At 32.0% G+C, this 72,089-nt stretch overlaps 3 protein-coding genes across 3 annotated transcripts; all 3 read left to right on the forward strand.

The window, feature by feature from the left end:
- Positions 1–24,322: 24,322 nt before the first annotated feature.
- On the forward strand, positions 24,323–26,599 carry LOC112707409 (pentatricopeptide repeat-containing protein At3g06430, chloroplastic). Its single transcript, XM_025759138.3, has 2 exons — positions 24,323–24,839; positions 25,006–26,599. Exons 1-2 carry the CDS (start codon positions 24,453–24,455, stop codon positions 26,155–26,157), a joined length of 1,539 nt encoding a protein of 512 aa, XP_025614923.1. The 5' UTR covers positions 24,323–24,452; the 3' UTR covers positions 26,158–26,599.
- A 382-nt stretch (positions 26,600–26,981) lies between these two features.
- Positions 26,982–34,894, forward strand: LOC112707401 (pleiotropic drug resistance protein 3). The gene is made up of 22 exons (XM_025759124.2): positions 26,982–27,603; positions 28,366–28,489; positions 28,584–28,669; positions 28,791–28,875; positions 29,233–29,392; positions 29,494–29,570; positions 29,650–29,703; positions 29,775–29,865; positions 29,952–30,253; positions 30,331–30,926; positions 31,016–31,176; positions 31,257–31,360; positions 31,465–31,615; positions 31,698–31,909; positions 32,009–32,338; positions 32,436–32,726; positions 32,995–33,078; positions 33,158–33,291; positions 33,450–33,677; positions 33,852–34,023; positions 34,112–34,366; positions 34,520–34,894. Exons 1-22 carry the CDS (start codon positions 27,215–27,217, stop codon positions 34,796–34,798), a joined length of 4,365 nt encoding a protein of 1,454 aa, XP_025614909.1. The 5' UTR covers positions 26,982–27,214; the 3' UTR covers positions 34,799–34,894.
- Positions 34,895–48,798: 13,904 nt separating this feature from the next.
- On the forward strand, positions 48,799–58,099 carry LOC112707414 (pleiotropic drug resistance protein 3). Its single transcript, XM_072202066.1, has 23 exons — positions 48,799–49,118; positions 51,029–51,152; positions 51,241–51,326; positions 51,447–51,531; positions 51,832–51,991; positions 52,078–52,154; positions 52,237–52,290; positions 52,393–52,483; positions 52,569–52,870; positions 52,948–53,338; positions 53,867–54,071; positions 54,161–54,321; positions 54,402–54,505; positions 54,594–54,744; positions 54,835–55,046; positions 55,146–55,478; positions 55,576–55,866; positions 56,135–56,218; positions 56,301–56,434; positions 56,647–56,874; positions 57,054–57,225; positions 57,320–57,574; positions 57,733–58,099. The coding sequence occupies exons 1-23, from the start codon at positions 48,799–48,801 to the stop codon at positions 58,009–58,011; spliced, it is 4,299 nt and encodes a 1,432-aa protein (XP_072058167.1). The 3' UTR covers positions 58,012–58,099.
- Positions 58,100–72,089: the final 13,990 nt, after the last annotated feature.

Raw genomic sequence — 72,089 nt, forward strand, 5'->3', positions numbered from 1 at the left:
TGATGAGCGGTTAAAATTTAAAATTTGTATTATCTTATAACTTTTTTATATTATGAAGTATTGAACTTAATTATGAAAATACCATAAGCAAAATAAATTTGTATTTTTGTACTAAATGATAAAATCAATATTATTTTAAAATTTATAGAACTTCCAAAATTTATTATGTATAATTCTATATCCTACATTTTAAGCTAAACCTATTAGCAAAAGGCATTAATATAAAGTTTGTCAAATCATCTAATTTGTAGGTGTCTAAATTTGTAAAAACTTTTTTTAAAATATATCTTTAACAATTTTGAGTTATAAAATGTTATTAATAACGTAATTTAATAGATAATTATGAGTAACAAAAATTATGGCTCGACTAATTATGAGTCTTGTTTAATGTATTGTCTTTACTTAATTTAATTTAAAATTTCATAATGTATTTTTTTATTAAAAGACATTGGTATAATTTTATAATATTATTTAAGATATATAAATGGTTATATTTTTAATATATTCTCTGAAATAATATTTTTTTTATTTGCATCAAGTTTATCATAATTTTTTTTTATTTGTCTCAGACTAAAGTTCTTTCTTTTGGTAATATGTGAAAAAAAAAACTAGATTTGCTTTAATTTTTGTAAACTATTTAAAATTTATTTCACATTCAGGAATTGCAAAAATATAATGTAACGTCTAAATTATAAATGTTCTTACTTTGGTTTGAAATGGTAAATAAAATATTTTTATTTAAATTTAAAAAAGTATTAGATATATAAAAGGAGGATTTGGATATCAGGATTAAAAAAATATATAAAATAAAAATTTAAAAATTAAATAAAAGTAGCGTGGCTAATTAATGCAATAATTGTTTGGATAAATTAATTATATAATATAAAATGGCTTTTATTGGTTCTTTCAAATTTTTAAAGTGTATATAACTTTTAAAAGTACTAATAGAGTAAAACGTGACTTTTTTTATAACAAATTCAAATAAAATACTTATGAGAAAGTATAGGGAGTCAATAGTCTAAGCGTAACAATGGAGGTTTAGGAAGTATTAGAGATATGACCATTAGTGTTACATTATTCTATCAGGTTACGTTTTTGGAATGAGTGGATTTATGATATGGTATTAGAGTTTTAGATCTAAAAGTGAAAGGTCAAAGGTTCGATTTTAGTAAACTCCAATAGTAGGTATCCGAATGATTATTCTGGATAGTATGGGTGATAGTATGGGTGATGTTCATTTTATTCATGGACCAAAGATTTAGCCCATTATATACATAGTACGCCTAAGCCATTAGCTCCCTAGCATTACCCAATACTTATACTTTAGAAAAGCACAAATTCCTGTTTAGTAAATTTTACGAAATTCATTCTAAACCATATTATAATATTTAAGGAGTGTTTGTAGATAATATTTTTTATTAATAAATTTAATATATTTTATTTATTATTCATTTAATATTAAATATATTAGAATACACACTAATATATATATTGTAATATATCTTATTTATTATTTATTGGACAATTTCCTTCGAGTGAGAACCTTAACCATATACCCAAAATCATAGGAACTATAAAAAGTGACCCAAGTCAAATTCAGCCTACTAAACATGAATTTTAGAAACAATCTTCTATAGGCGTCCAATTGAGATCTCCTTATTCTACGAGTAACTGGATTGGGTTCGGATTATGATGGTTGCGGCTGACATCAAGGCCTTTGAGATTGAATTCCCAGAAGTAGCAAGAATCAGTGCCAAGGTCGGATAAGTGGCCGGCATAATTGGAGAGGGCGAGACCCAACGGAATGAGTTTCAGGAAATGGACATTGGCCTCTACAAGTTTGTAAGCGTAGGAAGGAGAAAGCTTTTGAGTAGTGGCAGTTCTTGTCCCACACATGGATGAATCCTGGAACTCTGTATCAAAGGTAACATGGGAAAGAGAATCTGTTCAATGAGAGCGAACTCAGATTCAAGGTTTGATGCCAAGACTTACGGATTTGATGGCAAGATCCATTAATAAAAAAAACGACGAACAAATCTATCTGTTATTATGGTGGTGTTTTTTTTGTCACGTGTTAGTTGTGTTGTTAAAGTTTTTTTAGTGACTCGTGTTGTTAAAGTATTTATTTGTACGTTATTAAATTAATAAAAAAAATATTTTTTAATAAAAAAGATATATTTTTTAATATGTTTGACAAATTTTTAATAATAAACGTAAAAATATTAAAAAAATATTTTTTTGAGAAATTATAATTTATATTTTAAAAAAAATAGATATTTTTTACGTAATAAATGAACAAAAAAATATTTTATCTTATTTTATCTAAATATAATTGATAAATAAAAAATTTTATTTTATTTAAAATATCAAACATAAAACTAATTTTACTTTTGTAAAAGTTCTTTTAAAAGCCAATGTAAAATAAATAAATAAATAAAACATTAGAAGCAAGTTTAGTTAACAAAAAAAATATGCTTTCTATATTGGGTGGGCCATGGGCTAATGTAGAAAAAATGAATAAATAAAACATTTAGAAGCAAAATATTAACATGATTCGGTTTAATTTTGGTAAACAATTTAAATAAATTTTTTGAAAAAAAATTAAAATATAAGAATTTTTATTAATAGTAGTTTATAAATAAGTTATTTTATGTTTAAATTTTTAGTTATAGAAATATTTGTTTTAAAGTTGTAGCGTTTGAATAAATGACTAAAAAAATACAATTCTTTTACTCAAGACAATGGATATTAAAATAACGATGATAACAAATACCTTCTAATATAACTGTAATTCACAATCATTTTGATGGCAATGTCAAATAAATTATTGTGTAGTTAGTTTTAGTATTTTATTATGTATGATATGATAGGTGAAAATAGAAAACAAATGTAAAATATGTGTCATGTATATTTTATTGCTGTTTTTTTTTTTTACTCCTACTAAAATTCTCTTCTCCTTTATTTGGATCAAGAATTTGTTGTAATAAATATATAAAAAAAAAGCTATCTAAAAACAAAACCACAAGTGAAAAAAATAAAACTGAAACTGAGGTTCCATCCCATACATAATGTTAATATAAATTTAATAATAAAAATAGAATGATAAAATGATAAGAAAAACATATAAAAGGGACATATACAGGTGGTTCAGATGGAATATTATGTGAAAATAGTGGTAGAGGATCACTACTTATAGCAAATAAAATATTATATGAAAATGGTGGTAGAGGGCCATCATTTTCAATAGAAACAGAAAACATTTTTTACTGAACCAAAAATGAAAATAGCACAACAGTCTTATTTATTTTGAAGTCAATTTTTTTTATAGAAGTGATAAAATAACTTATAAAAAAAGAAATCATATTTTTCTACTTTTAATTTTCAAAAGTTCTGAATTAACGTCTCGAAAAAGTTAAAAACATTTCTCAATAATAGTACCAAATGTCTAATATGACTTTTCATAATTTAAAAGTAAAAAAAAAAACTTTTACTACTTCTCGATCAGACTCAATTAAAGTAAAAAAGATTTATGTTAATTCAATCAAAGTAAAAAAAAATTGTACTAAACACTAATTGATTGGTCATATACATTAGTCAATGAAACAATAAGTATGCACCTTAAATTAAATATATAATTTAAAAGAATACATAAAATATAGAGTATTACGTAAATACACAACGTACCACATCTTAAATATAGGCATATCTCGGATACTCAGGATGTATCTTGGGTGTCGTGTCACATGAGAAAACGGGTACTGAACACCCAAGATGCGTTCAAACACTTATTAGGGTCAGTATTCGAGATAAGTTCAAACGTGTAAAACGGGTCACAAGACCCGAGATATGGTCAGAGACATATATAAGACAACAACAGTCAAGATATGTATATTATGGTTTAGGTGTCTCTACCCGCTAAATATCTTAGAGAAAAATTATATATACATTCTCTCATCCTCAACCATTACCTCATAATTTACAATTCATTTTTTTCTCTCTTCTCTGTTTATCCTTCAACTTTGGTTGTATTGAGAATAATCAGTTCTTTTTGTTGTGATTTATCCCAATAGGATAATAAAAAATGGTGATGAGAGTGATTTTTGAGTCTAATTCAACTGTGGTATTGCACACTAACCGTGTTGATATGTTACATACGCTAAAGACGGTCATATTGAGCAACATAAAAGATCTGAACTTCTTAAAATAATCAACCAGTCACATGTCCTACTAATAATTTAAGTACATAATATATAGTGATACAAAAAAGAACCATATATACTACATAAACTATGACCTAACTACTAATGCTAGCCGCCATGATGATCCAAGTGGTGTCCCGTCCCACATCCACGAGGATGTGTCAGTCTATAAGTCTTCCCTGGCCGAGGATGAACAACTAAGTGGCTCGCAGTAGGAGATGTCTACTGTGGTGGTGGTGGTAGTGGTACTGCTCCATACATGTGTAGAAGAGGCGATGGTAGAAGCGGTATTGATCCAAACCATGCAGCGATGCAAAATGAGTGGTAGGTGTGTGCCAACATTGCAGACCCCAAGATAACTGCCTACAATGATCAAAATTCACTAGCAACGACAGTCACTGCCATCTCAAAAGAACAAGTGTAGCTGACTTATCCGTGAAAAGAAACTCCCAATAAGCATCATCAAGTAGCACCTAGCATACTTATAGAGTGTATCCAGATTTGTCCTAGCTGGAATGTGTGAAACCCTGTTCCTCAGACAGATCTTCCTCAGACCGAAAACCTGCTTCCCTCCCTTTGGCTATGGTGGTGGCTTGTCGCCAAATAAATCCTCAACCCACTCTCACGTGGGGTATCCATGATAGTGCTAAAAGTCTTTGGTACAACTCCAATCGGCTCACTTTTAGTGTGCAGTGTGCAGACCAAGATGATGGGCAACATCTTGAAGCGTAATGATGACCTCACCCCCATGGAAGGTGGAAGTTGTGGGTCTCAGGCTTCCACCGCTCGACAAATGCAGAGATCAAGAAATTGTCAAACATAAAATCTCCCAACTCTACTGCATGTCTAAATCCTGCCTCCCTAATATAAGATAATAGGATGTTCGACGGGGAGATCCAAGATCACACGACGTGGCAATAACAACCGAGACCTCTGCAATAATTGCAATTGTTTAATAATTAACACTAACCATCTATTAAATTTGAATTAAGAATTAATTAACTAGTTCGTTTGATGTGTGGCAAACTGGCAATAGCAAATAGATATGAATTTAAGGTTCGTCAACGTTGGTGGGGTTGGTTCCCAACCATCACTAGACAAACAGAAACATGAATGTATACAAAGGAATGAGAAAAATAAATTGAAACTGGTACGGAATTATGTGAAAAGGAATGGAGAAGTTATTGTGTAGTGTTGTGATACATGACAAAAACAATTCGCATGTTCTTTGAATTTGGTGGAGAGATTGCCTGGTTTCTACTTCAATAGAACATGGCGGAATAAGTTGCAATTAATAATGGCACCTGTATGACTTTCTGTTTCCTTTTTAAATTCAGCTTCATGTTCAGCTTCTTAACTAGTTGTGTTTCTCAATCTGCATGTGCTTCCATTTCTTTTTCTTGATCTTTATCACTTGCTAACTCAACATAGTAGATATTCTTACCCGGGGGAGCATGATGACCCCCTGATTCATGAAGAGGCGGGCCTTAACATGCCCCAACTTCAACCATGAATATAATTAGCTGGAATTGTCGGGGAATAGCAGCTGCCCCGACGATCTCTGAGTTATATAATCTATGTAAAAAAGTAAAGCCGCTCATAAAGTTTTTAATGGAAACTAGGGCCAGTAAGGTGGAAGAGAAGCTCAGCTTGTGAAAAGCAAAGATCCTTAGTAAGGCTGGTAAGTTGGTACTTATTAAATCGGTAATCAACAACCTGCTTATTCACTACCTAAGTCTGTACAAGATGCCTAACGTGGTTGCTCAGAAAATTATATCCTTGCAGAGGAGGTTCTTATGGGGGAAGGATGATGGTCAACCTGGCATGGCCCTTGTGAAGTGGGAGCTGGTACAGGCACCGAAGAAGTTAGGAGGATTGGGGTTGGATGATGCGGTGGTCCGTAATTCAGCTTTATTGTTTAAATAGTGGTGGTGGTTCTCTAAGGAGGACTGTTCTCTACGGAAGAAGGTTGTATGCTCCTGCAATAGCTTGAACCCAAATCACTTGATGTCAACTCAGACATTACCGAAGACCCTGGAAAGACATATCTCAAGTGAAAATAAGGGAGCAGTATGTCAAGCAAAAGATGATTGATGGCCGGGCTATGGAAGTAGGAGATGGAAGATCCACCATATTTTGGGAGGATACATCGTTGCAAGTGAGAAAGCTGAAAGACTCCTTTCCGAGACTCTTCTTGATTTTAAACTAAAGAGGATCAGTAATTGGGGATTGTGGGTTTTGGAATGGGATAGAGTGGGTGTGGCACTTACAGTGGAGAAGAGAACTGAGACAATGGGAGACAGATACACTGAACCAACTGCTTAATGTTTTGCAATCTATTAGACTGATAGCGGATGTGCAAGACAGAGTGGTTTGGAAATTTGATAAGGAAGACGTTTATTCTACTAATTCATTTGTGCAGGTTTTGTAGGAAGAGACTTTGGATGAGGAGCTTCTGGGATTCAGGTTCACAAAGGAGATATGGAAAGGTCTAGTTCTGCCTCGATTGGAGCTGTTTGCATGGTTTGTATTGGTAGGTCGGGTCAACACAAAGGACCGACTAAGTAGACTGGGAATCCTACAACAGAATGATGTGACGTGCGTGCTATGCAAGAAAGATGTTGAAAATATACAACATTTTTTTATTACATGTGAGTACTCTTGGCAGGTGTGGTGTGCTTGGATCTCGGTGTTTGGACAGACATAGATTGTCCCTGATACGTTGAAAGAGCATTTTGAGGGTTGGAGATCCGTGCCAATGGAAAAAGAGAGGCACAAGTATTGGCTAGTTGGATTCTTCTCAGTTATATGGATTATTTGGCTATATAGAAATGATGCCATCTTTTAGTGCAAGACAAAAGGGATTGGTGATTGTGTGGAGAAATCATTCTCATGTGCTAAGGAATGGTGTTGTAAATAACTCATGTTGTTGATGGCTATGTCGGAGATGAAATAGGAGTTGTTATGTTTTTATCGTTCTTGTCTTTGTTTTACAATGCTCCACTTGAGTGTTGAGCTTCTACCTTAAAAAAAAAACTAGGGCCAGTAAAGAAAAAATTAATAGAATAAGAAGGAAGCTAAATTTTGACAATATGTTTTGCATAGAACCATGGAGCTTGTCCGGTGGACTATGTTTGCTTTGGATATCTAATATTAATATTAATGTTTACGAGTGGTGTGATAACTATATTAAAACTAATATTAATATCAATAATGATTTGAAATGGCAGGGTGTTTTTTTATACAGGAATCCAGTTTTTCAAAAGCGAAGGAAACTATGGCATGAGCTTACAGTAAGTAACATGAGCAAGGAGGAACCTCAAGCTTATTTGGGGAACTTCAACGATATATTAAGTCAAGATGAGAAGGTGCACAGGAAGAGGAGATTTATCAACTTATTCAGATTCTAAACAAATACATGGAGGCATCAGGTCAAAGAATCAACACTGAGAATTCTGGGCTGATTTTTGGAAGCCAAGTATCTATACAGAGGAGGGTGAATATAGAAGAGATCACCGAAATGGCGTCATGGGAGGATCCTAGAAGATACCTAGGGTTACTAGCGAGATGGGGAAGATCCAAAAATAGGGCTTTGGAGTGGATAAAGGAAAAGATACTAGATAAGATGCAAGGATGGAAAGAGAAACTTTTAAATCAAGTTGGAAAGGAGGTTTTGATAAAAGTAGTAATACAAGCGATTCTAACCTACGCTATGAAAGTCATCAAATTCCCTAAATCTTTTTGCAAAAGAATCGAAGCAGCAATTGCGAGGTTCTGGTGGACAAACAATGGAAAGGAAATAAGCATTCATTGGAAAAGCTTGACAAAATTGACAAAGTGTAAAATAAATGGAGGCCTGGGTTTAAGGATTTAGAATGCCAAAATATTACGCACTTGGCAAAACAAGCATGGAGACTACTAAAAGAAGAGGATGCAATCTGGGCTATGACACTAAAGGCCATTTATCATCCTAACTGCAGCCTTCAGGAGGCGGGAGAAGGAAGGAACGAATCATGGATATGGAAGAGCTTGTTGGAGGGAAGAAATTTCCTTAGAAGGAAAGGTAGATGGAGTGTAAGGAGTGGAGTGGAGATAGATATTTGGGAAGACAATTGGGTGGCAAGAATAGATAAATTGGGGAGATGTGGAGAAGGTCGAATAAGAAGAGTGAGCGAGTTGATAAAAGAGGGGGAGGGCTGGGACGCGAACAGAATTCAGGATTTATTTTCGAGGAACATAGCTGAACTGATTACCAGAATACCCATCAGTTTGATTAACAAGAAGGATTATTTTGTCTGGCCAGACAGAATCGATGGACAGTACTCAGTGAGATCAGGATACTGTTCTGCGAAGGAGAAAGATACAAAGGAAGAGATAAAACTCAGCAAAGCTTCGACAAGTCAGAATTTGAGGGAGGTTTGAAAAACTATTTGGAGATTACCAGTGCCATAAAAGGTCAGAATGTTCTTATGGAAACCAGTGCATAGAATTCTGCCACTGAGCATGAATTTGTATCAGCGAAAATGTGCAGTTAGACCTTCATGTAGCATATGCCAGGTTGAGAACAAAACCGTCGAACATGCATTACTTTTGTGTCCATGGACTAGTGCGATTTGGTTTGGCTCTAGCCTTCAAATTACGCATGCAGCCTATAATGTGTCATCTTTTCGAAAAATGGATGATGGATACAATTTAGAAAATAAAGAGCGGGACAGGGAAGGAACATGACAAAATTCTGTGTAATTTGGGATGTGTTTGTTGGTGTATATGGAAGGCAAGGAATTAGTACATTTTCCAGCAAACAAAAATCAATCCAGAACAGGTAATAATCAACGCAGAGCATCTTGCAACAGAATACCACAATGCAACAAGAGGACGCAGTACAAACAACATACCAAGAGCAGGCAGGAATGGTGAGAAGAAGAGAATTATCTGGAGGCCCCCACCACAAAATAGGTTGAAGGTAAATACTGATGCGGCTTTCCATAGGGAAACAGGCACGGCTGCTTCAACAGTCGTTATTAGAAACTGGCAAGGAAAGATCATTACTGGGACAACATCAAAATTCACGACAATATCAACACTAGCAGCAGAAGCTCAAGCATACAGAGAGGCACTCATTCTCATTAAGAATTTACAAATAGTGAATTGCATAATTGAAACAGATTGCTTACCTCTGGTTCAAGCTATTAAGTCTAGAATGCCCATAGCGGAAACAGACGCATTCATCAGAGACATTCTCCAACTGCTGGATGAGGCTCCGGATGTAGGAGCTACCTGGATTCCAAGGGAAGGCAACAAAGTAGCTCACCAACTGGAAGCGATGGCAGCGGGGAATGAACTTCGACAACAGTGGACATTTGATCCTCCTAATCAAGTTAGGAATACAATCAGAATAGAAGTTAGATTCACAATACTTCAGCATAATCAATGGTTGCAAAATCAAGTCAATGGGGATTCAGATTCTACCAACCATCAAGGATTCCAACTAGAAGAAGGGTCACCTGAGAGAGTGGAAATGGAAACCGTGACAGGCAAGAAGCTGAAAGGGGAGGGTAGCTTCGATCCATAGTGGTGCATCGGCCAACGATAGATACTCGCAATTATATAGTCGAATTATGGACATTGGATTGAAGAGGAAATGCCGAGGGACTTAGTTATTTGCGAAGGATTTGGAGGCAAAGGATCAGCGGCGCCGAGAACGCAAACGAAATTGCAGGAGCTTCAACGTCGGGCGTTTGCGGCGAAGGGCGGTAACGGAAGAACCCATGACGAATCATTGCAGATTCGGGCTGAGAACAACAACAGGAAGAACGCTTCAAGCTTTATATCCATGCATCAAGTCGTTCGTCTTGTGATGGATTTTTCGGCAACAATGACAATCTCTAACAGAGAGAAATCAAAGAAGATGACTTAGTCTATTAGGGTCGGGCATCAACGGGGTCGGGTTATGGGGCGAATTGGGTTCTAGTTTTTTGGTCGGGTCAGCTCTCTGGCCCATGATCATGTCCAAAAAAAAAGTTGCAATTAAATTTTTTACAAATTATCCATAATTTTCTTGTTCTGTATTTTGCCTTTGAATTTATTTATTTTTTGATATATTTTTTTAGCTTTTGATTTTTTATTTTTCAAGAACTGATTAATAATTTTTTGTAATGGTAATGCTAGAGAAACAAAAAACAACCAGATCTTGCCTATTGTCGCGACAATTAATGAATGTTAAATAAGGTAAGTTATAACTATTTTTGGCTAATTTTTTTTTATTACCAAACATTTCTGTTTTTATAATTTTTAAAGATAGTTTTACTATGGTTGAATGATTTGGTTTTTAAAACTCAAGTTAATATATAATTAGTGTTAATTATGATAACACAACTAAATTTTTCCAATAACCATTAAACAAGTCATCTGGAAAGTAACTTACCATTTATTTATAATAGAGATGACTACAAATCACCTTTAATTTAATTATAACATTAATCAAAGTAAGCAACTAACTTAGTCATACGGGTAAAAGGGTAACAAAATGTCTATCATAGTACGGAGGACTCTAGCAAAATTATGAACAGTCTTAGCAGGATCATCGGTCAATTCAATACCGATACATAAATTGTTGAGATTAAGGATGATTAATTATGATAATTAGAGAACTAGTCTTGGTTTTAATAAGAAGGCTATATAAGTAGAGAGGGAAAACTCTATTGAGGGGATGACTCATTTTGTTTTACTAAAACCAAAATTCAATATTTTTTATTCTTTAATTTTTCAATTTCCCTTTCTTTCTTTCTATTCTTCTGCTGCAAAATTCCTTTCATGGTATCAAGAGCTACAGGTGTTTGATCCATGGCTTCCCCCAATGAAGATTCTTCCAATTCCAATTCCAACAATACTCTTCTCTTCTCTTCTATTATCAACAATTTTCCCCCAAATTTCTTTAATTAGAAACCCTTTCACCCGATTAGTGACAAACTTGGTGAGAATAATCACAAGACTTGGCAATAGCAAGCTCTCTTTGCAATTTGAGGACAAGATCTTGAAGATCATCTCCATCCAACATGAATTCCTCCTCAATTTGATTCCACGACAAATCAGCAAGTTGGGATTGAATCTCAACAATTCAAACAATGGAGGCAGGACGACTATAATCTCGGCTCATGGATGCTCGCATCTATGGATTCTGATTTCAAAAGTAAAATGGTTAGGTGCATCTTTGCTTATAAAATTTGGGGAAAGATTGAAGAATATTTCGAGAATTCCATCAGTATATGGTTAAACAACTCAAATCACAACTCAAATTAGTCAAGAAACATGGTATGTCTGCTCAAGATTATATCTAAAAAATTAAAAGCCTTGCTAATTCTTTGGCAGCCTTAGGTTACCCTCTTTCGACAGAAAAACATGTAAAGGCTATTCTTGAGGATTTAAATGAAGACTATCAAAGTCTTTTAATCACAATGAATGTGAAACCTGAAATGTATAGTCTTTGTGAAGTGCAAACTCTAGTATTGACTCATGATGACATGATGAATAAGTTTAGAAAGCCAGATAATGTTCTTATACAAGCTAATTTTGCTCAAAGTTCTTTTCCTTCTATGTCAAATATTGTGAGAGGCAATCCGATGAGAGGAAGGGGGAGAGGTGGAGGTCGATCTTTTAGAGGTGGCAGGTCTTTTTATCAACAACCATGACCTCAATGCCAAGTATGTGGCCGATTTGGACACATTGCTTGGCACTATTTTCATAGATTTGATCAACAGATTACCCCACCATCACAAAATCAAGACACTTGAATGAACAACTACAACTCTCTTTCATCAACTGCTTCCACTCCAACCCAAGTGAATTCTATTGCAACCACTCCTCTTCCACTTACAAATACCTTTCACAACCTTGTTGCATTCCTTGCTGCACCATCTATTGTCTCTGACCCAGCTTGGTATCCCGATACAGGTGCATCTCATCATGTAACCTCTTCTCAATCTAACTTGATTGCATCATCTGAATACATAGGACCAGAACAAGTGTAGATAGGTAATAGAATAGGTATTTCTATATCTAATGTTGGACACTCCTTTTTGTATTCTTTATCTTCGAAAAGATGGTTCTCTCTACAAAAGCTAATTCACTATCCTCATATAACCAAGAATCTGATCTCTGTATCTAAATTTGCTAAGGATAACTTTGTTTATTTTAAATTTTATGGCTTTTATTGTCTTGTTAAATGCCAGTTCACCAAGAAGGTTCTACTACAAGGTTTTAGGCAAGGAGGCTTATATCAGTTTTCTAATATTGTTGTCCCTTATCATTCACAAACAGATTCATGTCCAAAAGCTTTCTCTATCTCTCTTCCTTCTTTTGATTTGTGGCATAAGAGATTAGGACACACTGTCACCAAAACTGTACATCTTGTTCTATCACAATATAACATTCCTTTTGATAATAGTATTGACAATAAGAAGCCTAGTCTTTGTGAAAATTGTGTTCAAGCTAAAATGTATTTTATTCCATATAGTAATTCTTTAATTATTTACACTTCACCATTGCAATTAGTTTATACGGATGTTTGGGGACCCTCTCTCATTATTTCTCATCTTGGTTACAAGTATTATGTTACATTTATTGATGCATTCTCCAGATATACATGTACTTTTTTATTTTCTCACAAATCTCAAGTTTTTACAGCTTTCATTCAATATAAAAATTTTATAGAAAACCAAACTAATTGCAAATTAAATGCTTTACAGTCAGATAATGGAGGTGAATATACTTCCAAAGCTTTCTCTACATATCTTGCACAAGAAGGTATTCAACATTATTTTTCATGTCCATATATCTACCAACAAAATGAAAGTAAACATCGGCACTTAATAGAAATGAGTTTAGCCATGTTATCCACTGCTCAAATGCCAAATTTTTTTTGGGATGAAACTGTTATTACAGCTACTTATTTGATAAATAGGTTACCCACTCCGATTTTGTCACAAAATCACCTTTTGAGGTCTTATTTATCAATCTCTCAAAATTTTTGGTAGCGCATGTTTTTCTATTCTTACACCTTTTAATCAGAATAAATTAGACTATAGATCACATAAGTGTGTGTTTCTTGGATATGCCCTTAATTACAAAGGCGATAAATGTCTATCACCCAATAGACGAATATATATCACTAGGAATGTTAAATTTGATGAATTTCAATTTTTTTATTCTGACTTATTTCTCTCTAAATATGTTACTAATGAGCTTGACTTAACTAAGAAGGATACATATAGTTCTTTTTATTTTTTAACATACCCTATTTCTACTATTGTTCCACATGTCACTTCAGTCACTGATCAAAATCCATACACCTTAAATGAACAAGACACTCTACTTAGTTCACATACAATTAAAGGTGTTCCTTCTGTCACAACTAATGACTATCCAAGCCATCAATTAGAGGATGCTTTTGGTCCTAGCCACAATCCTACTCCAACACAGCCACAAGGCCCAATGCAACCCACTTTTGGCATAGACAATGTTCTTCCACTTATAGAATCCTCTAACACTCAACCCTCTACAACATCACACCATTCACAACCAATTACTCCTCATAATACTCATGCTATGATGACAAGGTCTAAAACAGATTAGTCTAAACCAAAAGTGTTTTTTTCTTCCATTCGGTCCAAAACTAGTGATGAACAACCTCCTAAGACAGCTCATGTTGTCCTCAGTATTTCTTGTTGGAAAGAGGCGATGATAGAAGAGTTTTAAGTTCTACAAAGAACCAATACTTGGTCTTTAGTGCCTAAGCCAGAAAATGCAAAAATTATAGGTTGCAAATGGGTTTTTACCATTAAAGGACACCCTAATGGATCCATTCACAAGTATAAAGCTAGGTTAGTGGCTCAAGGCTTTTATGAAGAAGAAGTTTTTGACTTTGAACAAATTTTTAGTCTGATAATTAGACCTACAACAATTAGACTGGTCTTAAGCTTAACTCTTTCTCGAAATTGGGTGATAAGGCAATTTGATTTCAACAATGCCTTTTTGAATGGAATTTACATCAAATAATCTACATGTCACAGTCGATTGGCTTTGAAGAAAAGTCTGACAGACATGTTTGTAGGTTGAATAAATCTCTCTACAGCTTGAAACAAGCTCCTAGAGAGTGGTTCATTAAGTTAAGCACCAATTTGCACTCTTTTGGTTTCAATAATGCCAAGTCTGATAATTCTTTATTTATCAAAAAACATACCAATTCAATTATTTATATTTTTTGCTATGTGGATGATATTATAATTACTGACAATAATTTACATTGTGTGGCTGACATGATTAAGAAATTGGACACTGTTTTCTCATTAAAAGATTTAGGTGACTTAAGCTATTTTTTGGGGATTGAGATTTACAAAATTGAAAATAGAACTTTGCATCTCTCACAAACCAAATATATTACAGATTTTTTTTGGCGACTTAAATATATTATAGATTTATTATCAAAATTGGGGATGGCTCAAACTAGCTCTATGCCAACCCCTATAATTTCTTCGTTACAATTGTTGTCGGCAGGTTCAAAGAGTTTTGAAGATCCAAAACTTTATCGAACTGTTGTAGGATCTCTACAATATTTATGCATCACAAGACCAGATATCTCTTTTGCTGTGGCAAAAATTAGCCAATTTATGCATTCTCCCCTCTTAGCTCATTGGAAGGAAGAAAAGCGGGTGTTAAGATATTTGAGAGGCACATAGTATCATGGTTTAGTCCTGCACAAAAATGATGACATGAGATTATATTTATTTGCAGACTCAGATTGGGTTGCTGATCTAGAAGATAGAAAGTCGGTGTCAGGGTATTGTGTGTATTTTGGGGCTAACTTAATTTCTTAGATGTGCAGGAAATAACCAACTATAAGTTGTTCCTCTGCAGAAGCAGAATTTAGGAGTTTAGCAGCTTTGTGAAGTTGAGGTACAATGGCTCAAGCATTTATTAGAAGAACTAGATGTCAAGCTTCAAACTGCTCCAACTATATATTGTGACAACTTAAGCACTATTTTGTTAATGGCAAATCCTGTGTTACATGACAAGACTAAACATTTTCAGCTTGAAGTACAATTAATCAGGGACAAGATAAATCAAAAACAGTTATACGTTATGCATGTTCAAGGGACAGACCAGGTTGCTGATTTTCTTACTAAACCTTTGACAGCCTCTAGATTTGAAAGACTGAGGTTCAAACTGCAAGTTGTCCCAAGGCCAAGCTCGAGTTTCAGGGGGTGTTGAAATTAAGGATGATTAATTATCATAATTAGAGAACTAGTCTTGATTTTAAGAGAGCTATATAAGTAGAGAGAAAAAACTCTATTGAGAGGATGACTTATTTTGTTTTACTGAAACCAAAATTTAATATTTTCTATTCTTTAGTTTTTCAATTTCCTATTCTTTCTTTCTATTCTTCTTCTGCAAAATTCCTTTCATAAATGATTGCTGTTAAGAAAGTGAGCAATTGTACCTTCAGGACGATCATAGTCTCTTTTGTTGCGTTTGTTTCTGAAAACAGAATAAGATAAAATATTGAGAATAAAATATAAAAGACAACACAAAATTTTGTGTTCTTATATTGTTTTTTGTGATAAACTAGAATAAATTATGAAAATTTAATTTATTTTTATTTAAAAAATTTGAGATAAAAAATATAATAATAAAAAATTAATAAAAATAATAAAAAAAATAGAAAATAAGTTGCATCTATGTCTTTTCTATTAAAATGGATATAAAATATACTAATTTAATATCTTTAAACATAATATTTCTATTCATACCTCTTCTGTCAAATACAATCTTATATCTCTGTATGTATATTTTAACATCCTATTTTTATAAACAAATACCACTTTTTATTCAAACCTTTTTGCATTTTCTCAACCAAATCACGAGCACTACCATCATCTTTATCATTGTGAAAGGCGTAACAGTCTTCAAAGGCTCCTCTTTTATCATCATCTAATAGTCCCATTAAGCTTCTCCGATAAGGCTATTATGTTGGTAATGTTATTACGTAAAACACTTATTACTCTGTTATAATAATCGTTAAGAAATATAATCGTTGGGAATTTAAAACAAAATTGCGTGAGTTCTTTGATGGTTTCCGCGTTGTATAGGTCACTTGTTAGTATAATTGTTAAAATTAAATTGGTAATCGAATTAATTAAATTATTAGATTACTGAATTATTAGTTCAATCGATAAGTCACTAGTTGAATCGGTTAATCTAATATAATTAAATAATTATTTAAATTTTGATTATTTTTTATTATAAATATTTTTATTTTATTTTTATAAAAATAATTATTATTTTTAATTTTAATACTTTATTAATTAGTTTATATTTATTTTATTATTATATTATTATAGATAAAAATTCACATACAATTATTTTTATGTAAAGTTGATATTTAAAAACTGTTAGATGATTTGACAAGTTTAACTAAATATCATCTAATTATTTTCAACTATCAACTTCATATGGAGACAACTGCATGTAAGTCTTTACCTATTATTATATACTACGAGTATTTATTGAAAAAATAATATTAATAGATAATTAGATATCATATCATCATGAAAAGAAAAAATAAATTGTGATTAATAAAATTTTTTATTTATCTTTTTAATTTGTATATATTTAATAAAATTTATAGTTAAATAAAATATAATTGATTTAAAAATGAGTGACTTTAAAATTAAAATAAATTGAATATAAATAAAACAAAGAGTATATACCCATTTTGGTCCTCAAAGAATTTCGAACCAGACACTTTAGTCCTCAACTAAAATTAATTATTCAATTGATCCCTAACAATTAACTCCGTTAGTCACTTAGGTCATTTGCTCCGTCAACTCTAACGGAGGACAAAATAGTCCCTGACAACTCTAACAGGAGACAAAATGGTCCCTGACCTTTTTTGTTCGGAAATAACATTGTTCTCTTCCAATTTTCATTTATCTCACATAACACTAACAGTCTAACACTGTAACTTCAAGCCACACAATACACACTCTACAATTTCAATGTTCATAAGAAGAAAAATTCTCAACTTGTTCTCAACTAATTTATACTTAGGAAACTAATGACTATGTCTCTCAAGTACTTGTCGTCTTCGATGGATCCCATGAATCTAGACAGCAAGTCTAATTTGTTAAGACCCATCGTCGTCATTGTTGCCATCTCCCTCCTCCTCTATCCTATCATCTCCATCACCACATTGTCCACCACTCTGATCGCTTCCTTCAACTTCTTCTCTAAACCAATGTTCAGTAATCACTTCAGTTTTCATATGAGCGACAACAACGACATTGCTCGTTGTATTGATAGCTTGGATGCGAGATCAAAACTATCTGCTAACTTAGACTCCAAAAAAGAATGAATGAAGCACTAGGGGTCTATTTCAAATGAGAATTTGCATATGATGTAGAAGGAGAATCTTCTCATGATGTCCTAATGTCCAACAATCTATATTTCTTGCCGGAGAATGGAGAAAAGTGTGTCCTTGGGGTAGTTGTAGAACTTGGTATTGAGGATGTAATGGACGTTGTTGGGGTTGAAAGTTATGCTATTATCGAGGACGTGGAAGTGGATGTTTTTGGTGGGCGAAGTGCGGAGGAGGTGGGTGTACTAGTCACAGAGATTTAAGAAGTGTGTGGTCCATGACATGTTGAGATAGCTACGATACGGGTGGCAATTATACCATGACTTGATCTTGGAGCTGAAGAGGAGGAAGAAAAAGATAGAAAAAAAGACTGTGATTGTGAAGAAGGAGAGTATCAATATTAGGATTATGTGAGATATAATAAAAATTGGGGAAGAACAGTGTTGATTTTGAACAAAGGGGTCAGAAATTATTTTGTCCTCTGTCATTTATCCCCTGTTAGAATTGTCACGGACAATTTCGTCTTCCGTTAGTGTTGACGGAGCCAATGACTTAAGTGACTGACGTAATTAATTGTTAGAGACCAATCGAATAATTAATTTGAGTTGGGGACTAAAATGTTTGATTCGAAATTTTTTGAGGACCAAAATAGGTAAATACTCTAAAATAAAAAATTGCTATATGTATTATAATTTGTATATATATTAGTAAGAAGCATTGCAACTTGGTGGTTGGCTCATCCTTGTTGTATTGTTGGGGTAAGGGTTTCAAGGGAATGGATTCTCTCAATTTTTTTAACAATTAAGAGAGTAAGATGTGATCTCTCACAATTAATTTTAGAGAAAATTTCACTTCCTTCTCTTAAGAGATGTTAGAAATTTAAAATGACACTCCCTTATTCTCTATTTATAAAGTGTACACTTCACTCCCTTATAACTTTTAAAAAATATCATCTTTTATCCATTTTAATTTTTTTGTTAACTAATGTTAACTTTATCTATTTTTTAAAAAAAATATGACGATAACAATGATGATGATAATGATGATGATGATGGAGAAGAAGAATAAAAAAGAAGGAAGAGACTAAATTTCAGTAAAAAGAAGAGAAAGGAGAGAAAGAGGTGGTGTTTGTGACGACACTAACGAAATTGAAAAATAATAAAAAAAGAGAACAAGAAAAAGAAAATGTAAGTGAAGAAGAAAAAGAATAAGAAAAAGAAGAAGAAGCGCAAGAGAAGGGAAGAGAAGAAAATAGAAAAAAGAAAGGCATAACTCAAATTAGTTAGGTGAATTTAGATGTAAAATTATTTAGATGTAGAGAATTACTCATTAATTTAATTAATTTATATAAATCTACTTTCTTTATTTAGGAAACTAACACCGTCTAGATTTACTTTTAATTTTAATCCTAAAATATCTTAATTTTCATTTGTTTTTCAAAATTTTCAAATCTAATTTAAAACAAGTTTAAAAGTCATGCAATGCATGGTTTCGAATACATCTTATCATCATTTATGTATATCAAAGATTACCAAATATAGAAAAATTTAGATGTCAGCCATTTTTATTTATATTAACAAGCATTTTTTGTTAGCACTAGATTTATATTAGCACTTTTAATATCAATATAATTAAAATGATTAAAGATATTTTCGATTGATAATTAGTTTAATAATGCATTAAATATTAATTTTATATAATTATAATAAAAATATTTTTTTAAATTAGTATAATTATGAATTATTATACTAAAGATATTTTGAATTATTTTCTAAAAGCTATTAGTATTTACAAAGCTATTAAAAAGAATTGTTTTTGACTTGTAAAATATAAAATTTAAAGTAACATAGCTTCATGAACATTAATCGTTAATCAATTATGAACTAATATAGAATTATAATACAATTTATTTACGAAAAAATAATAAAAAAATTAATATTAATAAATATAAAATTCATCCAAACACTTTGATTTAAAGTATGAGTGGTTAATTATTATTCATTATTAATAATGTTTTGTTCACAAAAAGTAAAAATATAATTATTCAGATTTAGATTTTAGAAGAATTAATGATATAAGTAATAAATTATCTATTTTATTATGCATATTATAAATTAATGAATTAAACTAACAGATATAATGAATTATAATTAATTAATTGATATAAATTGTAATAAATTATATAACATTTAAAAAGAAAATAAAATGAATAAGAACAAAATAAAAAGAAATAGAACAGATAGAAGACTAAATAAAATAAATTGAGTGTGAGAGTTTTTTTTTGGTATATTTCATATCACATCCGTTTCAATAATAATAATAAATAAAAATACATCAACTTGATATCTAAGAAAAAATGATGAGATAAAATCATAATACAATTCTAAAGTAAAAGCTTAAATTAGAGCATATATCATTACACAACACAAATTAAAAGTAATTTCACACTACAATATACTATAAATAGGTAAATGACTTAAATTTAAATATGAAACATTTTTTATTTATGCATACATGATAACACCATGGTCTATAAATACTTCATGGATAACATATCATATATAGCTCCGATGATGAGCACGTACGGGAGTTGGAGAGTGTAGTGGTTTGTGTTCACGATAGTTGCTTTCTTGCAACGACACCTCATACGAAGAAAAAGAATTGTTGTAAAAGTTATCAAATTAAATAGTAATTGGTAAACAAATGATATTTTTTTCTAGTATACATAGTCTTTTATAATGATAAAATAAAAATGGAAGGAATTAAATTTTATATTTTTATATTAGGAATAGTATTTGATATTTATCAATAAAATTATTATTATTATTATTATTATTATTATTATTATTATTATTATTATTATTATTATTATAAATAGGTTACCATTAAGGTAACAACTTGCAACTAATAAAATCATTGGATAATGAATAAGAATTAGAAGGGTATCAATATAATTAAAATGAATATAATTAAAATGTTTAAAAATATTTTCGATTGATAATTAGTTTAATAATGCATTGAATATTGATTTTATATAATTATAATAAAGATATTTTTTAAATTAGTATAATTATCATTTATTCATTGAAATAATTAAAAATATTTTCGATTAATAATTGATAAGTAGTTTAATAATGCATTAAATATTAATTTTATATAATTATAATAAAGATATTTTCTAAAACAATATAATTATGCATTATTCATTAAATGCATTCATTTTAGAGGAAAAATAGGTTCATGAGAAAGTGACACCACACTTTCATTAGTTGGGAAAAAAACTCAATTTTAGTATATTAAGTAGATTTTGTATTTCATTGCGTGTATTCTAAATTTACGTGCAGTTAGAACACATATACTAACCGACTAAAACGGCAAACCACACAATAAAAAAATTAAACATGAGTTTCTCAATTAAGTGGCCTAAAATGCAAGCAACAAATAAGCAAAGATTAAAGCACAAACGAGCTTAGACAAACACAACAAAAGTGAATTGAATTTTTGTTGAAATTGAAATTGTAAAAGTAAAAGCTCAAGGTGATATAGAATCGCACAACCAACAATATTCAATTCAAGAGTGACTAAACTACTTATTCATCCCAAAATCAATGAAATAGTCATACTGACGAAGTACTTGTTCGAAGAAGAAGCTGGATGAAAATAAAGTCAAGTCAACTCAAACAAATTCAAAACATTTAAGAACAAGTACATTGTTATGTGATTATATTGATTTGAAAACCATGATGAACAAGCAATCTAATTCACTACACTAAATTCAAGTGCACATAATAAAAAAATGTCACCTAGCTAAGATCCAACAAAATGTAAATGTTCAAATCCAATTAGGTGTTTGTGTTAGTGTTGCAAGTGTGAGGAGTGTCGAAGTTAGTCCCACATCAAAGAAAGCAAGGAAGAGTGAGGAGTTTATAAGATGAGAGACCCATTAACTTGACACCTTAAGGTTTTGAGTTGGATGTGGTGTCTTCTCATCTTATGTTCTCTCACTTGATTCCTCCCCGAAGTCTCCCCGGTTGTCGAGAGCTCTCCACGGTTGGCCCAAAAAGTGGTATCAGAGCCGATGGTTAATCGGTCTGGTGGTTTTAAGGGGTATTCAAGGTGAAGCATCGAAAGTCTTCCCGGCAAAGGTGGTCCGGGCGGCGTGTCCCGCGGTGTTTTGCGGCGGTGTGATGGACAAATACTCGTGGTGGTGGAGGAGCTAGAGGGGAGTTGATGCTTGATGTGGAGGCTCACACTTGAGGGGGAGATTGTTAGTGTTGCAAGTGTGAGGAGTGTCGAAGTTAGTCCCACATCAAAGAAAGCAAGGAAGAGTGAGGAGTTTATAAGATGAGAGACCCATTAACTTGACACCTTAAGGTTTTGAGTTGGATGTGGTGTCTTCTCATCTTATGTTCTCTCACTTGATTCCTCTCCGAAGTCTCCCCGGTTGTCGAGAGCTCTCCACGGTTGGCCCAAAAGTTTGGAGATCAAACCAATGAACAAGTACATTGTTGAATTTCAACCTTAATTAGCATCATATTATCCAAAAGTGCACAATTCATGAGTAATTTGCCAACAAAAATGTAGTTTAATGCATACGGTAGCTACAATATATGAATTAAACTCAAAGTTCATTCAGGCAATACATTGAACAGTTGGTGCGTGATGCATGCGCATCTTTAGTGTTTTTCTTCTGTATTTTAATTGATTTATTAAGAATTTCTGTTAAATAAGCAATGAATTTAAGGTTAGAATGAACATTACTTTGATTAGTTGAATTTCATTAATTACAGGAAGTTTTAGAAGAAAAATAAAAAGAAACAAAACAGAAAAGAGGATGAAGAGTAAGACACAGAAAGCTTTCTGTGATAAACAGTAACAAGCAGAATACTTTCTGTAATTAACATAAAGCTCACTGGAAGAAGAAAAGCGAAGGGCGTGCAATGTAGGGACTTTCACGTACTACGTTGGGGACATTTCACATGTCACATGTCACATGATACGCATGCAACGCGCGTACGTGTAACCATCACAATTCGCGTCGTATGCTGGAGATATCACATATAATGTAGCAGTCACGTGTATGTATACAGCATGCTTATGCACAACAAGAGAATTTTTGACAAAAACGCATATACTTGAAGCATGCGTATGCGTGAGTTGATTTTCGCGTAATACGTAGAATTCACACGTACAACGTGAGGGCAGTTTCTTAAGGCCAAATTGAAGAAATTGACTCACGTACAACATAGCCTAATTCACGTTGTACGTGAGCCCAATAAAATACATTCCAAAACCAAACATACTTCACGTATAACATGGTATAAGCCACGTACTACTCAGGCTTTGTAACCTTTTCCAAGATTTCAAGTCAAGATAAAATCTTCTCCAATTTTTCAACCTTCTAAAAATAAATCATAATTCAATTGATGACAGCATTTATTGAAGATGGCAAGGAGATAAAGATTAGAAGTTATGCTAGAGAAAATCATTAATTAGATAGATTTGATTTTGTTTTAGTTTTGATTTTGTTTTAATTTTAATTTAAATTTTAAATTAGGGTTAGTATTTAAAGAGAAGTAAGACACTTTGTTAAGGGTTCTTCTTCGGCTGCTTCGGCAGTTTTACACTTTCTTAAGGAATTTCTGAAAAATATGAGTTTCTAATTCTTCTCGATTAAGGTTAGAAGCTTTGTTGATTTCATGGATTAATGTTTTAAGCCTTTCTACCTTTGATTTATGCATTGATATCTTTTCTCAACGACATCGTTTATGGAATGCCCACGTGGCAGTTCAAGCTCCACATCATCAACGTTTAGACGACACTTTTGCGAAGGACTACTTGAGATGCTCTTTTTCGAATTTCAGGGATTTAATTGGTGATTTTTAAAAGTCAAGAACCGAATTGAATAGTGATTTAAAATTTAGGACTATTTTAGGCATTTATTCTTTTTTAAAAATTATTTTTATCAATAATATAAATTTTTAATTATGATCTTGATATTTTAAAAATTAAATGGGCAATTTTCTTAAATAAATGAAATGGACATCAATTTTATCTGATTACACATCTTTAAAAACGATGATGCAAATGCATTTTTTAATGAATCTATAGAAACCGCTACTGGCAGTCGCGGTTTATGTGCATTGGTAATTTTTTTGTACCGCTGCTATCTATAGCAGTTTCTATTCACCTCCTAATGCGCGTAAACGGCGGCTGTCAATAATAATTTATGTTCTCTTCTATTTCGCTACTGTCAGTAATGATTTCTATAGATTAATAAAAAAATACATTTACGTCTTCGTTTTAAAAAATATGTAATAAAATAAAATTGATCTCTATTTTATTTATTTAAAAAATTACCCTACTTTTAACCATAAAAATTAAAATACAAATAAGTTTAACTATAAAAATAATAAATTATCGTAATATCTATAAAGATCGAATTAGTATAATAAACTTATCTAACAAATTATAAATTTTCTATAATTTTAAAGAACTAATCCAATTCTTAATTAATATTAAATTATGTTACATATTTTTTATCGAAAAATTTAAATTTACAATCTTTTAGATAAATATAAAAAAATATTATTTGAGTTATAACTCGTTAACAACATGCTACATGCTTAATCATTAAAATTGTTTGTCTTGAAATATTTTTTTATAATTAAACATTGTATTTTACATTTTTACTCTTAAAAAGTTGTATCTTATCGTGAGGCATGAAAGTCAGAAGGGAGAAGATGGTCATTTCGGTCTGCGTTAGAGGCTTAGTGCCGAGAGGGTAAGCCTTCTCTCTGTGCTTCGAGTTTCACTTCACACTTCACAGACTCGCACTGCTTATGGTTATGGCTTCCATTTCTCTCTCCTTCTCTTCTTCCGTCGTTCCCTCTCCAATTCCACACGACAAGTTCAAGAACACCTCTAAAACTAACAACCCTAGATCCCAAGATTCCTCCTTTAGTGTTATCCGCTTCGCAATTTCTTCTCCAACAAACTCAACAACTGCTTCTTCTTCTGCTTCTTCGGTTGCCAAGAAGAGACACTGGAAGCAAGGAGAGTACCCTGGCGTGTCAGAAACATCATTAACCGGGAGTACGAGGAGGTCCCCGATCAAGAACATCAAGAAGAAATTAGACAAAAAGAACAATGCAAAAGCCTGGGTCAACACTGTCACTGAAGCCTTGTGTGAACACATCGACAAAAAGCAGTGGCTTCAAGCCCTAGAGGTTAATCTCAATTTCAATTTAATTATCGATTCTTTGAGCCTAAAGTCTCACATTTTAGTGGATTCTCAGTGTTATTTATTCTTTTTTGCCATGTTTCTCTTTTAGGTTGTTTAATGGCTTAATATTCATTGCAGTTGTTTTTATTTTTGTTGATTGGGATATGCAGGTATTTGACATGCTTAAAGAACATTCATTTTACGAACCCAAAGAAGGGACTTACATGAAACTGATTGTGTTGCTTGGTAAATCCGGTCAACCCCACCGTGCCCGCCAGCTGTTTGAAACAATGATTAAAGAAGGTTGTGACCCTACTTCTGAACTTTACACGGCCTTATTAGCTGCATATTGCAGGAGCAACCTCATTGATGAGGCTTTTTCGATTCTTAATGAGATGAAGAACCTCCCTCTTTGCCAGCCTGATGTTTTCACTTACAGCACCCTGATAAAAGCCTGCATGGATGCTTTGAAGTTTGATATGGTTGAGTTGCTATATGAAGAGATGGCAGAAAGAAATATCACGCCTAACACCGTCACTCAGAACATCGTGTTGAGTGGTTATGGTAGGGCAGGGATGTTTGACCTGATGGAGAAAGTGTTGTCAAGTATGCTGCACAGCACTACATGCAAGCCTGATGTTTGGACAATGAACATAATCATCAGTGTCTTTGGTAACATGGGCCAGATTGATACGATGGAAAAGTGGTATGAAAAATTCCGAAACTTTGGGATAGAACCGGAAACACGAACTTTTAATATCTTGATTGGTGCTTATGGAAAGAAGAGGCTGTATGACAAAATGTCATCTGTGATGGAGTATATGCGCAAGTTGCAATTTCCCTGGACAACTTCTACGTATAACAATGTGATTGAGGCATTCGCAGATGTAGGCGACGCTAAACATATGGAGTGTACGTTTGATCAGATGCGTACCGAGGGTATGAAAGCGGATACTAAGACTTTCTGCTGCCTTATCAATGGGTATGCAAATGCTGGCCTCTTCCACAAAGTAATTAGCAGTGTTCGCCTGGCCGCAAAGTTTGAGGTACCTGAGAACACATCCTTTTATAACGCAATCTTGTCTGCATGTGCAAAGGCTGAGGATTTGATGGAGATGGAGAGGGTTTTCAAGCGCATGAAGGATAAACAGTGTCGACCAGATGAAACAACATTCTCCATCATGGTAGAGGCATATAGAAAAGAGGGTATGAATGACAAGATATACTATTTGGAGCAGGAAAAACAGGCAATGATGGCTGATGATAATACAGTGGATAACCCCGAGGATGAACATCATGATTTATCTGTGGTTTATAGTTAAATGTGCTTGGAAATCTCTTTTCTCTCATCTCCATTTCTGGAGCAGCTGTTTGGTTATTTTTGACATGGAAGGAGTTGTCAGTTGCGTAATCAAGCTTCATATTTTCGTGATGGATGAGAACAACTCCTGTCTAGCTTCCCATATGGTTATTGTAGAGTTCAATGTCATTTTCGGCATCCTTTTAACGCGGAGAAGAATTCAAGTATCTGCACTGTTTTGGTGTACAGGGTTAATTCACTGATAGTAGAGGTGAATAGTCTTAGTCAAATTTGAGTCCTGTTAAATTAATGTCTGAAAGGAAAGTTTATACCGAAAGGCTTAAATTAGGGTGCTGGTACTAGTACAGTTCCAATCCACAGTTCTTTTGTGGTTTAGGAAGTTGTATGATATTTGGATTATATATAATAACCAGACAGTGCAGAAGTGAATTAGAAGTTGCCAAGTTCTCATAGCATGAAGCATTAATAATTAAATTTCTCCAAATTTGTTGAGCTTAGTTATATGTATAATTAAAAAAAAAACTATTGAGATGAAGAAAAAGGAATCCCAAAAGCTAGGAAGACCAAAGGTTCTCTTTACACGAGCAATTTATTTTCTATTAATTCAGTGAAATTTTTTAACACCAAGATCCACAAAATGGCCCCGTTCACATTGGTGTTTGTGTCAATGATATACCCTTGCTTGTACTTATTAAATTCTGCTATAATTAAATATTTTCAAATATGCCTCAGCTTTTGGACTTTGTTGATTAATTAATGTATCTGCGAGAGGCATCTTGTAATAGAAAAAAGGGTGTGACTGTTTTTGTTTTGATTCTTTAACAGCGTGTTCAGCAGCCATTTGCATGCCAAGGTAATGCATGACATATTGCATTGCATCATCAACATCTAGCAATCAAGCTTAAAAACATAGCGCCATACTCCTATAAATGTACGGATTTGGAAATATCATGCACTCCACACAGTGACACTGCCAAGGTTTAAGTTCCTTATGTTATGTTGAGATCAAGGTTAACCTAAACTACAACTAGAGAGTTTGTTAACCTTGATTGAGATAGATGGCTCAGCAGGCAGGTGTAGATGAGATAGAGTCTCTGAGAATTGAGTTGGCAGAGATTGGAAGGAGCATAAGGTCCTCATTCAGAAGCTATGCTTCCAGTTTCAGGAGCAATTCAAGCATAAATCCTGCGCTCGATGTTGATAACAATGAAGGCGATGCATTACAATGGGGTGAAATCCAGAGGCTTCCCACTTTTGAAAGGATCACTTCAGCTTTGTTGGATGTGCATGATAGTATCGGAACGAGCCGAGAAGTTAAAGGGAGGCAGGTGGTTGATGTCAGCAAGCTTGGAGCTCAAGAAAGGCATCTGTTCATCGAGAAGCTTATTAAGCACATCGAGAATGATAATCTTCGATTGTTGCAGAAATTCAGGAAAAGAATTGACAAGTAATCTTTTTTCTTCCTTTTTTCTAATTTTTTTAAGTCAACAGGTTGAGCTCTATCTTTTTTTCTTGGTGCATAAGATATATACGTATAACTGGTTTTGCTTGGAGATGCTTCACTAAATGTATTTTAAATATCAATGATGATGCATGATAACCAAATGATAAGGACGACGACTTTATCTTTCATACGATTTTGTTTTATATGGCTAGAGTTGACTTCAAATTTGCATAAGTAGTTGAAGAACAAGATTAATACAATATTCAATATAAATATATAGATTATAATAAAAATGGGGGATAGATTCTCTCTTGTGGAAGTTTTCCTTGATCTGCTTATGTGTACATTTTTGCAATTAACTAAGGTGGGTCAAAATATTTAGACATGACTAAATTGTATAAAATTCTCACTTAAAGGCCCTATTTAGTAACTATCTTAGCGAGAATATCAGTCCTGATGCAAAATTTACATGATTTTCTATCCATCCAAATTTAAGAAATAACAGGACACGGATGGAAACAGAACTTTTCTGTCTTTCCTCTACCTCTTAATTTTGCATTTTCTTTATAAGATACTTACTAAACATAGACAAAAAAGACCTTTTTCCAGAAAACCACACTAGTAAATAGTAAGTAACTTCCAAATGTGGTGAATTAGTATCACATATTGTGGTGTCCACTAAACTACTAACAACCTTATTAGTTATATCATGTGCATACATGTGAACATGGTTAATATTTTTTTTTTTTCATCTTTGCTTTGAAGAGTTGGTATTAAGTTACCCACTGTGGAAGTGAGATATCAAAATCTTACTGTGGAAGCAGAGTGTCAGGTAGTTAAGGGCAAGCCCATACCTACTTTGTGGAACACGTTCAAGGGGTGGATCATTGTAAGTTAACATCTCTGAAAAAATCAATTCGATGTATAACATCATTTTACACTATTTTTCTAACTTTTAACATTTTTTCTTTTGCTGCGAAAAGGATGCAGGTAAATTGTCAATCCTACGATCTCAACACTCCCGCATAAGTATAATCAAAGATGCCAACGGCATTATTAAGCCTGGAAGGTATGTTTATTGCTTACAAAGATAAGTAGTGCCATTGAACTTTGATAATCAGTATTCAGTAACATAAATTCATAACATGATTGTACTAGTGATTTGTTTTCAATGCTTGATTCTTTTGCAGGATGACCTTATTGCTTGGCCCTCCAGGAAGTGGCAAAACAACACTATTGTTGGCTCTGGCAGGGAAACTTGACCATTCTCTCAAGGTTTTGAATCTCCAGGCTTTTTTCTTGTAATTTATAAAAACACTAGTCAGGATGCAACTATAGTTTCGAATTGTATCACAATGAAGATTGACTAATTTCTCTATAATATTTGGTTTCGAAAGTCGCATCTTCTTGCCATTCTTATATTGAATCTTTCAAGCATTCTGCTTTTTTGGGTCATAGCATTTTCTGTCTGCTACTATGTAACAATCTTTAGCGATGCAAACATTCATACTTCTAATATCGAGTACCACAAACGAATCAATCATTTCAAAATGCGATAACTTGTTTAAAATAAAATTGATCTTTTGCATACTTGCTCTAATTGCCTATGCATTTATATGTATTTTCTAATAGGGTTTAGGGGAAATTTCTTACAATGGACACACACTAGAAGAATTCATTCCCCCAAAATCCTCAGCTTATGTAAGCCAATATGATCTGCATATTCCAGAGATGACAGTTAGGGAAACACTTGATTTCTCAGCACGTTGTCAAGGTGTAGGAAGCAAAGATGGTAGGTAACTCAAATTTCCCGAAAAAAAAAAAAGGAAAAAAGAAAAACATGTTTAGTTAAACTGATGGCTTGAGTGATATTTTGTTTTCCTTGTACGAAAGAGCTTCTGAAGGAAGTAAGTAGAAGAGAGAAAGAAGCAGGAATAATGCCAGACCCTGATTTAGATGCATATATGAAGGTACAACACCCTACATCTTTAACTTGTCCACCTCCAAGTCTTGTTGGAGAACATACTTTGACTGAATTTTTCATTATAGGCGACATCAGTGAAGGGATTGAAGAGAACTCTTCAAACGGACTACATTTTGAAGGTAGGAAACTAATTTTCTCCATGGATTTAGAGTTTCAGTGGCTCATATCTTGATAATTTGTTGCCTTATAGATCCTTGGTCTCGATATATGTGCCGACACATTGGTTGGAGATCCTATAAGAAGAGGTATATCGGGGGGTCAAAAGAAAAGGTTAACAACAGGTATCGGTAGTATACTCTATTGCAATCATTTGATTATAACTTGATGTATGAAGTGGAGATGATCCTGACTTTGGTGCATGATGAAGGAGAAATGATGGTTGGACCAACAAGAGCTCTCTTTATGGATGAAATTTCCAATGGCTTGGACAGTTCCACTACTTTCCAAATAATCTCGTGTCTTCAGCATATGGTGCATATCACAGATGCAACCGCTTTGATTTCTCTCCTTCAGCCAGCACCAGAGACCTTTGATCTCTTTGATGACATTGTTTTAATGGCAGAAGGGAAAATTGTGTACCACGGTCCACGTGATTGTATAGTTGAGTTCTTCGAGGACTGTGGGTTCCAGTGTCCACAACGAAAAGGCACTGCTGACTTTCTTCAAGAGGTATATAAGTAAAGCTTAATCTTAATTATATTTTCCTTTATAATTTCATAATAATTTGAAACATTTGTTAAAACCAGGTTATCTCTAGAAAAGATCAAGCACAGTATTGGAGCAGAGTAGAAGAACCTTATAGCTATGTTACTGTTGAACAGTTCATTGAGAAATTTAAGCATAGTTCATTTGGCAAAAAGCTAGGGGAGGAGATCTCAAAGCCATTTGACAAGTCTCAGAGCCATAAGAATGCTCTTGCCTTTAGAAAATACTCATTAACAAAGTGGGAATTGTTTAGGGCTTGCATAATGAGGGAGCTTCTTCTAATGAAAAGGAATTCTTTTGTCTACATATTCAAGTCAACGCAACTTGTGATTGTTGCTTCTATAGGAATGACTGTTTTCATTCGGACACGAATGTCTGTTGATGCACTTCATGGGAATTATTTCATGGGGTCGTTATTCTATTCACTCATCATACTTTTGGTTGATGGAATTCCAGAACTTTCTATGACAGTATCGAGACTTTCAGTGTTCTACAAACAGAAAGAGCTGTACTTTTATCCTGCTTGGGCTTATTCAATCCCTTCAGCCGTTCTCAAGATTCCACTTTCATTGCTGGAATCTTTCATTTGGACTGCACTTACTTATTATGTTATTGGTTACAGCCCTGAGATTGGCAGGTTAGTCCTCAATGGAAAGCTAATTTCATTCTTCAATTTCTGGCATTATTGTAACAATGTTTCAAGTAATGTTCAAATTTTTCTTTCAGGTTCTTTCGCCAATTCCTCCTCCTATTTACCTTGCACATGTCAGCAATATCAATGTTTCGATTCGTTGCCTCAGTTTTCCAAAATGTGGCTGTTGCTACGACGGCTGGCACTCTGACCATACTATATGTTTTACTATTTGGAGGCTTCATCCTCCCAAAGCGTGAGAAGCTAGGACTCTTGATTTTTTGAGCATATATTTTTTTGTTCAAATGATAATTCTTAGACGTTTTTTCGTTGTAGCCTATATGCCATCCTGGTTGCGGTGGGGATTTTGGATTTCTCCTTTGTCATATGGAGAGTTGGCTGTGACGGTGAATGAATTTCTTGCTCCTAGATGGCAAAAGGTAATAATGTTTTGAAACTTCTGTATGAGTTTCTTTTGATAACAAAGATTCCTCAACTTTACTGTATAGAAAATGTGAGTCTGGTTTTGTTTTTCTTAATGAAGATGTCTACAAACACAACGTTGGGTCGCAAAATAATGGACGGCCGTGGTCTTAACTTTGATGGCTACTTTTACTGGATATCGATTGGTGCCTTACTTGGGTTCACAGTTCTGTTTAACACAGCTTTTACACTGGTCTTGTCTTTCTTCAAGGGTAAGTTAGTCTCTTGTAGGCCATGTTTCACATTAACAATATTATTATTCATTAACCCTTCACTTTGGTATTGTACTCTTAGCTCCTTCACGGTCTCGTGCCCTTATATCTTCCGACAAGCATTCAGAATTACAAGGAAATCAAGAAAACAATGATAGCTTTGCAGGAGACAGCACTCTGGTTGAAAGTACAGCTGAACCAAGAAAAGGTCAGCACTCAGGAGGAATGGTTCTGCCTTTCCAGCCACTAACATTAACATTTCGTGATGTGCAGTACTATGTTGACACAACTATGGTACCCTTTATGATTGAGTTCCACTTAGTTGTTACTTACAAAATAAGTTACTATTGTCTCCCTGGAGATGCCTGTATAATCACATCATTTTGAATGCAGGAAATGAGAAACCGAGGATTTGACAAGCAGCTTCAGCTTCTTTGTGACGTTACAGGTTCATTGAGACCAGGCATATTAACAGCCCTGATGGGAGTCAGTGGCGCGGGGAAAACAACTTTATTGGATGTTCTTTGTGGAAGAAAAACTGGAGGTACTATTGAAGGGGATATTAGAATCGATGGCTATCCAAAGGTTCAAGAAACATTTGCAAGGATCTCAGGTTACTGCGAACAAAATGACATTCATTCTCCGAATATAACAGTAGAAGAATCCGTGATGTTTTCTGCTTGGCTTCGGCTTCCTCCTCAGATTGATGCAATAACTAAATCTGTACAAGTTTCTTCTTAAAGCAGCAAATTATTTCTGTGACATTGAATTTATTTATTGGATTGGATTTCATTCATTTCCTCGAATAATCATTTCTCAGGAATTCGTAAAGGAAGTCCTTCGTACTATTGAGCTCGATGGGATCAAAGATTCCTTAGTAGGCTTGCCAAATGTTAGCGGATTGTCCACCGAGCAAAGAAAACGGCTGACCATAGCCATTGAGCTTGTTGCTAATCCTTCAATCATATTTATGGATGAACCAACTTCTGGTTTAGATGCAAGGGCAGCTGCAGTTGTTATGAGAGCAGTGAAGAATGTTGTTGGAACAGGAAGAACTGTTACATGCACCATTCACCAACCTAGTATTGATATATTCGAGTCATTTGATGAGGTATACTGTCCCTTATGTAGATTCCAAATTGATTTATAATCATATTACTCTGTGATGAAACATCTTAAACGGCTCCGTTAGTATTCTTGGTTTTGGTAATATTTCTGACAGATATTTCTAATGTTAATGAAGTTGTGTGTTTCAGTATTCTTCCTAGGAATTTAGCATGAAAGATGCCACAGGATATAGTTTTGATATCTTTCAAAGTTGGGTATGTTGTAGATTCATGAGTGTACTAATTTAAGGTTCTTGTCTCTGTTACCTTAAGCTAATTCTCATGAAAACTGGAGGATGCATAATCTACTCTGGCCCACTCGGAAAGCACTCAAGTCGGGTTATCGAATACTTTGAGGTCAGTTTGATCTTACTGAAGAAACAAGTGATTGATTGCAAAATCTTGTTTTACATTCTTGCAACTTGTGTTCATACAGAGTATACCAGGGATGCCAAAGATTAAAGACAACTATAATCCATCGACATGGATGCTAGAAGTAACTTCAGGTTCTGCAGAAATCGAACTCGGAGTAGATTTTGCACAAATTTATAGGGAGTCAACTTTATATGAGTAAGTAATTAAAATAATTTTGTTAGAGCATCATTTTACTTGCTAGTACGAATAAAATTCCAGTAATATATAAATTATTAGCATCAACATATTAGTGAATAATTAGACTTTTTTTTTCTTTTTTTGACACATTATTATTATTATTCATGCGAGTGCAGGCAGAACAAAGAGTTAGTTGAACAATTAAGTTCACCAGCTCCTGGTTCCAAAGATTTGTTTTTTCCTTCTCATTTTCCACAAAATGGTTGGGAACAGTTTAAAGCATGCTTATGGAAACAACATTTGTCATATTGGAGAAACCCTTCATACAACTTGATGCGCATAATGTTTGTGATTGCTGCATCCTTTCTGTTTGGGATAATATTCTGGAAGAAAGGAAAGAACATGTTAGTGAGCATAATTCTACTGAATAATTTTCTTAACAGTTCATGTTTTCTTCATTTTTCAAAAGCAGATTGCTGCTATTAGCAATTCTTAAGATATTTGGTGTATTTATTTATGATCTGATTTTGATGCACTATTAGTGTTAAAAAGTTTACTTCACTTTTGCTTATTTACAGAGACAACCAGCAGGATCTGTTCAATATATTTGGTTCAATGTTCATTGCTATTCTCTTCTTTGGTATAAATAATGGCTCGTCAGTTTTACCGGTTGTGGCAACAGAGCGCACCGTTCTGTACCGCGAAAAATTTGCTGGAATGTACTCTCCGTGGGCCTATTCATTTGCACAGGTTCACCATTCATGTTCATCTGGTCATTTTCTTTCTCTGATTGAAAAAAAAATGTAGAAACTAGAAACCATTTTTTCATGTGTTGTAGGTAACAATTGAGGTTCCCTATTTGTTGACTCAAGCTGTTCTCTATGTCATAATCACATACCCTATGATTGGGTACCATTGGTCTGCATACAAAATATTTTGGTCATTTTACAGCATATTCTGCAACCTGCTATACTTCAATTACCTAGGAATGGTCATTGTTTCATTCACACCAAATGTTCAAGTTGCTTCCATTGCGTGTTCCTCTGCTTACACCATGCTCAATTTGTTTTCTGGCTACATTGTGCCACGTCCGGTAAGTTTTATTCTACCCTATACCTCTTGGTTAGAGTATAAGACGCTTAACATCTTCACTAATCTCATATCTGTAATTATACATATCTAATAAAAAAATGGTAAATTATTAGTACCTATTAATGATAATATGATGGTTGTTTCCTCATTGCAGCAAATTCCAAAGTGGTGGATTTGGATGTATTATTTATGCCCCACGTCGTGGGCACTGAATGGGTTGCTTACTTCACAATATGGAGATATAAACAAGGAGATATCAGTAACAGCCTTTACAGATGCAAAAACCAGAACAATTGCTGAATTTTTAAGAGACTACTATGGTTTTCACCATGATTTGTTAGGTGTAACTGCTCTAATTCTCATTGTATTCCCCGTTATATTTGCCCTTCTATTTGCATACTGCATTGGACACCTCAACTTCTTGAGGAGGTAAAGTCGTTTTGTAAAGAGTGCACCCGTAAAACATGTATGTCACAATATGTGAATAGTTTGATCAATAAAATTAACTTATTGTGTTTCTTTATTGTGACATGCTTTGCCTATTGTTCCAACCACAATAAATAGAAGAGCCAAAATTTTTGCTGTCAAAATAATATGTTAATCAGTATCGATTCTTCTTTCTATCTTTCTTTCTTTGTTTATTTTTTGTACTAATTACCTTTTATGATAGAGCTGTTTCCAACTAAAGACTCGTCCAAATCTGGATTAGTTGAGGCAAAATCTTAGATACTGAAACTGGGCATCGGATTCGGTGGTCTCAGAACGTTTGGACCATGGTCTCATAACAAAACATGTTTTTTAAGGTTTTTTAATAACTGCTAAATAGTCTTTTTTTGAATTTAATTACAAATTAATTCCATATATTTTATTTAATTATAAATACGATTTTTTATTTTATAAATAATTATTTTATAATAAATCTATCATGTTTATTAACAATCAAGAACAAAAACAATAACGAATTAGATCTTCCATTGATCATAATAAATTTTTTGGCTATTTCAATCGATTAAAAGATTAAATTTGATCCGGGACATTCGTGAGGAATTACAAAATCGTGTTTTCTTGAAAACCAATCGATTGGACTATCAAACCAATCGATTGAATTCTAACTCAATCAATTGGATTTCAGTTTATCACTAAACAATCGATTGAAAATTGCAAGGAAGCATGATTTTCGCATAAATCAATCGATTGGTCATATTAACCAATCGATTGAATGATGAATTAAACGTGAATTTTATATAATTCAATTGATTGTTTAGAATTTTCAATTGATTGAATTCTTCAAAACAATCGATTGGCTAGTACAATTCAATCATATACTGTCATTTCACACTGATTTTTGTCATGGTGCAGTCTACCACCATGTCGGGTTTCTAAACATTGTACCAAATTATTTTTTACTATATAGTGGAGCTCGTATACAAATATGATTGAATCCAGAATATATAAAATCTCAAGCAAATTATGTCAGTACCAAAATAACTGCCTTTTGCTAAGAATGGCAGGCCATGTAAGTTCAGCCAAGGCTCCAGAGAAGCTAGCAACTCAAACAGTTTCCTACACAAAAAACTGAATTTCAGCATTCATACAGATTCAGCATGGAAGCTGAAAATAAAAGAAAAGACTCTACAAACACCAAAACAAACTGACATACTTGTCATCATGAACAGAAACTCTCCACTCTTCGTCATGAAAAGCAACATAACTTGGTTCTGGTACAAATAAAAACATATCAGAAATTAAAGAAGAACAAGAAATGATAATTACAATGTTAATGCAAGTGCAATAGATAACTTGTAACATTTTATTTATTCTCCCCTAGATTTACAGGTACAAAAATTTTGACTAAAGAATAAGGCATATGACCAATGCGAAATTATGGATCTTAGAATTCTTGTTTGACATAAAACACCTTATATGCCCAGTATGAGGTTGTAAAATGAAAGAAAATTAGTGATGCTAACCCGCTGCTATAGCACCCTGCTTTCCCAGATATCATTGCATCAAATTCACGGTGGCAATAGCAATTAACTCCACTATATGATTAAATTGTACTATCCAATCGATTGTTTTGAAGAATTCGATCGATTGAAAATTTTAAACAATCGATTGAATTACATAAAATTCACATTTAATTCATCGTTCAATCGATTGGTTAATATGACCAATCGATTGATTTATGCGAAAACCATGCTTCCTTGCAATTTTTAATCGATTGTGTTAGTGATAAACTGAAATCCAATCGATCGAGTTAGAATTCAATAGATTGGTTTGATAGTCCAATCAATTGGTTTTCAAGGAAACACGATTTTGTAATTTCTCACGAACGTCCCGGATCAAATTTAATCTTTTAATCGATTGGAATAGCCAAAAAATTTATTAGGATCAATGGAAGATCTAATTCGTTATTGTTTTTGTTCTTGGTTGTTAATAAACATGATAGATTTATGATAAAATAATTATTTATAAAATAAAAAATTATTTTTATAATTAAATAAAATATATGGAGTTAATTTGTAATTAAATTCAAAAAAGACTATTTAACAGTTATTAAAAAATTTAAAAAACATGTTTTGTTATGGGACCATTTAATAGTCTAAACGTTTTGGGACTACCGAATCCTGAGCCCTAAAACTGAACAAGTAATAGAAAAAAAAAGTATTGACTTTTCTTCTCTATGAAATATTTAGATGATACTTCTTTCTATTTTATTTATAAAATATATATTTTTCATTTTAATAAGATTAAAATAATATATAATTTTTTTAACTAAAATACTCATTAATAATTTTTTTTTAAATAAAAAGCTCAACACAATCAGGTGGAGCATCAACGTCTCAATAGAAAAGTCCTAAACAGATGAAATAAATTAATTCCTAATCATCTTTGATACAAGTCATCAACAACCCAAAAGATCAAATATCACTCCACTCTTTGTAACTTTTAGTCGACCTGTTAACTACTCCTGTAACACTTGATTCTTGATTCTTGAAAATTCTGTCATTCCTTTTCAACCAAGTGCTTCAAATGATAACAATGAAACCAAACTCACCAATATTCTATTAATTTGACTGCACGATTGACCTCCTGAACCACGTAAACTTACATTCATTCAGTTCTATATCCACCAGTTTGATAATGCTGTTAACACACTAGCACCTTTTCTTTCTTCCAACTGCATAACCTCATTGAAGACACCCATGTAGCAAAGAGGAACCTAACATATTTCCGATAAAAAACAACTCTTTCCACACAACAAGCTTCTCTTCCCTTGTATGCGCACCATACACCAAGCAAACAGCACAAATAAAAATTATTGTTTGTCAATTCTCCTTCTATACACAACCATCTCTCCCCTTTGTAACAATTACTCAACCTAAACATCATAACATTTTACATTATTAATAAACCTCCAAAAGCACCTTCCGATCCCACAAATTCTAAACTCACCACATCATTACCCCAAAATTGCACTACATCAAACTTAGAAATCACCTCCTTCTTTGTCTCTATCAATCCTAACATATTCACATTATTTTTACGCTTAAATTTTTTACCATTTTCCACTTTTCAACACTCCCTAAACCCCTCATATTCCACGAACTAAAATAATTTAAAAGCTTTATTACACACCTTATTTCAGTTTTTGGGGCGGCACCTTCTTGCTTTCTCTTTCTGTTTTTCTTGTCTTCTTTTTTGTGCCAATACTTCATTCTGAGTTTGGAGAATAGTCATAATGTCTTCATCATTGTCATATAAAATAGCTCCAGATTCGACAGCCAGATCCCAAGCAGCTCTATTTTCAACCATATCTTTATCCCAACTTCCTCCGTGTTCATCTTGATTAGTTTCACCATCTGCATCCTACTCTGAGTCCTCCGAATATTCCAAGTTCCTTACAGCCCCTTCATCATCCAACCCGGTTTTCTACACCACTGTATTCTCATCCTCTAAATCTGAAACTTGCACTGCATCACCCCTCATCAAACATATGCCAACATGCTGCTTACCACTCTCGTGCAAACTAGCGTAGATCTCATTAACTACACTTGGTTGAATATTTTTCTCTGTTGTACTATTTGAAAAATTCTCCGCACCTCCGCCAATCTCTTTTCCGCCTTGATTCTGCTCGCTGGGTGTATAAGGGGCTTCACGCTCCTCCCTGTCCTCCACGCCATCAAGCTCAGCGTGGACATTATCACCTCCGTCACTAGCAGCTGACTTCCGCACTGCTCCCAGATCTGCCTCGTCGGTGCTATTTACGGCGGCATCAGCCCCTTTGCGAACTCCATGACCAACCACACCCCTCTCTTCATCGTCACCTACAACAGCCAGCAAGGAGGCCCTTTTAAAACGCACAATTACGTACTCTCCATCGCACCACACAGCCACTTCGCCGCCAACTGAACTTTTGTTCAACACCAGATCAACCCCTTCTTTCCGTTTATCCTCGTATTCCCAAATCTCTGTTCTTTTAAAGATTGCTTTGTTACTGATTGTTTGAGATCCCATAAATTTCGCACTCATCATAACTGCCGGATGCACTAAAGGATTATCCATTCACGTTTCCAAAAAGCCCTCATGCCACTCATCCAAATTCTCAACACCAAATACCTTTCTATCCTTGTCATGCTCTGCCTCCCGTAGCCCCTATGGCAACATTACCACTGCATCCCATCTCAACTCCAACAGTTCCCTCTGAATTTCTAGTTCTTCACTTCTATGGTTTTCCAAGACAACTTTCTCTTTCTCGTTCACCTCAATATCATTTTCTTTAATTTTTTCTTATTTTCCATGAGGAGACTCCCTGACATCTTCATCGTGTATAGTGGTTTTTTTCCGGACATCAACCCTCCTCCTATACTTAGCCTCACCCACAAAGATCTCTTTGCTCCTTAATCGCATTCCATTCATCTCCTTGATGGCCTTTAATGCCCCCTTCTTTTGTAGCATACCTGATAAAAATAAACAGATAGATCCGGCCATACTTCTCCTTACGTGCTAAATAAATGTCATTTATCATTCCTGTCCACTTGAACATATGAAACAACTCATTCTTTAAAACATTGCCAGGTAAATTATCCACAAAAATTGTGAATGATTCACTCTCCAATCGGAGATACACTTTCCAATTCCGAATCCGTGGATCTTTCCTAACATGGGGCTGTCTAACTTTATCCCACCTTACATTAGACATAGATTATAGAGTATGAAGAGTACTTACTCTTATACTTTTATTGAAGCACCATTCTTCCACTGCTCTTCTTACTCATTAATAATCATTATAATTATACATATATAAATTAGTAAAAAATACTGGTTGATTTAAATAATAATAATAATAATATAACATACATTTATTTAATATTATTGTAAAAAATTATATATTTTTAATATTTTATCACATAATACAAAATATTTTAACTTGTTATAAAAATATTTATTTTAAATAAAACTCATGATTAATAATAAAATATTAAAAAATAATTAAATTTATTACATTAATAATCATAAAATATATAAAAATTTTAAATTAAATATTGTGATAACAATTTAAAATATTTGATATTATGTGATGAAATATTAAAACTAAATAAAATTTATTACATTAATAATCAGAGATAAGCCTCAATGTAGTCCCTGAAGTTGCACTCGTACCTCATAGTAGTCGCTGAACTTAAAAGTTCCACAGAGTCATCCCTGAACTTGCACTTCGGGACTCAAAGTGGTCCTTCCGGCCATTTCAGCACACGTGGCGCAACCAGAAAGCTTAGCTGGCAGCGTTGTTGACACCTGGGACTCACAGAAACGACGTCGTTTTGGCTGTGGCGCTAAAATGACATGAAACGACGTCGTTTCACGCTCACTACTCCCTCCCTCAACGTTTCCATAACGTTTTGTCTCCCTCCTCTCTACACACAAAACAAACACAACACAGAGTGTGGTTTCTTCTTCTCCCTCCGTCAATCTCCAATGGCGTATGTGCTCCTCCATTAACCGGACCGATTTTAGTGGAAGACGTTGGCTCTGGAGCATCGCTGCTTTCCTCTCCTTCATACACAAAGTTGGGCAGCCTTGCTTCTCTGAAAGAGGTAAGCCAAAAATGAAAAAAAAATGTGATTCCTCTATTTTTTTGATGTTGCTATTCATCTAATATTCACAAAAGTTCAGGCCTTTTTTTCGATTGTAATTGGTGGGTATGAATGCCTCTGTGCTGTTCTCTGTGTTAGGGTTTGATCACTACTGGCTTTCGTAGTGGTTTGGCCAAGCAAAATTATAGAGTAGGAGTGTTTCTTGTGTTTTGATGATATGAAAACGTGTTCTCTATGTGTTAGGGTTTACTGCTCTTAGTGGAGGAGTTTCCAAACTGTTAATGTGTTTGAGGAGAATGAATCTGATCACTGTATTTGTTTAACAGAGTTTGCATGATCACAGTAGAAGTAAAGATTTTTAGGGAGTTGAAATTTTTTGTAACTCTGATAATGGATTCTGAACTTGACTGATTAGTGAGAGTGATGATGAAAATTGTAGAAGAGAAAATTCATGAATGGTTTTAAATGATGATAAGCCATTATCTGAAGTTTAGCTGAAATGTGCTTCTGTGCTTTATGTGCTTCATTTAACTATTTTTCTCTTGGAATACACAATTATGATACTGGTTAGCTTTTCATAGAAGACTTTTGAGAACTTTTTTTTTTGCGAAAAAGTTTCCAATGACTACACTTTTTCGAATAGAAAAAAAAGGTCCTAATGTATATTATTACTATTCTTGAATGTCTTGAAGGCGTGAGGAAGCATTGCCTATATTCAAGAGAAGACTCTTAGGTGCCTTGCTGGAGTTTTCTGTTCAAGAATTGCAGGTTCAGGTACATTGGTTTTTGTCAATGATCTTCTTTTCAAACATTTTATTTATGGCATGTAGGCACAAGTGTTTCCTTTTGTCTTCTGATTCTATTTTTCTCATCAATCATTTTGGTTCCGAATGTCCATGCTTATCAAAAAATATGAGTAATTTTTTTGTTTATGTAATTTTTTTGCTGCTATTTAATATTATTGTACTGCTATTATTATTTATTATGAGTAGAAATTATTACTTATTATGAGCGAGAATTATTACTCTTCTTATTTTTATAAGTAAAAAATTGTGTTTTGTTCCTATCACACACATAATGGCTTAAATCGCTTGCTACAGGTGAAGCAGAGTTGGTGATGAATTTTCTTTTATAATAGTATACATTATTCTGTTTTATGAGTAGTGTTAGGAGTGGTTGTTTTATCTTGTGTGTGTGTGCTCTTTTGTGTGTCATAGTTGTTGTGGTTTAAAGTGTAATTATTGTGATTTGATAAAATCATGTGACTCGTAGACATTATCCAAAAAGAATGGATAATGAATCAAAGGTTTTTTGTTTTTTTGTTTTTTGGTTTTGGGTTGACTTTGTACAGACTATCTAAAAAAAACTAATAATAGTCTAATAGGTTTTAGTTGAATATTCCATACATATATTTACTCATATTTCCAATCTATTACTAGCAGTGATGTCTGATTTCAAACAATGGGTGTGATCAATTAATTTTTTTTGTAAATATTGGCAGATGGGTGATCCGTTAATTACGATTATATTTCACCATGGAGGGTCGTTTATCACAGAGGCCGATGGGAGTATGTCTTACAACGGTGGAGAGACTTGTGAGTTGCCGGATATTGATACATACACGCTGGATGTATTCTTCGTCCGAGACTATCATAAGAAAATTGGGTATAACTAGGTTAGCCAAAGTTGGTGGCTGGTGCCTAATCGGCCTTGGTGCGGTATTTTTAACCCACACTTACTAACCGGCAAGTGCACCGGGTCGTACCAAGTAATACCTTACGTGAGTAAGGGTCGATCCCACGAGGATTGATGGATCAAGCAACAATAATTGATTGATTGGCTTAGTTAGGCAAGCAGAAATTGGTTTTGAGATGTTTAAAAGGTTTAAGTTTGAATTCAAAATATCAAAAGTATAGACAATAAAAATAAAATATGAATACACAGTTAAGGCTTCAGAGTTATCTATTTTTCCGGATTAACTTTTTTTACTAACTATTTTAATTATGTAGGATTTAATTTATGACAAACTATATGTGACTAGACCCTAATTCCTTAGACCTTCCTAGTCTCCTATAAAATGCATTAACTGCTAATTCCTTGGTCAATTAATTCCAATTAGAGGGTAAAAATCAATTTTCAGTTTATATGCCACAAAAATTCTAATTATCCAAAAATAAGGGGATTATATGTCACGTATCCCATTAAATCCAAATAATTAAAATTTAGAAGAATATGTTTTTAAGCTATTGTTCAAGTAAAGAGCTTTTCCAAGTTTTACAAGAACTCAATTAGAAAGAGGGTCATACTTCCGTTCCACCCAAATTCATAAGATAAAGAGCGAAAATAATTCTTAAATATAAATCCAAAACATAAATTAAAATAGAAAAAGTAATAAAATCAATCCATACAAATAGACAGAGCTCCTAACCTTAATAGTGGAGGTTTAGTTGCTCATGGAATGTAGAATGTAAATTTGTATAGAATTCCCTAATGGAATCCCTCTAATGTAATGTGTAATGTCCCTAATAGAAGAGAAGTCTCTCCTTTTTATAACTAATCCTAATTAATTTAAAATCTAATATTTTAAATTAAGATAACATCTTTTCCTAAAAGATAAGATTTGAATTTAAATTCGAATTAATTAACAGATTTTCAGTTGATGGGTGGAGACCACTTGCTTTGTCCATTCTGCAGCTTCTAATCTGTGTTTTCTGAGCTGGAAAGCTGGGTTAAAACAGCCCAAAAATCACCCCAGCGTCATTTGTATTTTTGCAGATCGCGCATGTGATGCGTCCGCGTCGTCCATGCGCTCGCGTCATTTGTGCAGATTCCAGTCCACGCGTTCGCGTCAGGCACGCGATCGCGTCATTGCGATTTCTCCATTCCACGCGGTCGCGTGAGCCATGCGTCCGCGTCAGTCTTCGCTGGTCATCCCTTTAGTTTCTTCTTTTTTTCTCTGCAGAAATTTCATCAAATCCATCCGAATGCTACCTAAAATAAATAAAATTGCACAAAACTCAAAATAGCATCCATAGTGGCTAAAATATAATTAATTCTTAATTAAACTCAACAAATTAGATGCAAATTCACTAGAAAAAGATAGACAAGATGCTCACGCATCACCTGTCAAACAATAGATGCGCACTATTGTCACAGTCGATTAGAAACCTCAAGAAGTATCAAATCGAACTAGAGTTCCTCCTTCTAATGTGTCAAATAATAAATGGGTACAGGACAATGCTCCAAGGTACTCCAGAAATTATAATTTCAACGTTCCTAGAGGAGGTTTTAAAATTTGGACTGAAAACCAAAAGAGAGGTGCTTCTCGACAAGCGACATGAAGGAGAGGTGGTGGTCGAGTACAATCTTGACGCAACTTCCAAGATAGAGCTCCCTTCATTCTAAGAGATGTCGCTTAGGAATAGGGTGCTTATGTTGACACAAAAGGTCCATATCCAGAGTTGAGCAAAGAGGGCAAGTCGTCTCAAAAGCAAGAACAGAAGGAGGATAAAAGCATCCTCGATGATTAAGATCCAAGAGTCAAAATGAGTCAAAAGAAACCTCGTTAACCAAGCTGGTTTCCAAAGGGAAAGAAGAGGAGGAAGCATTGACAGAAATGTTCGATTCTGGATTTGAGGATGACCTAGGTGTGATGTTTGAAAAAATCGGTGGTTTTGAATATGTAGCCACGGTGTCTGTTCTCCCTTTCAACTTCCACGGTAACTCTAAAGGGCTTTGGAATTGTCTCGAAGGGAATTGCGATGATGTCATTCTAGGAGATAAATGCAGATTTGTCGAGAATGAATTTATTAAAGAAGGGTTATTTGAGAAACCTGATAAAATCATTAAAGGTCATCTTCGACCCTTGCACATTAAAGCTAAGGTCGAAGGATTTATGATCAATTGCATCCTGATTGATAGAGGAGCAGCGATAAATTTATTGCCTAAAAGTATGCTATCCTTGTTCCAAAAGACAATGATCTGATAAAAATAAACTTGGTTGTCATTGGGTTCAATGGTAAGTCGACAATAGCGGTGGGAATGATCTCACTCAAAGTCAAGGTAGAAAGTGTCGAACAACCAACAGTGTTTATACTAGTACCTGCCAAAATAATTTTTAACATGTTGTTGGGAAGAGCTTGGATCCATGGACTAGTGGTAATACATGTGACCCTGCATTAGAAATCGGTGCTTTGGGATGAGGATGGAAGGATTGAAGAGGTCAAAGATGATGACAGTACTTGCTATGTCGAACAGATGAATGTCAGCTTCAAAGAATATCATACTAGTGTTCGACCAGTAGGTATTAATATATATGAGCACCTTTGACCCTACTCTCATAAAAAATTTCTATGTAGGGGCTCATAGCATGAAGTTGGTCCCTAAAGCCAAGGAGAACTTGGCCACAAAATCTACTTAATGGATATATCGGGCCATTGGGTTCGACTTTCAACCTACATGGCACCTGTGCACTAGATTGTATATATGATCTCGGCCTCTTAGGATTTGAGAAGTTCGATTTATTTTCAAAAGACTTGCACAATAAAAAAGTTGAAGTACAAGATTCTTTCGATTAAATCGAGATTGGTGGAGAAGGTCGAATTACTTATGTAAGTAAATACCTGTACCCCGATTTCAAAAAAGAGTTAATAAAGGTGTTGAAGGAACACCAAAATTGTTTTGCTTAGTAATATGAGGAGATGCATAGGTTGGATAGATCACTTGTTCAGCATAAGCTTTTCATCCTTGAAAATGCTCGACTTATCAAGCAAATTTCAAGATGTTTTGCTCCTGAAATTATGGATAAAATTAAAGAAGAGGTTGAATGGTTGTTGAGAAATGGATTCATTCAAACAGCCAAGTATGTCGAATGAATTTTTAATATTGTGCCTATAGTTAAGAAAAATAAAAAACTAAGAGTATGTATTGATTTCAGAAATTTAAATAAAATTACTCCAAAAGATGAGTTTTATATGTCAATTGCAGAGATGTTAATCAACTCTGCAATAAGAAATGAACTTCTGAAATTTTTATGTGTATTATTCATAAGATTTTTATTTATAAAAAATATATTTGATAAAATTAATTAATTATATTTATTTATGAATTTTTTATAGGTTAATTAATAATTAATAATAATTTTTTTAATGATTTATGAAAACTATTAAAACTTTTAACTTTACATGCACGTGGGTTCAATATGTAAAATCATATATATATGTTTAGCGAAAAAAAAAGTAATTAAACAAAAACTTGAAACATTTAAATTTTTAAACGTGTTTTTTATTGTTTAAACACCAAACCAAACAGATCTATAGTGGTCGAAAGTTTTAGACTCTCTAGATGCCTTTGAAACAATGGTTGGAGCCTTGGAGGTACCTTCATTTTTTTATTTTTAAATTAAGAGTAAAATGAGGATGGAGAGACTATAACTTTACAAAGTTATTTTCACATTTTCTTATACCCACCAACATAGCATTTCTTGCAATAGAAGTTGACAACCCATCTTTTTAAGTGTGGACACTTCCCCTTTAAATTTCATTGTCAAGTGTACAAGAACTTTGAACTGGATTTTCCAGGCTCAGCATATAATTATTGCCAAACAGTCATCATTTATTTATTTATTTATTTATTTCACCACCGTTGGCAATTGCCTAACTTGCTTAGCCGAAAAGTGATAATCCTCCATTAGAAATTGATAAAGACCAAAAAAAAGCTCTGTTTGGAATCTGACCCAAAATAAGATTGCAATTTGCATAGCCCACTCATATTCTTCCAATTGTTGGCAATGATGAATCGCTAAAAATAGACTAACTAGTTAGCCATGTTTCTTTTTCAATAATTAATAAATATGAATTCATCTGAAGATTGTAACTAAATATTTTAACATGTATGTTAAAATATGCTCATAATATAAATCATCCGAGATAATAGAATAGGACGTCACAACATTGTATATACTAGATTTAAACGGGCGTCTTGTATAAAATTTAGATGGATATATAAATTAAAATAAAATTTAATAATTATGTGATAAAAAAATTTATAATGCAATGAAAAAAATTACAAATAAAACTATTCAATTGAACTCTATTCATTTAATTTTATCAAAAATATTATGTGTACATAAAATATTAGCTACTAAATCAGTCAATATATATATAATTTATTTTTAATGTGTATTTTATATTTTAACATATATTCTATATACGAATAATTGGTTGTTTTTATACAAATAATGTAGTTAAAATTTTATTATGATTATTTTTGTTTTCGTTCTTTTTAAGTAGCCGCTTTTTATTTATTTATTTATTTTTTATTTATTTTTTATCATTTTAGGATATATTTAGATACTCTGATGAAATAAGAATAGCACTATTAGATGCAATGCTAACGCATATATAATATTTCAATAACTGAAACTAATATTAAATTTTCTAAGTTTATTTTTTTCATGAATTACGACACCATATATTCTCAACATTGTTATTATAGTTAAATAATATTAAAAATTTAAATTATTAATAGATAAAAATGATATATAGAAGACAAAGATAATATATAACAAATGAACACGATTAAATAAAAACAAAAAAAAACTTATAATATAAAAACATACATTTTAGTGTTCTAAAAATATGATCTTCTAATATAAAAAGTAGCTAATTGTTTAGTAAAATAAGAAAAAGAACTTTGATTATAAAAATAATTGTGCCAAATATTAGTAAGAATAAAAAAAAGAGATATAAAATTATGTGAAAAAAAAGTGTAAAGTAAATGTTGCTTCATATATATGAGTAGAAGTAAGAATAAATTAAAAAAGAATTCTGTGGTCATGATTTGAGAATAATGAGTGAATGAGAGAGAATATATTATTTATATAGTTGATGATAATAATTAATAAGAGTTAGTGATTTTAATTAGTGAAAAAAATAAATGTAATTGTAATGGTTTTTAGAAAAATCATAGATAGAAAATAAAATTGGATGATATATAATGCATGAAAAAAATAAATATCTATATAATAATACTTTTGTGACAAAATTATAGAATGTTAAAATGTTAAATTATTAATTTTTTATTTTGTGACAATTTGATATTAGTTTTTATATAATATAAATAGATAAATGGATGTTCAGAGCTGACTTGTGTGTGATTTGATGATTTCATAGTTAGTGTATTAACACCATTACTCTAAAGAAAGGTAAGTGTAGATTATTGAGATCATGTTTGAAAAAATGCTAAACAAAATTTTTTGAAAAAAATGCTTTTGACAAAAAAGTATTTGGGTGAAAAAGTAGAAACCACTTATAAGCAAAATTACTAATTTTAACCTTAAAAATAATTTATAAGCGAAAGTGATATTTGGAAATTTATTATTACAAAGAAAAATTATTATTTATCAATTTGGCTTTAGATATTAAATAATATAAACAATTACTTTGAACATATTTTGTAATTATATCACTTTATCTTTGTTCTTTTCAAGTAGTTATTTTTATTCATTATTTTATTTTTTTTACTTATATTTAAATATTATAGTACAGAAAAAACTATTTGATAGATATGATACAAACACGTATATCATGTTTTAATAACTCAAAATAACATCTAATTTTTAAATTATTTTTATGAATCACAATACCATGCATTTTTTATATTTTTATTATAATTAATTAAATAATAATAAAATTATAAATTGTTAAAAATAAATAACAAAGATAACATATAATTAATGAACATAATTAGATTAAAAATAAAATAAAAACTAAAAAGAAGTTGTAAGGACGACATCATAAATTATTATTACCTAATATGTAATAAACTAATTATTTAACAAAATATGAAAGATAATGTTTATTTTTATAGACAGGACACAGGAAACATAAACAATAAAGATCTAATGTATGATATATAAATAAGTCAAATACTATAAAATTTAAATATTTTTTAATTTAAAACTTATTATAATAATATTATTATTAATAAATAAATTAATTATAAGAGTTATGGTTTTGATTTTTTTTAAATATTTTACTAAAAAATAATTAGTTAATTTTTAAATTTTGCTAAATAATTAAAATTGATGAGATAACATCGTTAGAGGTTGAACCATGGTGTAGCATTCGTCAACTATAATATAATATTATTTTGGTGTCTAGCATGTTGCATGTCTCGGTATACGGTAATGCATGCATGACATATTTCATCGCATCATCATCAGCATCTACCAATCAAGCTTAAAAACACGTACACCACCATACTCCTATAAATCTATGGATCGGAATTGGAAACATCATGCGCTACTCCACATAAATAACCTTGATTGATATAGATGGCTGAGGTGGCAGGTTTAGATGAGATAGAGTCTTTGAGAATTGAGTTGGCAGAGATTGGAAGGAGCATAAGGTCCTCATTCAGAAGCCATGCTTCCAGTTTCAGGTCTGTCATCGATGTTGATAACAATGAAGGCCATGATGGATTACAATGGACTCAAATCCAGAGGCTTCCCACTTTTGAGAGGATCACTTCAGCTTTGTTCGATGTCAACAAGCTTGGACCTCAAGAAAGGCATTTGTTCATCGAGAAGCTTATTGAGCACATCGAGAATGACAATCTTCGATTGTTGCAGAAACTCAGGAACAGAATTGACAAGTAATTAATCTTTCTTTCTTTCTTTTTCTATTTTGTTTGTTTTTTAAGTCAGCATATTATTATTGAAGTCTAGCTATCAGTTTTTTTCTTGCTTGGAGAATGCATGATAACCAAATGATGAAGACATCAGTGACTTTATCCTTCATATGATTTTGTTTTATATGGCTAGAGTTATAACTTCAAATTTGCATAACTGGTTTACAAGAACGGTATAGCCTAGCTCAGTTATGTTTGAAAGAAGAAAAAGATTAATATAATATTTAATATAAATATAAAAAATATCATAGAGTTAGCATAATTTTATTACTTTTGGCCAACAATTAGTTATTAATATTTAAATATGTGAACTACTAAAGGTATTTAATTAGATTATTAGATTAAAAAAATTAGATTAATAATTAAAAATAATAATAAAAAATAATAAATTTTATTGATTCTTTAATATTTTTTTATAAATATATAGATTATAATAAAAAAGGGGATAGATTTTTTTATGCTTGACCCTTAACCATTATTAGTCAACTCTCCACTTCTTTTGATTAAAAGTGTAAGTCTCTTAATAATCAGAATTATATGGATGAGTAATGTTTTGTCTATTGATTAATTTTGTTGTAACCTAATAAATCCAATAGTTGACTCATTTGTCACTTCAACATGTGGACCATCTAATTTATATAACATTCTATAGAATTTCCTCCTATAAATTTATCCATACATTTAAAATAAAAACATTTAAAAAGGCAAAATTTCAAAAAAATCTTATAAGATACTTTTCAAAATATCTTCTCTTTATCCCTTGATTTTGCATTTTTTTTACAAGATATTTTTTAAAAAATCTTTTTTCAAAAAACTACACTAATAAATAATAGAGTTTATTAGGGGTGTACATGACCCGACCCGACTGCAAGACCAGATTTGAGTCTGAACACTTTTAGAATTAATTTGGTGTGATTTTATTGAGTTTAAGGTCGGATCCGAATTAGGATCAAGACGAATCTATTTTCATCCGACCCATGTGCACCCTAAAAAAATAAAAAAATAATATATGTTTTAAATTAATTATAATATTACGTTATATTAATTATACGTTTATTGTTTTATTTTTAATCACATTTATTGAATTAAAAAATAAATCAAAGAAAATGAAATTAAAATAATGATATCAATTTTTTGATTATAAGTATATTTTTTTATAAAATAAGTGTATTATAATCTTTTAATGTAAAATTTATTAAGATCCAAATTTTACCGATTTAGATCTAATTTTAGTGTGATCCACAAATAATAAGATTTTACCAGATTTAAAACGGAATAAAAGTCTTACAAATAAATCGATCATTATTTAGACTTAGGTCTGAATCAAAATGAACTCAACTTCACCCAGATTATATATATTTTAGAGTCAACAAAATAACATAGTCAAATCAACTTATTTAACTAGTTTAGATTGACGGATTTTTTTCCACAAACTCAGCCTTTTAATTTATTCTTTTTGAGAATTAATCAGTTTAAGTCTTTTTAACATCTTGTGTTCACATACCTAATTTTAAAGATAAAAGTATGTTCGTTTAAGTCAGATAAACAAATTGGCCTGATATATTTGGTTTATTTTGACTACTCTAATTATATCATGTACATATATGTAAATATGGTTAAAATAATATTAAAAAACCAATATTATAAAAGCCAATTTAAATCAAATACTATAATATGTTGTCAAACAAATTATTATGAAGTCTAGATAAGTTTTTATAGAGTTTAGATTTTGAATATTTCTTTTAGTTGAATTTTAAATATTATTTTAAGAGTTTTTGATTTTTTTTTCAAATGTTTAATATTGACCGTATAATGTTGGTTTTCAAAATTTTATGGTTAGGTTAATATATTATTATTTCATCTTTGGTTTGAAGAGTTGGTATCAAGTTACCCACTGTGGAAGTGAGGTACCAAAATCTTACTATAGAAGCGGAGTGTCAGGTTGTTAAGGGCAAGCCGATACCTACTTTGTGGAACACCCTTAAGGGGTGGATCATTGTAAGTAACATCTCTAAATATATATAACTTCATTTTACACTTCATATTTTTTCTAACTTCTAACATTCGTTTCTTTTGGTGGGAAAAGGATGCAAGTCAATTGTTAATCCTACGATCTCGAAAATCCCGGATAAGTATAATCAAAGATGCCAATGGCATTATTAAGCCTGGAAGGTATGTTTATTGCTTACAAAGTTAAGTAGTGCCAATGAACTTTGATAATCAATATTCAGTAACATAAATCATAACATGATTGTACTAGTGCTTTGTTTTCAATGCTTGATTCTCTTACAGGATGACCTTATTGCTTGGCCCTCCAGGATGTGGCAAAACAACACTATTGTTGGCTCTGGCAGGGAGACTTGACCATTCTCTCAAGGTTTTCTATCTCTAGGCTTTTTTCTTGTAATTTTTTCTTGACTAATTTTCTCTATAATGATTGCCTAATTGTTGTTTGAAATTCAAGCATTGCTGCCTTAATTTGTCATAGCATTTTTTTGTCTGCTAATATATAGTACCACAAAGGAATTAATTATGAATGAGGTGGAATGAAGCTCAATAGTTCATAGTTTCTATTTAATTTATTTGACATTTCAAAATGTGATAACTTGTCTAAATTAAAATGGATCTTTTGCATGCTTGTTCTATTTTCACATGCATTCTATGTGTTTTTTAATAGGTCAAAGGGGAAATTTCTTACAATGGACACCCACTAGAAGAATTCATTCCTCAAAAATCCTCGGCTTATGTAAGCCAATATGATCTACATATTCCAGAGATGACAGTTAGGGAAACACTTGATTTCTCTGCACGTTGTCAGGGTGTAGGAATCAAAGATGGTAGGTAACTAAATTTCCAAAAGACAAAAGGAAAACATGTTTAGTTAAACTGGCTTGAGTGATGTTTTGTTTTCCTTGTATGAAAGAGCTTCTGAAGGAAGTAAGCAGAAGAGAGAAAGAAGCAGGAATAATGCCGGACCGTGATTTGGATGCATATATGAAGGTACAACACCCCACATCTTTAATTTTTCCACCTCCAAATCTTGTTGGAGAAGATAGTCTGACTGAAAAATTTTTCACTACAGGCGACATCAATGAAGGGATTGAAGAGCACTCTTCAGACAGACTACATTTTAAAGGTGGCATACAATTTTTCTCCATGGATTTAGAGTTTTAGTAGCTCATATCTTGATAATTTGTTGCTGTTTTTTTTACTAATTGACTATTAAAATGCCTTACAGATCCTTGGTCTCGATGTCTGTGCTGACACATTGGTTGGAGATCCTATAAGAAGAGGCGTATCTGGTGGTCAAAAGAAAAGGGTAACTACAGGTATCGTTATTATATTTATTGCAATCATTTCATTATAACTTGATGTATGAAGTGGCTATGATCCTGACTTTGGTGCCTGATGAAGGAGAAATGATTGTTGGACCAACAAGAGCTCTCTTTATGGATGAAATATCCAATGGCTTAGACAGTTCCACTACTTTCCAAATAATCTCCTGTCTTCAGCATATGGTGCACATCACAGATGCAACTGCTTTGATTTCGCTCCTTCAGCCAGCACCAGAGACCTTTGATCTCTTTGATGACATTGTCCTAATGGCAGAAGGGAAAATCGTGTACCACGGTCCACGTGATTGTATAGTTCAGTTCTTCGAGGACTGTGGGTTCCAGTGTCCACCACGAAAAGGCACTGCTGACTTTCTTCAAGAGGTATATAAGTTAAGTTTAATCTTAATTGTATTTTCCTTTATAATTTCATAATGATTTGAAATGTTTGTTAAAACCAGGTTATCTCTAGAAACGATCAAGCACAGTATTGGAGCAGATCAGAAGAACCTTACATCTATGTTACTACTGAACAGTTCATTGAGAAGTTTAAGCATAGTTCATTTGGCAAAAAGCTGGAGGAGGAGATCTCAAAGCCATTTGACAAGTCTCAGAGCCATAAGAATGCTCTCGCCTTTAGAAAATACTCGTTAACAAAGTGGGAATTGTTTAAGGCTTGCATAATGAGGGAGTTTCTTCTGATGAAAAGGAATTCTTTTGTCTATGTATTCAAGTCAACACAGCTTGTGATCGTTGCATCTATAGGAATGACTGTTTTCATTCGGACACGAATGTCTGTTGATGCACTTCATGGGAATTATTTCATGGGGTCATTATTCTATTCACTCATCATACTTTTGACTAGGGGTGGCAACATGTACCCTACCCGCGGGTACCCAACCCGATCTCACCTGATCGGGTAGGGTTGTCAACCCGATCCGCAGCGGGTAGGGTAAGGTGCGGGTTAAATTCTCGTGTGGGTCGGGTAGGATGCGGGTTGAGCATCAACCCTACTCGACCAACCCGCACCCTATATATGTATATGTTATATATTTATATAAAAATATGTTTCAAGTGGATGTTTCACTAAATGTAAAAGATCCTTAGCCACTAAAAAAAGATCATTAATTGATAATTTAATTTTTTTTTACATAAAAGTCAGTTCTATTTTAAATTATTATGAAGTTATATAATAATTTTGCATCTTTTTTATAACTCGCGGGTAGGGTTGGGTATCCGCGGGTTGAGAGCGGGAAGGGTTAGGATTGGGATATTCTCAACCCGTGGGTAGGGTAAGGTTGAGTTTATATAAAAATTTCAACTCGCGGGTAGGGTTAGGGTTGGCTTCAAACCCTACCCTACCCTACCCGTTGCCACCCCTACTTTTGACTGATGGATATCCAGAACTTTCTATGACAATATCAAGACTTTCAGTGTTCTACAAACAGAAAGAGTTGTGCTTTTATCCTGCTTGGGCCTATTCAATCCCTTCAGCTGTTCTTAAGATTCCACTTTCATTGTTGGAATCTTTCATTTGGACTGCACTTACTTATTATGTTATTGGTTACAGCCCTGAGATTGGCAGGTTGGTACACAATAGAAAGCTAATTTTATTCTTCAATTTCTTGCATTATTGTAACCATGTTTCAACTCATGTTCAAATTTTTCTTTCAGGTTCTTTCGCCAATTCCTCCTCCTATTCACTTTACACATGTCATCAATATCGATGTTTCGATTTATTGCCTCAGTTTTCCAAAATGCGGCTGCTGCTATGACAGCTGGAACTGTGGCCATACTATATGCTTTACTATTTGGTGGCGTCGTCCTCCCAAAGCGTGAGAATCTAGGACTCTTTTGAATTTTGAGCAGATATTTTTTGTTCAAATGATTATTCTTAGCTGCTTTTTTGTTCTAGCCTATATGCCATCTTGGTTGCGTTGGGGATTTTGGATTTCTCCTTTGTCATATGGAGAGTTGGCTGTGACGGTGAATGAATTTCTTGCTCCTAGGTGGCAAAAGGTAATACTGTATTGAAACTTAAATTTGTATGAGTTTCTTTTGATAACAAAGATTCCTCAACTTTCTGGTTTTGTTTTTCTTAATGAAGATGTCTGCAAACACAACATTGGGTCACCAAATAATGGAAAGTCGTGGTCTCAACTTTGATGGCTACTTTTACTGGATATCCATTGGTGCCTTACTTGGGCTCACAGTTCTGTTTAACACAGCTTTTACATTGGTCTTGTCTTTCTTCAAGGGTAAGTTACTCTCTTGTAGCTTATTTGGGGCATGTTTCATGTTAACTACATTTTTATTCATTAAACTTCACTTTGGCATTCTACTCTTAGTTCGTTCACGTTCTCGCGCTCTTATATCTTCCGACAAGCATTCAGAGTTACAAGGAAATCAAGAAAACAATGGTAGCTTTGCCGGAAACATCACTCCAGTTGAAAGTACAACAGAACCAGAAAAAGGTCAGCACTCAGGAGGAATGGTTCTGCCTTTCCAACCACTAACATTAGCATTCCGTGATGTGCAGTACTATGTTGACCCTCCTATGGTACTCTTCATGATTGAGTTCCACTTAGTTGTTACTTACAAATTAAGTTAGATTTGTCTCCATGGACATGGTTGTATAATCACATCATTTTGAATGCAGGAAATGAGAAACCAAGGATTTAGTAAGAAGCAGCTTCAGCTTCTTTGTGATGTTACAGGTTCATTGAGACCAGGCATATTAACAGCACTGATGGGAGTCAGTGGCGCGGGGAAAACAACTTTATTGGATGTTCTTTGTGGAAGAAAAACAGGTGGTACTATAGAAGGGGATATTAGAATCGGTGGCTATCAAAAGGTTCAAGAAACATTTACAAGGATCTCAGGTTACTGCGAACAAAATGACATTCATTCTCCGAATATAACAGTAGAAGAATCCGTGATGTTTTCTGCTTGGCTTCGGCTTCCTCCTCAGATTGATGCAATAACTAAATCTGTACAAGTTTCTTCTTATAGCAGCAAATTATTTCTGTGACATTGAACTTGTTTGTTGGATTGGATTTCATTCATTTCCTCTAATAATCATTTCTCAGGAATTTGTAAAGGAAGTCCTTCATACTATTGAGCTCGATCAGATCAAAGATTCCTTAGTAGGCTTGCCAAATGTTAGTGGATTGTCGACCGAGCAAAGAAAACAGCTAACCATAGCCATTGAGCTTGTTGCTAATCCTTCAATCATATTTATGGATGAACCAACTTCAGGTTTAGATGCAAGGGCAGCTGCAGTTGTTATGAGAGCAGTGAAGAATGTTGTTAGAACAGGAAGAACTGTCGCATGCACCATTCACCAGCCTAGTATTGATATATTCGAGTCATTTGATGAGGTATACTGTCCCTTATGTAGATTCCGAATTGTTTTATAATCATATTACTGTGTGATGAAACATCTTAAATGGCTCCTTTAGTACTCTTGGTTTTAGCAATATCTCAGACAGATATTTCTAATGTTAATGAAGTTGTGTGTTTTCAATATTTTCCTGGCAATTTAGCATGAAGATGCCACACTATATATCTTTGATATATTTAAAGGAAAGGTGTGTTTTAGATTCATGATTTTACTAAGTTAAGGTTCTTGTCTTCTGTTCCCTTCAGCTAATTCTCATGAAAACTGGGGGACGCATAATCTACTCTGGCCCACTCGGTCAGAACTCAAGTCAGGTTATTGAATACTTTGAGGTCAGTTTGATGTTACTCTTCAGGAAAGAAGTTATTGTTTGCAAAATCTTGTTTTACATTCTTGCAACTTGTTCTCATACAGAGTATACCACGGGTGCCAAAGATTAAAGACAACTATAATCCGTCGACATGGATGCTAGAGGTAACTTCATGTTCTGCAGAAGTTGAAATTGGAGTAGATTTTGCCCAAATTTATAGGGAGTCAACTTTATATGAGTAAGTTATTCAAATAATTTTGCTATGTGCAACTAATTGAGAGCATCATTTTACTGGCTAGTACAAATAAAATTGCAGTAATATATTAAGGATTAGCATCAACATATTAGTGAATAATTTGACTTTTTTTAAAAAATTGAAGCATAGCCTTGGAGACAACTACTTTTTATATTTTTTTTCTTTTTTAAGAATTATTATTCATGTGAGTGCAGGCAGAACAAAGAGTTAGTTGAACAATTAAGTTCACCAGCTCCTGGTTCCAAAGACTTGCATTTTCCTTCTCATTTCCCACAAAATGGTTGGGAACAGTTTAAAGCATGCTTATGGAAACAACATTTGTCATACTGGAGAAGCCCTTCATACAACTTGATGCGCATAATTTTTGTGATTGCTGCATCCCTTCTGTTTGGGATACTATTCTGGAAGAAAGGAAAGAACATGTTAGTGAGCATAATTCTACTTAATATATTTTCCTAATAAACCATGTTTTCTTCATTTTTCAAAAACAGATTGCTGCTATCAGCATTCTTTAGATATTTGGTGTATTTATTTAGGAACTGATTTTGATGCAATATTAGCGTTAAAAAGTTTACTTCATTTTTGCTTATTTCCTTTACAGAGACAACCAGCAGGACTTGTTCAATGTATTTGGTTCAATGTTCATTGCTGCTTTAATCTTTGGGATAAATAACTTCACATCAGTTTTGCCGATTGTGGCAACAGAGCGCACTGTTTTGTATCGCGAAAAATTTGCTGGAATGTACTCTCCGTGGGCCTATTCATTTGCACAGGTTCACCATTCATGTTCTGTTCATTTTCCTTTCTTAATTGGAAAAAGATGTTGAAACCATTTTTCCATTTTTCCATTTTTTCCATGTGTTGTAGGTGATAATTGAGGTTCCCTATTTGTTGACTCAAGCTGTCTTATATGTCATAATCACATACCCTATGATCGGGTACCATTGTTCTGCATACAAAATATTTTGGTCATTGTACAGCATGTTCTGCAACCTGCTATACTTCAATTACCTAGGAATGTTCATTGTTTCATTCACACCAAATGTTCAAGTTGCTTCCATTGTGTGTTCTTCTGCTTACACCATGCTCACTTTGTTTTCTGGATTCATTGTGCCACATCTGGTAAGTTTTATTCGAACTGAAACCTCTTGGTTAGAGGATAAGATGCTTACCATTTTGACTAATCTCATATTTGTTACAATTATACATATTTAATAAATGAAATGGTAGATTATTAGTAACTATTAATGATAATGTGATTGTTGCTTTCCTCATTGCAGCAAATTCCAAAGTGGTGGATTTGGATGTATTATCTATGCCCAACATCGTGGGCACTGAATGGGTTGCTGACTTCACAATATGGAGATATAAACAAAGTGATATCAGTAACAGCATTTAAAGATGCAGAAACCAAAACAAATGCTGAATTTTTAAGAGACTACTATGGTTTTCACCATGATTTGTTAGATGTAACTGGTCTACTTCTCATTGTATTCCCTGTTATATCTGCCCTTCTATTTGCATACTGCATTGGACACCTCAACTTCTTGAGGAGGTAAAATCGTTTTGTAAAGAGTGCCCTGTAGAACATGTATGTCACAATATGTAAATCATTTGATCAATAAAATTTTATTCTTGTATTTTTTACTTTCTCTACAATATTTATTAAGGGTATCTTTTGATATGCTTTCCCTATTGTTTGCTCCGACCACAACATAAACTGAGGAGAAAAAATTTTTGCTGTCAAAATTATCAATTAATCAGTATCGATTCTTCTTTCTTTCTTTTTTTTGCTTAACTATTATATTATATTTACGTAGGATTATAAAATTTTATTTGGTTTTTTATTTAATTGATGTATTTTTAAAATTTTTGTGTATTTATTTATAATTTTATATATTATTTTAATATAATTTGATTATTTCGGTTAAACTTCTAAATCAATAAATCAGTAATTAGAGCAATTTAATTTTCATAACCTTAATATTATCTAATGAGTAACTAAATTAAGATAACATTATGATTCTTATTATTTATTGTAACTTTTCTCAAAGTCTGTTATTTGTAGACCCATTTATATTCTGAGCATAACATTATAAAATTTAGGTTCTAGTCGCTAACTATTTTTATTTATATAATAAATTATACCCATATTTAATATAATGATATAATATATTTATTTGGAATTAAATATATATTAAAAATTAAAATATATAAAAAAATATTTTTTTAAAAATAAAAAACTTAGCACAATAAAAAATTAAGAAAGGAACTTATTACAAATTAGAGAAATAAAAAGAAACAAGCAAAGACATAAATAAAGGCAAACAAAGAATTAATAGTCAAAATACTCTTTAAGGTAGCGTTTGATTTTGGAGACAGGACACAAAAACATGGACAACAAAAGTTTAAAACGTGTTTGGTGGCAGAGACATGGACACGAAACACATTGTCTCCATGACACTTTTATATTTTTGTGTCCACTCTTTTACGAAGGACAATGATGGACACGGGATTTAAAATGGTGGACACGGACTTTTTTATCAAAAAATTTTTTCCTTTCTGTCCATAAATATTTTTTATTATTTTACTATTATCTCTTCTTATTAATTAATTTATTCCTTTTTTATTTTTCATTCTCTTCTCTATGGCATGCTGTATTAATGGAGACTTAATTCACTTTTCTATTTTATGTTATTTTATTTATTTTTAATTTTGTTACTTTAATACCATTTTTATCTTATTGGTTTATACACCAATTCTTCTTGTAATTTTCTATACTTCTACATACTCTTATTTTTTATTAAATTTGTACTTGATGTAAAAAATTTGGAATCACATGGCTATTTTAGTCATTTCGCATAATATCTTAGTTTTGTCCAAGTTTATCCAAACATAATACAGGACATTACATTAGTGTCTTGTCCATCGTATCCAAACACAATACAGAAAAAATAATTTTTAATGTCTCCATTCTATTGTCTCTATCTTAGTGTCATATCTTGTCCTGTCTCCAAAAACAAACGCAACCTAAAAGATGCCTCGATCTCCATTTTCGTCCCTGAAAGAATAAATTAATCGAATTCGTCCCCGAAAGATAACTAACTTGGTCTAGGGATGTCAACGGGGTAGGAAGGGGGCGGGGGATGCCTCCCTGCTCCCCATCCCCGCCCCCAGGTTTGTTCCCCATCCCCGTCCCCATTCCCCGTCATGGGGGGATATTGCTCCTCATCCCCATTCTTCACAGGGCTCCATTCCCCATCTCTCTGATAGTTCTAAACGACAAGATGGTGACTTCTTACAAAATAATGCAGTGGGAGACGCCACGACGAGTCAGAGCACAGAGCAGTGGATGAGGTGAGGAACTTGACAGCAGTGAGAAAAATAGACACGATGACAGAGTTATGGAAAGGACCGTCATGAATATAGAGAGCGATGCGGTGAGGGTGATGGAACGGTGAAGGGTGGCAATGCTGTGAGACAGGAGAGTAGGGATGGGGTAGTTGCAAAGAGGTTGGATGGAGTATGGACGACGCTAGAGATCTATGAATTGAAGAAAGGTTATGCAAATGAGGATTAGGAATTATGGCATGTGAAATGACTAAAAAACATATATGAGAAATAAAATATTAAGGACAATTAAGTAAATTTATAAATTTCGAGGATTAGTGGGGATGGGGCGGGGATTCCCGCTCGAGTCCCCGCGCCTGTCTTGGAAGAATTTTGTCCCCCGTCCCCATCCCCGCAGGAAAAATTCTCCACAGTCGAATCTCCATTCGGGGCAGTCCCCGTAGGGATCCCCGCGTCTCATGGAGTTTTGCCATCTTGGTCACGTTCATCCTTCTGTTAGTTTTTTTACTAATGTTGCTAACAGAGAATGACGTGGCAGTTACATTTTTTTTAGTTAAAACCTAGAACTAATCAAGCCCAAACCCGAAAAAATGAACCCTAACCACTACCCGACCCGATTTCCTACTAAAACTCCCTAACTGGTCGTCTTCTCCTGCTCCTTCATGGTGGAACACTGCGCCAATCCTCCATAGCAACAGCTATACTGCCACTACCTCGGTTATAGTTGGTCCTGGCGCCGCCGATGACTCTACTTTTGTTGCCTCCACCCATGTCTTTGCTCCCGCTACCGACGCCTCTGCTCGCGCGCTGCTGCTAACGCCTCTGCTGCCTCCACTGACTCCGCTTCTGCCGCTGATGATTCCACTGCTGCTGCCGATGATGCCGGTGTGACTTCCGAAGTTGGCCCCCTATCTCTGCTTCACTTCTGCTGTCACACTCACACAGTAGCTATGCTTTGAGCTCCTCCATGTGAAGAAGGAAGAATGATAAGGCAAGTGTCTTGTGAAATACCTCCAATGGAGATGACACTATTGTCCTGGCCGGAGACGACAGATTCGAATTGAAGCTACCCAAGAGGGTGGTGTGAGTCAATTCGAGAAGCCAGATTTATTATCACTGCTTGTCTTGTTCTCTTCTGGTTTTGCCTAACTCCACTTCTTCGTCCATATATCCACTTTTCATTGATAAATCAAGAGAAGAGAGGGACAACTTCCTAATTGATGAAACAAAATTCTTGTTGTTGGCATCATTAATTTCACGATCCATTGCTGTGTCTGACCAAGCATCCATGAAAACCTTTGGTTTATCAGATTGGAAAGTTTTCATAGGAACCAGAACAGGGTTAATGAAAGTTTGAGAGCGCTTGTTGTGTTGTTGATGCACATTTCAAGCTCCAGAACAGACACAGTAACTTGCTCTATGACTACTCTAATGGTTGCAGATGATATGGTGATCTTCTTCGTCTTGGTGATGGTAGATCATGGGTTAGAAAAGCAGAGAGTGAGAGTGAGAGTGAAGAAGAATCTCAGACTGTTTTAAGGGTAAAACGACGTCGTTTAGCATGTTGTGCTGTCCCTTCACGTTTCAAGTTAGCAAACAGTTAACAGCAGCGTTAAAAAACTAACGGAAGGATGAACGTGACCAAATTGGTTATCTTTTGGGGATCTTTTGGGGACGAATTCGATTAATTTATTCTTTCGAGGACGAAAATAGAGATCGAGGTATTTTGAGGGACTATTTTGACTATTAACTCGATGGAAATTGATCCTTTCCATTTTTTTCACTGAAGAGAATAAAGTGTGATCTTATACCTTTAATTCTATAAGTGGGATCAGAAATAAATAAAAAAGAGAGAACAATGAATGGTTAGATTAAACATTGGACACTATCTATTTTTTTTCCACTGGAAAATATTCACTCCCTAACTCGACAAACTAAACTACTCAAACACAATACCCTATACACTATCATAAACTCTAAAGTCTAAAATATATAGAATATATTTGTTTTAAAATAAAAACGATAAATTAACAAATTAAAATACAATTATACTAATAATTTTTTGTGTGTTTATTTTTTATTATTTTAAAATATAAATACAATTAAACTAATACTTTTTTTTTGCTTAACTACTATATTATATTAACGTAGCATTATAAAACTTTATTTGGTTTTTTTATCTTAATTTATGTATTTTTAAAATATTTGTATATTTATTTATAATTTTATATATTATTTTAATATAATTCGATTATTTCAAACCTCTAAATTAATAAATCAATAATTAAATCAGTTTAATGACCTATTTGACTTTCAGAATTTTGATGTTATCTAACTAAATTAAAAGACCAACATTATTATCGGTTGCTTTCACATGGCAATCCGTAGCTACAGATTACACAAAACAATTTAATACTTTTATTGTGACCCAGTTTCATGACTTGAGTCTATCAACTATTAACTTAGTTAAAGCCGAAAGGGAGTTTCACTTTGACAATTTCATACAAAGTTCTTTGTCATGCAATGCGCATCACGAACACAAACAAAACAAAGTTGATAAGGAGATTAGGACTTTAGGAGAGAATTATCTTTTTCTTTTCTCTTTTGTTTTTTTTAAAGGAAAAGTAATATTGCTACTGGCAACTTTTTCATAAATTATCTATAAATATATTAAGAATGTAAGATCAAAATTTATTCAGGACTTTGTGATACATATATGTGATCATCACTTTATCTAATATAACTATGACTAAAAATATTATTTATACACTAAAATTAATCATTAAAATTAATTATTATTTATGTATAAATATATATATATATCGATTCAATTCTTCACTCAGATTAAGTTTTAAAAGAATTACAAACTTGCAAGATAAGGTTCTCATGAAAAAGAAGAACATAGAATTGAATAATCGAATCCACACTTATGTGTTTATCGATCTAGTATATAAGTTTAAATCACTCAATCCTCTTTTGACTTTACATTCTAAAATTTTTTCTTCTTACAATTAACAAATATTTAATAAATATATACAAATATCATGAAAATTTTAGAGAGTTACAACATAGTTAGAAAAAAAGTAAGGATGTATTTAGTTAAGTGGACCAAGAATTTAAACTTTGATTAGCTTAAACCTCTATCTAACCTACAACAACTTTTTTAATCCTAATGTATAAACCTAATTACCCATAATGCTTTATCCATACTTCACTTTTCACACACATCTATGCATCCTTAACTAATTCACATCATATATGCACCTATTTCTAAAAAGAGTAAATTATAAAAAATGTACCCAAATAATTTTGTCCTTCATAAAAATACATCCGAATTTTATTATCGAAAAAATACTCTCAAATAATTTAAAAATGCGACAAAAATGTCTAAAAAGCATATTATCTTTTTGTAAGTGACAAACGACTTTTGTATTTAACAAACTACTTATACATTTAATCCAAAATTTTATAGAAATATTTAGATAATTGTTTAAAAAATACACATAAGAAAAAGGATAAAAATTTGATCTCTATATTTTTGTTTTATTTTTCAAAAGTATTATTAGCTGTTGACAAAAAAATTACAAAAAATATATACTAAGTGAAAAATCACCAAATTCTAAGGATAAAAATAACTTATTTATCTAATTATGTTTGTAAAAAATTACATCAAAATTGAATCTCTAAAACATTTTTTTGAGAATATATATTTAATGTTGGACATTTTAAATTATTTGAGAGCATTTTTGTCAATAACAAAATTTGAATATGCGTTTTTTAACGATAAAATTATTTGGATGCATTTGTTGTGGTTAACCCTTCTAAAAATTTTATTTGGAACATCTATCATTTACGGCTACTTTACCTATGATATTTTAAAAAGATTCCTTATTAACTAGGTTACCTACTTGCACACTTAATTATTTATCACCCTTTTAAAAATTGTACAATAAAAAACCAAATTACACATTGCCTAGAATTTTTTATTATGCTTGCTTTCTTTTTCTAAGACCATATAATAAACATAAATTACAATTTAGATATGAAAATGACATTTTCTTAGGATATGACAACAATCATTATGGTTTTAAATGCATGACCAAATCCGGCAAAATATACTTATAAAAAAATATGCAATTTGATAAAAACAATTTTTTATATGCTGAATTATTCTCACATATGCTACTCTTACATCTACTACTTACTACTGGCAATCAAAATTCTGTGACTATTTATCTTTCTTTTCCTCTCATGTCTATTAGTTCCATTCCTAATACTACAATGACATACACTCTTAGTCTTATATTTACACATACTCAATTTCCATTGAAGAGGACAATGTTAACACAACACCATGCACTCAAATTGATTCACCAAAAAAAATATCTTTGTACAATACCAATATCATCCCAATCAATGGAATTGAAGTTTGTTTACCACCTATTATTGATAAAATTAGCAACCAACATCCAATAGTAACAAAGTTTAAATCTGGTGTAAGGAAAATTACTCTATACAGTGTTACTACTCCTCATGATTTAACACAAAATTTGCCAAATAATGTGACTCAAGTTTTGTAGTGTGATCATTGGAAGGCTGCTACGAATGCTAAGTACCAAGCATTGAGGCAATGTGGAACATGGACAACAGTTGAACCACCCCTTAGTGCCCCTATCATTGGCAATAAATCGGTCTTTTCTATTAGAAGAAACAACAAAGGTGATATTATGTGATATAAAGCCAGGCTTGTTGCTAAAGACTTTCGCCAAGTCGAAGGGACCGATTGTGAACAAAACTTTCCCCTGTGATCAGACCATCCACAGTTCGAATTGTCCTCAGCATTGCTCTATCTCAAGAATGGGTTCTGACGCAGTTTAACTTCAATAATGCCTTCTAAAATGGCATTCTCACTAAACAAGTCTATATGACACAGCCTTAGAGCTATGAACTCTCAACTAGAAATCTAGAATGCAAACTAAATATTCTTTATGGCCTTTAAAAGGAACCAAGAGCATGGTTCTCAACTTTAAAATCTACTTTGCAACACTTTGGATTCAATAGCATTGTTTCTGATACTTCTCTTTTTATTAGACAAACCTCAATCTATATTACTTATAAGCTCATTTATGTAGATGATATTGTTGTCACAGGTAACAATGCTACATAAATTGAAGTTTTAATAGCCAAATTAAATATTATTTTTCCATTGAAAGACCTGAGTAAATTCAACTTCTTCCTTTGTCTTGAAGTCACTTATCAGAATGACGGCAACATCATGTTATCTCAAGAAAAATATGCTAGAGTTATTAATAAAAATTGGCATGATGAATGCCAATCCAGTGCCAACCCTAATGCTTTCCAACCTCAAATCATTTGTCAATGATTCTGATCCCTTTGATAATCCAAAACTATATAGGTCCATAGTAAGAACTTTACAATATTTAGCTACAAGCAAACGTGACCTGGATTATTCTGTTAATCGTGTGTATCGGTTTTTGCAGCATCCTACTATTTAGCAATGGAAAGCTCTTAAACGCATACTTCGATATCTAAGAGGCACAATATCTCATGGTATGGTGTTTACAAGTGTTTTAATTTTAGAATGCTGGCCTATGCAAATGCAGACTAGGCTAGTGATATAGATGATCACAAATCTGTAACAATTTGGTGTTAGGAAAGTGTAAAAAACAAAGCAAACTGAGTAGGAGCAACACTGATACAGAATACAGGTATCTTGCCTCTACTCAATTAGAAATCATCTCCATTCAACAACTCCTTAGCAAGCTAAAAATCCCTCAACAAATTCCCCTAACCATCTACTGTGACAATTAATCAGCTTACCTCCTAGCAGCTAATCCCATTCTGCATAGCAGCTGCAAAAACTCGAGCTCGATTTACACTTCTTAAGGAAGCTTGTCAATCAAAAACAGCTTTACATAGTTTACATCCCTTCCTTGGAACAAGTTGCTAATATATTCACAAAACCCCTCTCTATTAAGCTCTTTGATAAGTTTAGAATCAATCTTAGAGTGAGTCTTAATCCTCATCTAAGTTTGAAGGGAGTACTAATGGTAAAATAAACAATAGAGATGAAGGGTAGTTATAGTTTGTTACTAGTTTCTGTTTTTTGTTGTGAGTTGGTTATGATCATGTTAGCTTTCTATTTCTAGAATCTTCCACTCACAATTGTATAAATACATGTTCCTTTCACTCTTGTATACACAATGTTAAATACACACTTCTTTTGAAATGCAAGCAATTCAGTTCTCAGTTTCCTTGCTTCTTCTATTGTTCTTGATGTAATATAAACCATTAGAGAAAGTTATCGACTTACTCCTGGATGCGAGTATTCGACAACTTGATTATATTATCAATTACGAAAACCATGTTAAGGATCTAAAAGAACTCAATGTGGAGATTGAAAGAAATGAGCTAACAGTGCAACAACTAGTTGATGTTGTAAAAAACAATGAAGAAATCATGCCAATTGCAAATAAAAGATAACCTTGTGATTCTAGATGACCTTTGGGATGAACTAGACTTGAACAAGATAGGAATTCTATTTAAGAAAATAAAAGATAAGCAAGAGCAAATTGTTAGTGAAAATTCTACTGGTACCAACAAGGGATGTAAAATTTTGATCACTTCAAGATTTGAGGAAGTTTTGTGTACTAAAATGAATGTTAACTCAGCTTTCCTGCTGTAAAATTGTAAATGAACAAATAAAAGAATCACAATATTGATAAACCATTCTTATTTGTTTCTAACAGAAATATATAGTCATATCAAAATTAAATTCATACTTGTTTTTCTTATGCACAGAAATAAATTTTCCTTTACCAAATTAGAATTCACATACTTATACCCTTTCAAAAAAGTTAAAAAAAAAAAAACTTAAAATAAACAGCAATTGATCTAAACAAAACAACCTACTTGCAATATATAAGTCTATTAATCGGTAATGTTTCATTGGTCATAACTTCAATTGGTGTTTGATAATCACTTTTTGGATTGAAGTGAAAAAAAAAAAAAAGAAGATTTAAGGGTCTTATTGTTTATTTAATAAGTTTGGTCCTTCTGTTTAAATATATTTTAAATTATTTTTTATAAGATTTGAATTTATTTTAAAGTTAAAGTATATATATTTTGAAAATTATTATATTTACAAAAAGATTATATCTAATAATATGGTGTAATTAAAAACTTGTTTTTATATTAATGACAGCCAATAGAGAAAAAAACCCTAAAAATGTTGTTATAGTGTATATGGTTTGCTTTAACGTAAAAAATACACATAATACAACGAATTTGTGAATGATGCAAAATTTATAGGAAACTATTAAGTATTTAGTATGAAAATATTTTTAAATATATTAAAAACCTAAAAGCACACATAAAATTGCCTCTTGATGGTAATTAGCTAATTAGTTTTCAGCGTCGATGTATAGGAAATGTTCAAATAAAATACATACTTATGTTTTAAGTATTTACATATTTTACCAATTCAAACCCTCATAATGAAGCTTCAAACTAGCTTTTCTGGTACCAGCAACACTCTCAATTACAATCTATCTAAACAACCCACTTGCAATATATAAATCTATTAATCGACAATTTTTTCTCTTCCAATTTTAGATAAACTATAAAAAACGATAGTCTTAAGTAGCTATAATTGAAGTTTGATAATAAGTTTTAGGATTAAATTCTTTAGCGTTTGGCGGAGAGACAGAGATGGAAAGGCTAAAATTGAGAGAAAAAATTGAGAGACAGAAACTAAGAGACATTGATTGAAATAAATTTCAGTATTTTATTTGGTGCAAAATGGAAGATAGAAATTGAAACAAGAATAAAATTCTAATTTAATTTGCACAAAAAAAAAATTAGAATTAATTAATTGAAATGAGGGTATTTTAGATATAAAATGTTATTAAAGTTTTAATCTCTATCTCTAAAAATTTTAGTCCGCTGTATCCCTACTTTTTGGAGGTACTGAAATACAAAAAATTTAGAGATAGAGACCGAAATTTTAGTACCAATCTATGTACCTCAAAACAAACGCTACCTTAGAGACAACTTTGGGAACGTTAAGATAAAAATGATACTTTACTCTATCTATTATCATCCAACTATTTTTAACTATTAACTTTACATAATTTTTTTTAAATATTTGCAACTAAAAGTAGTTATTATTACCGTTTTAATGTAAATATTAATTATATGTAACCGTTACTTTTTAATAATAATTGGTATTAAATTTAATTGATTAAGACCATTAAAGTTTTGTACCATTACTATTGGAAAATTATAAAATTGGCATACACAATTATTTTTTTCTGGTGACTTCAATCATAAAAATTAATATGACACAAGTTTATTCTATAATAAATTTGTATTAATTTTTATATAATAAAAATAATAAAAATAAATAGATAAATAAATAATAACATTTTATCTATTAGACTATTACTCTTTTAATACATAAGATTTTTCTTTAAATTTAAATTTTTATTTTTTTATTTTTCTATTATCTCTTTTCATTCAATAACTTTTATTAGTATAATCTCACAATTAATAATAAATTTAATATTATTATTAAACTATTCTTTTATAGATTTTTTTAACCATCCAATTAAAAATTAAAATAACTATTTACATATCTAATCTTTATCTTTATAGTAATACAAATGGGGAGCTCATTTGCTGACGTGGCGCTCATACGTTGAGTCTGAGAATTTATTTGCTTACGTGTCATCACTAGAAATTTTTAGATTTATATTTATAAATTATAAATTATTATTTGCTAAGGTTGTTATTTTCAAATTTTAAATTTGGGTTGTTTTACTTAGGTTGTTATTTTTTAAATTTTAAATTATTTTATTTGTTTGGGTTATTTTATAAAAGTTGTTATTTTTTAAATTTTAAATTATTTTATTTAAGTTGTTATTTTTTAAATTTTATTTAAATTTTATTTAGATTGTTCTTTTTTATATTTTTAACACTATTTTTTAAAAATCTGTTAATTCTTTTTAGCATAATTTTTTAAAATTTTGTTGATTTTTTTTAAATTGCAGCTATATAAATTCTTTCAAAGAAATTTAGAGCTTTAAAAAAATTTACGTTAATTATTCTTCGGTTGTTACATACTAATATTACAATAAATAAATATTTATGTTAGTTTAGAATTTTTAAATTATTATTTATTTAAGTTGTTATTTTTAAATTTTAAATTTGGGTTATTTTACTTAGTTTGTTATTTTTTAAATTTTAAATTAAAGTCAACCAAATTTTAAAAAGCTTAGTTATGATGCAACTATAAAAGGATAAGTTATGAGAGATGTAAAGCACCACAATTTAAAGTACATCAATCCCTTTCTTTACATATATCCAAAATCTCCCTACTTATTCCAATGTCTGATATTCACAAAATTGCTGACATCAATCCTACAATCGACAATTTGTGTGTACGTATACGAGTGATATGGTTATGGACACTATCAAGTTACAGAAATTTTCCATTGCCATACTCAATTGAGATGGTTTGACTCGATGAAGACGCGAGTTTTCTACTAATATCCTTTTATCCATGACTCTAACGTTATTTATTTATTTATTTAAATTAAAGTCTATGTACATTAGATTAGATATTAAATAAGTCTATATTTAACTTTTTCTTAGGTTATTTTCTTTTTTAAGCAGGTATCAAATAAAGCTTGGTGTCATTGATGATTCGACAGTGCATATTATGTAGTCTTTGACAATGAGGTAAAACAAGTTTTGGAAAAGAGCTGTGTAGAGATACTTGATCCACTCCTATTGGTAAGATCTAACCAATATTTATTTCTAAAAGCATTAGTGAAGATATTTGTATTGGTACTTTTTATATTATTTATTATTAATATATTATGTAATATCCTGCAGAAAGGAGATCTATCAGATACACCTACACTTGTACTCAACCTAATTGATAAGATTTTTCTCTTCATCATTGAAGTTCAAATATCTGATATTTCATATTTTTCACCTTCTTATAAAGTTAAGAAGATGACTAATAATGTGGATCTCATAAATAAATTCAAAGAGGCTCGCCCTATTCAAATGGTGAGTATATATAAGTGTATTTCTATTAAAAATTAATTTATTTTTTGTTTTCTTGGTCATTAGTAGTATCTAATTTATAAATAATAATTAATTATAATTTTAGAATGTTGACTACACCGGTGGTTTGTTTCCAATTTCAAAGACATCCACAATCATTGAAGGGGAGAAAGTAAAAGGTACTAAGGTATTTGTTTAAAAAATAATTTTTTTTATTTGTTCTCTCAAAATTAGATCTTAATTTTATTCAAAAAATATTAGTGAGATAAAATCAAAGGTTAGAAAGAAGTTTTTAATTTAACATGATTTTTTGTACAGAATTTGTTGCTTGAATTCTCCAATGAAGTTACGGCCAATGATGAATCTGAATTGTTGGAAAGTGCTATTACACCAACTAAGTGACTATCATCAGAGTCGGAAGATTCGAATGTGGAAGGAAATACCTCAACTTGCAAGAAGATCAAGATTGAGAAAGAAACTTGAGAATTTGGATGCACATGTTTTGGAATCTCTTTTAAAGTCTATCTAATCTTTATAGTAATACAAATGGGGAACTCATTTGCTGACGTGGCGCTCATACGTTGAGTCTAGGAGTTTATTTGCTTACGTATCATCACTAGAAATTTTTAGATTTATATTTATAAATTATAAATTATTATTTGCTCAGGTTGTTATTTTCAAATTTTAAATTTGGGTTGTTTTACTTAGGTTGTTATTTTTTAAATTTTAAATTGTTTTATTTGTTTGGGTTATTTTATAAAAGTTGTTATTTTTTAAATTTTAAATTATTTTATTTAAGTTGTTATTTTTTAAATTTTATTTAAATTTTATTTAGATTGTTCTTTTTTATATCTTACCACTATTTTTTAAAAATCTGTTAATTCTTTTTAGCATAATTTTTTAAAATTTTGTTGATTTTTTTTTAAATTGCAGCTACATAAATTCTTTTAAAGAAATTTAGAGCTTTAAAAAAATTTACGTTAATTATTCTTCGGTTGTTACATACTAATATTACAATAAATAAATATTTATGTTAGTTTAGAATTTTTAAATTATTATTTATTTAAGTTGTTATTTTTAAATTTTAAATTTGGATTGTTTTACTTAGTTTGTTATTTTTTAAATTTTAAATTAAAGTCAACCAAATTTTAAAAGTTGTTATTTTTCTTTTGGTTCTTTTCGATTTTTATGTTTGGAATTTAGAATTTTTTTAAATATAAATTGAAGTTATTTTGTTATTACTTGTGGTTTTATTTTTAATTTGATTCTCACAGTTGATATTCTGATAATTTTTAATTTAATATTTAATGTCATAAAGTTATAAATTTTTTCTCTGAATTATTATTGATACAATTAAGTTAGTTATTAATTTTAATGCGTACTTATTTAAAAAAAATCTAATTATAATTTTTAATTAAAGTATTATGTTTATAATTTTAAATTTAAATTTAAATATAGTTTTTTTTTTGAATTTTTACGTAAGCAATTGGGTTTGAAAATATTTTTTAAAAATTTATATAATTTATAAGTTACTATGCTAATTACAATGGATTATAATAAAATAAATAAAATTATCAGTCTTATTTAGATGTGAAATTATTTATACTATTTAAAAAAATGTAATACTGTTTAAAGTTTAGAAAAAGTATAATAAAGTTAATACTGTTTATGATGAAACTAAAAAAATTATTTTTAAATTAACAAATTTCTATATTACTAATGGACAACGGACGTTTGATTAAAAAATTTTATTTAAAAATTTAAAATTTATACTAGCTAATTAGAAAATTCTATTTTAAAAATTTTAAATTTGAATTTCTAATACTAATTTCTAATTAAGGAAGTTTTTAACCATTTCAATTTTTAAATTTAAATTTTTTTACTTGCCACATTTATAAATTCTTATTATTATCTTTTAGATTGTCTCTCCACAGTAGAAGTACTTTCATCTTTTTCTCTCTTTTCAAATATTTTTTCTAAATTTATGTAATTTATAAGGTTATTAATTTTTAGATTGAATTTAATTTTATTTATTTTTATCGATAAATAATAAAATTGATACTATTTATGACGAAACTAATAAAAATTATTTTTAAATTAACAAATTCCTATATTCGTAATGAATAACAAACGTTTAATTAAAAAAGTTTATTTAAAAATTTTAAATTTGCACTAGCTAATTAGAAAATTC

This window comes from Arachis hypogaea, chromosome 1, assembly GCF_003086295.3.
Source record: "Arachis hypogaea cultivar Tifrunner chromosome 1, arahy.Tifrunner.gnm2.J5K5, whole genome shotgun sequence".
Lineage (NCBI taxonomy): Eukaryota > Viridiplantae > Streptophyta > Magnoliopsida > Fabales > Fabaceae > Arachis > Arachis hypogaea.

Excerpts from the sequence above, each read along its gene's own strand:
- LOC112707409 (XM_025759138.3), top strand. The coding sequence starts at position 24,453 with ATGGTTATGGCTTCCATTTCTCTCTCCTTCTCTTCTTCCGTCGTTCCC. Across the intron at positions 24,840-25,005 it reads AGTGGCTTCAAGCCCTAGAG|GTATTTGACATGCTTAAAGA; the intron begins GTTAATCTCAAT and ends TGGGATATGCAG.
- LOC112707401 (XM_025759124.2), top strand. The coding sequence starts at position 27,215 with ATGGCTCAGCAGGCAGGTGTAGATGAGATAGAGTCTCTGAGAATTGAG. Across the intron at positions 28,490-28,583 it reads CGTTCAAGGGGTGGATCATT|GATGCAGGTAAATTGTCAAT; the intron begins GTAAGTTAACAT and ends TGCTGCGAAAAG. Across the intron at positions 28,876-29,232 it reads AACTTGACCATTCTCTCAAG|GGTTTAGGGGAAATTTCTTA; the intron begins GTTTTGAATCTC and ends ATTTTCTAATAG.
- LOC112707414 (XM_072202066.1), top strand. The coding sequence starts at position 48,799 with ATGGCTGAGGTGGCAGGTTTAGATGAGATAGAGTCTTTGAGAATTGAG. Across the intron at positions 51,153-51,240 it reads CCCTTAAGGGGTGGATCATT|GATGCAAGTCAATTGTTAAT; the intron begins GTAAGTAACATC and ends TGGTGGGAAAAG. Across the intron at positions 52,484-52,568 it reads AAAGAAAAGGGTAACTACAG|GAGAAATGATTGTTGGACCA; the intron begins GTATCGTTATTA and ends TGCCTGATGAAG.